The sequence below is a fragment of the Mustelus asterias genome, unplaced genomic scaffold (genome assembly GCF_964213995.1).
Source record: "Mustelus asterias unplaced genomic scaffold, sMusAst1.hap1.1 HAP1_SCAFFOLD_1909, whole genome shotgun sequence".
Lineage (NCBI taxonomy): Eukaryota > Metazoa > Chordata > Chondrichthyes > Carcharhiniformes > Triakidae > Mustelus > Mustelus asterias.
In genome coordinates, this window is record NW_027591854.1 from 1 (window position 1) to 70,724 (window position 70,724).

The following is a 70,724-nucleotide window of genomic DNA, read 5'->3' on the forward strand; positions in this document are numbered from 1 at the left end:
GGCCCAGAGGAGAGAGGAGGAACCTGTGGGAGAGCACAGGGAGCCCCTGGAAAGGCAGGACAAGGAGGCCGAGAGGAGCAGTGGCCCACTGAGCGGGCGAGAAGGAGGCCACAGGGATCGGGGACGGGATCACCGGGAGAACCACGACAGGAAGAGGAAACATGAGGCTGATTTGGACAGGTGAGCAACTCTGCATCCCCAAGCTGTTCCAGCTATTACCCCATCCCACTCTCCCTCCTTACCAGTTTAGACTGGGGATTGAGGGAGATGGTGGGATGGAGCGGGGAGGGCTGGGATGGAGGGGGATGACCGGTTTGGAGGGAAGCAGTGAAGGTGGTGGGGAGGGGGACTGGATGGAGGAGCAATCGGGAGCATTGATCCACAGATTGGGAGTGGGATACTTACCGTCTATTTGGCAAATATTTTTCTGTTCCCACAGCGGTCTGCACAGCAGCAAGGGAGCCAGGAGCTCGAATGGTTCGAGTGAGGCTGCCTCTCGGGACTTGTGTTGGCTGAGGACAGACCTGTTCGTTCGGTTCATTGACAAACATTACAAAGGGGGAAAATATTACAACTCAAAGGTAACTCTCTGCTCCACGTTGATGGGAGTAATATTGAGGGCTCAGAGAGGGTAGGGTGGCCCACACCACACTGCAGAGGCAGCTTTACTCTGTATCTAACCCCGTGCTGTACATATCCTAGGAGTTTGATGGTGACAGTGTAGAGGGAACTTACCTTGTATCTAACCCCATGCTGTACCTGTCCTGGGAGTGTTTGATGGGGACAGTGTAGAGGGAGCTTTACTCTGTATCTAACCCCATGCTGTACCTGTCCTGGGAGTGTTTGATGGGGACAGTGTGGACGGAGCTTTACTCTTAAGGTCCCAGCTTGATGGAATGTGCTTCATGGTCCAATGCTGATATTCCTCTTCACCTTTGGAGCAGGAACAGGCTGGGTGTGGATTCCGTGGGACTAACCCTTTCCTTGTCTCCAGGTGACCATTGAAGATGTGCTGGGTTACGATTCCTGTGTGTGTAAGACGGAGGAAGGCCGGCTCCTCGAAGGTAACTCTCTCCTCTGCGTCTCTCCACTGAACTGCATGGCAAGAATAGGGAATGGGTGCGGGGGTTGATCACTGAGCAACGTGGATGGGAGTGAACATTCCGGGGGATCTCATCCTTTCCAGGTGAATTTATACACCAGAATTAGGAGCAGAAGTCGGCCCCTCGAGCCTGTTGCACCAGTCAAAAGATCCCCTTGTTGTAGATTCCACCCCCTCTAGAGGAGACATAATCTCAACCTCCACCCTGTCGAGTTCCCTCGGGATCTTGCCTTTCAATAAGATTGCCTCATTCTTCTCAACTGGAATCAATATAGGCCCAAGCTGCTCAGCCTTCCCGCATAAACTAACCCCTTCATCCCAGGAATCAGTCCAGTGAACCTTCTCTGAACCCGCCTCTCGTCCACTTCATTCCTTTCAAGAGGGAGACCAAAACTGCACCCACTATTCCAGATGTGCTCTCTCTCAGCCCCTGTACAGCTGGAGTAAATCATCCTGACTTTTATATTCACTCCTCTTATACTAAACTCCAATATTCCATTTGCCTTCCCCATCACTGGCTATTAGCTGCGGACTAACCATTTTGTGATTCATGCACCAGGGCACCCAGATCCTTCTATACCTCAGTGTCTTTCAATCTCACCATTTAAACAGTATACTGCTTTTCTATTCTTCCTGCCAAAGTTGATCAGTTCATGTTTCGAGGTCGTAGAGGTTTACAGCGTGGAAACAGGCCCTTCGGCCCAACTTGTCCATGCCAGCCTTTTTTTTAAACCACTAAGCTAATCCTAATTGCCCGCATTTGGCCCATATCCCTCTATACTCATCTTACCCATGTAACTATCTAAATGCTTTTTAAAAGACAAAATTGTACCTGCCTCTTATACTATCTCTGGCAGCTGGTTCCGGACACTCACCACCCTGTGTGTGAAAAAATTGCCCCTCTGGACCCTTTTGTATCTCTCCCCTCTCAGCTTAAACCTATGCCCTCTAGTTTTAAACTCCTCTACCTTTGGGAAAAGATATCGACTATCTAGCTGATCTGTGCCCCTCATTATTTTATAGACCTCTATAAGATCACCCCCAAGCCTCCTACGCTTCAAAGAAAAAAGTCCCAGTCTATCCAGCCTCTCCTTATAACTCAATCTATCAAGTCCCGGTAGCATCCTAGTAAATCTTTTCTGCACTCTTTCTAGTTTAAAAATATTCTTTCTTTGCCCACATTATTCTCCATCTGCACATTTTTGCCCACTCACTCAACCTGTCTGTATCCCTTTTGCAGACTCTCTCTCTTCTCTGCCCAATTTACTTTCCTACCTGTCTTTGTGTCATCAGCAAATTTAGCAACCATACCTGCAGTCCCTTCCTCCAAGTCATTGATGTAGATTGTAAATAGTTGAGGCCCCAGCACTGACCCCAGTGGCACTCCACAAGTTACAGCGTGCCAATCTGAAAATGACCATCTCCCCTCCCCTCACTATCCACAGAATCCCTACAGTGCAGAAGTGGGTCATTAAGTCTGCACCCAGGTTCACCCCTCTGCCCTATCCCCATAACCCCACACATTTATCCCGCTAATCCCCCTAACCTACACATTTTTGGACTCTAAGGGGCAATTTAGCATGGCCAATCCACCTAATCTGCACATCGTTGGACTGTGGGAGGAAACCGGAGCACCCGGAGGAAATTCACGCAGATCCGGGGAAATTGTGCAAACTCCACACAGACAGTCACTCAAGGCTGAGATTAAACCTGGGTCCCTGGCGCTGTGAGGCGCAGTGCTGCTCATTTCTGCTCTCAAATCCCTGCTAATATGTAACCCCCCTGCATCACAAGCTCTGACTTTTTTTTGGAAGTGGTACCTTATGGAATGTCCTTTGGAAATCTAGGTACAGCACATTTACAGATTCCCCTTCACCCACCCTGTTTGTTACTTTCTCAAGCTCTAATAAACATGTCAAGCTCAATTTTCCTTTCGTGAAACCATGTTGACTCTGACCTGAATGTATTGCCATTTTCCAGATGTCCAGCAACCGTCTTCAATAATGGATTCCAGCATTTTCCCAGTGGCAAACATTAGACTAACTGGCCTGTAGTCACAAGGGGGAGAGAGGGAGCGTCGCGCTGACATTCCCTCGTGACATCCCTCTTCCTCGTGATTAAATTCAGGTTTTGCTCGGAGTGGCAATGTTCAATCAGAATCCCTCTGGAAACATTTTGAACGGGAATTTCCGGTGTAAAGAATTGAGAGTCACACCGAGTTGGGAACTATTGTCATGGGAGGGCGTGATGTTAGTGTTGTACAATATCCTCTCAGACACAGAGATTAGTGATACAGGAGATCCTGTTTCAACTGTCCATGCTGGAGACAGTCATTCCCAAACGGGATTCTGATTACATAATGGTTGTCCTTGGACAACACAAGGGAGTGGTGAGTAAACACTCTCCCTGCACCCTGTAATGTCCCACCCAGTCTAATCCCAGTGTCCCCCTCACTCACCGCACCCTTTAAAATCCCACCCAGTCCAGTCCCACTCTCTCCCTCACTCCCAGCAGCCTTTAATATTCTACCCAATTTAGTCCCACATGGCCTGAACTGCTTTCATGAACAGAGGTGTTATATTTGCGATTATTCAATTTGCTGGACGTTTTCGTGAATTCTGGGCGTTTTGGACGATTGCAGCCATTGACAGCGCCCATTTCTGCTCTTCTTTTCGGATCCTGGGATGCAGGTTATTGGACCTAGGATCTTGTCAGCCTTTCGGTTCAAAGGTCTCCTTGTACACAGTGATTGGAATTGTTCAAGTCCCTGCCTCCCTCCCTCCGTCCCTCCCTCCCTTTAACACTTGACTTTCCACTATTGTTGGGAAGCTTTTTGTATGGAGGGGCTTAGTTATGAGGAGAGATTGGGTAAACTGGGGTTGTTCTCCCTGGAAAGACGGAGGATGAGGGGTGACCTAATAGAGGTGTATAAAATTATGAAAGGCATAGATAGGGTGAACGGTGGGAAGCTTTTTCCCAGGTCGGTGGTGACGTTCACGAGGGGTCATAGGTTCAAGGTGAAGGGGGGGAGGTTTAACACAGATATCAGAAGGACATATTTTACACAGAGGGTGGTGGGGGCCTGGAATGCGCTGCCAGGCAAGGTGGTGGAGGCGGACACACTGGGAACGTTTAAGACTTATCTAGATAGCCATATGAACGGAGTGGGAATGGAGGGATACAAAAGAATGGTCTAGTTTGGACCAGGGAGCGGCACGGGCTTGGAGGGCCGAAGGGCCTGTTCCTGTGCTGTATTGTTCTTTGTTTGTTCTTCATCTTCCACAGTGAAAATGCACACAATACCTGTTCAGCACTTCCAGCATTACTTTGTTTCCATTGTTAGTTCCTCAGTCTCGATTTCGAACGTACCAACATTTACTTTATTCATTTACTTTATAAATACTTGCAGAAACTCTTACTGTCTGTTTTTACATTTCGCTGTCGGAGGGTCAGCTGAGGGAGCGCCACGCTGTCAGAGGGTCAGCGCTGAGGGAGCGCCACGCTGTCAGAGGGTCAGCGCTGAGGGAGCGCCACGCTGTCAGAGGGTCAGCACTGAGGGAGTGCCACGTTGTCGGAGGGTCAGCGCTGAGGGAGCGTCGCGCTGACATTCCCTCGTGACATCCCTCTTCCTCTCGTGATTAAATTCAGGTTTTGCTTGGAGTGGCAATGTTCAATCAGAATCCCTCTGGAAACATTTTGAACGGGAATTTCCGGTGTAAAGAGTTGTGAGTCACACCGAGTTGGGAACTATTATCATGGGAGGGCGTGATGCTTGTATTGTACAGTATCCTCTCCGACACAGAGATTAGTGACACAGGAGATCCTGTTTCAACTGTTTACTCTCCCTTCTGCCTGCAGGAATAAAACAGTCCATGCTGGAGACAGTCATTCCCAAACGGGATTCTGATTACGTAATGGTTGTCCTTGGACAACACAAGGGACTGGTGAGTAAACACTCTCCCTGCACCCTTTAATGTCCCACCCGGTCTAATCCCATTGTCCCCCTCACTCCCCGCACCCTTTAAAATCCCACCCAGTCCAGCCCCACTCTCTCCCTCACTCCCAGCAGCCTTTAATATTCTACCCAATTTAGTCCCACTTTACCTCCACACCCTTTATATCCCACCCAATCTCCCTCTCTTTCCCTGCACGCTCTATATCACACCCAGTCTAATCCCTCACTCCCCGTGCCCTTTAATATCTCTCGCACAGTTGCATCCTCTCTCAGCATCCCTGCTGTTGGAGGGTGGGACAGTAGGTGGCTCTCTGGATTGAGCTCCAGTTTCCTCCCATACCTAAGTGGATCAGCCAAGCTAACTTGTCCCTTAGTGTGAGGGGGATTAGCAGTGCAGATGTGTGGGGTTCCTATCCTGGGGTTGGGTGGGATTGTTGTTGGTGCAAGCTTGATGGGCCAAAAAGGCCTCCTCCTGCACTGTAGGGAATCATATAGAAACATAGAAAAACTACAGCACAAACAGGCCCTTCGGCCCACAAGTTGTGACGAACACATCCCTACCTTCTAGACCTACCTATAACCCTCCATCCTATTACGCTCCATGTACTCATCCAGGAGTCTCTTAAAAGACCCTATTGAGTTCGCCTCCACCACCACTGACGGCAGCCGATTCCACTCGCCCACCACCCTCTGTGTGAAAAACTTACCCCTAACATCTCCCCTGTACCTACCCCCCCAGCACCTTAAACCTGTGTCCTCTCGTAGCAGACATTTCCACCCTGGGAAAAAGCCTCTGAGAGTCCACCCGATCGATGCCTCTCAACATCTTATACACCTCTATTAGGTCTCCTCTCATCCTTCGTCTCTCCAAGGAGAAAAGACCGAGCTCCCTCAGCCAATTCTCATAAGGCATGCCACTCAATCCAGGCAACATCCTTGTAAATCTCCTCTGCACCCTTTCAATCTTTTCCACATCCTTCCTATAGTGAGGTGACCAGAACTGAGCACAGTACTCCAAGTGGGGTCTGACGAGGGTCTTATATAGCTGCATCATTATCCCCGGACTCCTAAACTCAATCCCTCAATTGATAAAGGCCAGCACACCATACGCCGCCTTAACCACCACCTCCACCTGCGGGGCCGATTTCAGAGTCCTATGGACCCGGACCCCAAGGTCCTTCTGATCCTCGACAGTACTAAGAGTCTTTCCCTTTATATTGTACTCCTTCATCCCATTTGACCTACCAAAATGGACCACGACGCATTTATCTGGGTTGAAGTCCAGCTGCCACTTGTCCGCCCAGTCTTGCATCCTATCTATGTCCCTCTGTAACTTCTGACATCCCTCCAGACTATCCACAACCCCACCAACCTTTGTGTCGTCGGCAAACTTACCAACCCATCCCTCCGCTTCCTCATCCAGGTCATTTATGAAAATGACAAACAGCAAGGGTCCCAGAACAGATCCCTGGGGCACACCACTGGTGACCGACCTCCATTTAGAAAAAGACCCATCTATACCCACTCTCTGCCTCCTTTGGGCAAGCCAGTTCTGGATCCACCGGGCAGCAGCCCCTTGGATCCGATGCCCTCTCAATTTTTCTAGAAGCCTTGCATGGGGGACCTTATCGAACGCCTTGCTAAAATCCATATAAACCACATCTACTGCCTTCCCTTTGTCAATGTGTTTAGTCACATTTTCGAAGAACTCCACCAGGCTCGTAAGGCACGATCTGCCCTTGACAAAGCCATGCTGAGCATTCTTGAGCATACTAAACCTCTCTAAATGCTCATATATCCTGTCCCTCAGGATCTTCTCCATCAGCTTACCAACCACTGAGGTTAGACTCACCGGTCGGTAATTTCCTGGGCTATCCCTATTCCCCTTCTTGAAAATAGGAACCACATCCGCAATCCTCCAATCCTCCGGCACCTCTCCCGTCTCCATCGACGACGCAAAGATCATCGCCAGAGGCTCTGCAATCTCTTCCCTCGCCTCCCACAGTAACCTGGGGTACATCCCATCCGGACCCGGTGACTTATCTATCTTGATGCCATTCAAAGATTCCAGCACAACCATTTAAAGTCCACATACTCAATCTTTTCAGTCCACCGCAGGCCCGCAGTACATCCACCCAGGTCCTTCTCCTCTGTGAAAACCGAGGCAAAATACTCATTGAGCACCTCTGCCATTTCTACTGGTTCCGTACAGACTTTCCCGCCTTCACCTTTTATAGGCCCTATTCCGTCACGTCTCATCCTTTTACTCTTCACATAGTTATAGAACGCCTTAGGGTTCTCCTTAATCCTACCTGCCAGGGCCTTCTCGTGACCCCTTCTGGCTCTCCTAATTTCCTTCTTTAGTCCCTTCCTACAAGCCGTATACTCTTCTAAATCCCTATCTTCGCCAAGCTCTCTGAGCCTTTTGTACGCTTTCCTTTTCTTCTCGACTAGGTCCCGCACAGCTTTCGTGCACCACGGTTCCTTTAACCGACCAACACCTCCCTGTCTGCTCGGAACGTTGTCCTGTCGAACTCTAGACAGACATTCCTTGAAAAACTGCCACCTCTCTTCAGTACATTTCCCCGAGAATACCTCCTTCCAATTTACTCCTCTAATTTGCTGTCTAATGTCTTCATATTTCCCCTTACTCCATATAAACACTTTCCAAGCTTGCCTGATCCTCTCTTTTTCCAATGCAAGCCCAAAGGAGATAGAGTTATGATCGCTATCCCCAAGATGCTCTCCCACTGAGAGATCTGACACCTGTCCAGGTTCATTGGTCAGTATCAGATCAAGTACAGCCTCTCCTCCTGTAGACTTGTCCACATGCTGTGTCAGGAAACTCTCCTGAACACACCTAACGAACTCTTCCCCATCCAATCCCCTTACCCTAGGGATATTCCAATCTATGTTTGGGAAATTAAAGTCTCCCATCACAACAACTCTGCTATTACTGCATCTCTCCAGGATCTGTTTCCCTATCTGCTCCTCCACCTCCCTGTTACTATTGGGCGGCCTATAGAAAACTCCCAGCAAAGTGACCAGCCCCTTCCCACTCTGAACTTCCACCCACAGAGACTCGGTGGACAATCCCTCCACAGCATACATCTTCTCTACAGCTGTGACACTATCCCTGATCAGCAGTGCCACTCCACCCCCTCTTTTGCCTCCCTCCCTGTCCTTCGTGAAACATCTGAATCCCGGCACCTGGAGTATCCAGTCCTGTCCCTGAGACATCCAAGTCTCCGTAATGGCCACCACATCACACTTCCAGGCATCGATCCACGCTCTGAGCTCATCCCCTTTATTCACTATACTCCTGGCATTAAAGTAAACACATCTCAATCCTTTGGTCTGAGCTCTCCCCTTCTCTATCCCCCGTCCATCCTCCCTCTTGCACTGCCTATAACCCTTTGTTTGCGAGCTACCTTCCTCACTGTCAGTCACCTCATTTTGATCCCCTCCCCCCCAACCTATCTAGTTTAAACTCTCCCCAGTAGCCTTGGCCAACCTTCCTGCCAGGATATTGGTCCCCCTGGGATTCAAGTGCCACCCGTTTTTTGTGTACAGGTCACACCTGCCCCTAAAGAGGTCCCAATGGTCCAGGAACCTGAATCCCTGCCCCCTGCACCAGTCCCTCAGCCACACATTCATCCTCCACCTCACTCCATTCCTGTCCTCACCTTCCCGTGGCATGATCCTATAATTTCTCTTTCTCTGCTGTAGGTGGGGCGAGTTCTCCGCAGGGATAAGGATCGCTGTCAAGCTGTTGTACAGTTACAAGGAGGGGACGAACAGGTCCTGAAAATCGACTACGATTCCATCTGCCACTATGTGGGAGCCTCAGATGATGACTGAGGTGGGGGGGGGGGGGGGGCGGGATCTCTGTCCTCCTCCCTTGGGGAGACCGCGGTGTCTGTGTCCAGCACATTCCTCCGTGTTTCAGATCACAGCGATGGAACTGTGAAGCATTTTGAACAGTCTGTAATACTGAGGGGAATGTAGTAGACATTTAGCAAGGCTGTGTACCCTGTGATCTTCCAAGATATTGAAATCTTTTCTTTGATGTAACCCAAGGTGCATCACATGATATTTCTCGGTAATTCATGTTTGTACGATAGGTCAATGCTGCTACAGAGGGTAAAGGTCGCTCTGAGTCGTTAACTCTACTGCTTTTATAATGGGAAGGGTGCTGAATGTACTTATGATAATAAAACCAGCCTGACTGCAGGCACTAATGTGTGTAATGTGCTATGGGGTAGCTGCTGGGGCAGTGATAATGTCAGCAGGCTCATAATGCCCTAGGTTCAATGTGGCAGCAATTAATCAAATCTGGAACTGAGAACTAGTCTGACTGTGGCCATTGATAGTTGTCCAAACCCAACAGCTTCAGTGATGTCCTTCAGGCAGGGAACTCTGCCATCCTTACCTGGTCTGGCCTACCTGCAATTCCAGAGCAATGTGCTGAACTCTGAACTGCCCCCTCCGAACTGGCAAAAAAAACAGGGGCAAAAATGTGAGAGAGTCTCTTATCTGCAGTGGTTTATAGCAGCATCATAAAGAGTAAATAATTTCCCCCAATAGTTGCAATTCCTGTAACTCGGGTTCACCTGGCTGAGATCTGACCTCCATTACGTTTTGTTTTGGGCCATGACAGCCATCAATATTGGAACAGTTACAGTAACCGCTCCACGGAGAGGAAGAGGCAACTTTGCAGGGTTGTGGACATGACCCAGATGGGGCAAATACGGCAAGGCGGCTTCAGGCAAAGTGCTCAGCCTTACGTGCTGCAATTAGCCTGAGGTACAGAGTCCGGAGAGGCATCCGGACTGGGGTAATGCACACACATCCTCTTCCACCTCCACTCTGGTCAAGAAAGCAGGGTGCAGAGCCTGAGCAAGGGAGTAGTGTCCTCGTACCCCATATCTTCACCCAGGCTTACCTCACCAACGAACTTTGCCTCATCATCCAGCTGTCCTTATGGCAATCTCATCACGCCAGCTCATTCCCTTATTGTGACACTATAAACCCCTCAGTGATATGCACCTCACTGTAACTCTGATATATCCCACACCCCCCACTGTGACACCGTAAACCCTTTACTGTAGCACTCTGATATACCCCTCACTGTAGCACTCTGATATACCCCTCACTGTAACACTCTGATCTACCCCTCACTGTAACACTCTGATATACCCCACACTCTCCTAGGGCCCCCTGCCCCAGCTTATCCCAATTGAATTTGATACATGGTGAATTAAACAGAAATACTTTATTCCAGACCTCCTCCTGTGGTCTGAGAGTTGCGCTCGGTTGAGATGAAATTCACCATGGCTCCATCAGCAGAAAGTCTTCCACACCCTGACCGGTGGCTTCACAAAGTGTCCAAAATGCATAGTCCAGCCTGAGGAAGGGTGTGCTCCACCCAGAATGAAATAAGTTCAGGGTCTCCTCTCTGGGATGAGCTGCCTTCAGTCTCTCTGTGTGTGTGAGATTACTGGTACTGACCGTAGCCTCCGTATCCAGCTGATGGCTCCTTGGGAGGCAGTTGGCTGGGGTCCTCCATAAGCGGGCTTGCTGGGAGTCAGAGGGAGGCAGGATTAGTTAAGAGGGATGATTGAGACTCTTGTTACCTTCCCCGACTTTTCCACCAACCCCCACCCACAAGAGACTTTGATCCTGAGGAACAGTCCTTGTTCTCGCCAAGATTAAGGGGTAATCTGATCGAGGGGGTTTAAGATTTTCAAAGGATTTGACAAGATCGGTGGAGAGAAGCTTTTCCGCGGTGGGGGGGGAAGAGGATCCTGTGACAAGGGGGACAAACTTCAAATGAGATGCAGGCCATTCAGGGGTGACATCGGAAGCACTTCCTCACCCTGAGGGCAGTGGAAACCTGGAACTCTCTCCCTCCTCCAAGGTGCTGAGGCCAGAGGGGTCAATTGGAAATCTCAAACCGAGATTGATCGATATCTGTTCGGAATTCAGTTCCCGAACCGAGGCGGGGAAACCGAATTAAGATACACATCAGCCATGATTGGATTGAATAATGATTCAGGCTCGGGGGCGGCTGGAGGGGGGAAGGGGGGGGGGGGGAGGAGGCCGACCGGGGTGCGGGAAACGGGAGAGACTGATGAAGGGGCGGATTGCACTGTGATACTCACGGTTCTGGAACTGCTGCGCTGTGTATCTGGTCAGCAAGATGCCAACTCCTTCAATCAGGGCGAGGAGAATGCCCCCCATCATGGCAGAGCCCACCATCGCCAGGGGACCACCTGAAACAGCAAATCAGCACCGAGTATTAGAGGATGCAGAGAGAGGAGCGAGGGGACAGGTTCGAGGGGGAGGTGGGGGTGTCAAGAGGGAGGGGACTGGGGGAGGAGGTCGGAGAGGGAGAGCTGGCACCTGTACTTGTACTCAGCCTGACTTGAGTGTGTGATTTACTTACTTCTGGAAGCCAGCACTGCCCCAGTGAGCGCTCCGCTGGTGATGGAGTTCCAGGGATCCTCTTTTCCCCGCACTTTGACCAGACCACAGTCTATGGTGGAGAATAGACCTCCCCACACGGCAAAGCTACCTGCAAGGCAACATTGGAGAGGATGGTTAGAAACTCAGTCCGAATACATCGGGGCAAGGAGGAGGGCGTGGGAGAAAAAAGCAAATAACCGAGATTTGGGCCTTAATCGCCCAGCCCCAGGGTTCGGGTCAGAGGTCACGGGCCAATTGGAGGGTAGCAGGATGCGAAGGGGGTCAGAGATAAAGTTGGCAGTGGAGAGGCCGTCCTCGGGGCAAAATTCGAGGGTGAGGGGACAAGTCGCCAGAGGGGTTACACATCATGTCCGCAGCTAGTGTCACACTGGGATCGAGGGGCTGGGACAGAGATCACAGGCTGACTCAGAGGAAATGTGGAGACGGGGAGTGGGTCAGAGCCCCGGAGAGGGTGGGGGGGAGGCTGAGTGCTCACTTACCCCCTATCTGAGGTGCTCTGATCCTCACAGCGTTCACACTTCCCCTCAGACGATGCTTCACACCCTGAGTGGCAAAACCAGAGAGAGGGAGATTTATATAAATGTGACAGCGAGAGGGAGAGACAGACCTACCACTCCCCTCCCTCCCTCAACAGTGATCTCTCCACTCCCCTCCCTTATACCCAGCCCCCTCCACCTCCCCTCCCTTACACCCAGCCCCCTCCACCTCCCCTCCCTCACACCGAGATCCCTCCCTCACACCGAGGCCCCTCCACTCCCCTCCCTCACACCGAGGTCCCTCCAACTCCCCTCACTCACACCGAGGCCTCTCTACTTCCCCTCCCTCAAACTGAGGCTCCTCCACTCCCCTCCCCTCCCTCCCTCACACCGAGGCTCCACAAACTCCCCTCCCTCACACCGAGACCCCTCCACCTCCCTTCCCTCACACCAATGCCCCTCCACTCCCCTCCCTCACACTGAGGCCCCTCCCTCACACCGAGGTCCCTCCACCTCCCTCACTCACACTGAGGCCTCTCCACCTCCCCTCCCTCAAACTGAGGCTCCTCCACTCCCCTCCCTCACACCGAAGCTCCTCAAACTCCCCTCCCTCACACCGAGGTCCCTCCACCTTGCTCCCTCAGATTGAGGTCCCTCCATCTCGCTCCCTCACACCGAGGTCCCTCCACCTACCTCACACCGAGGTCCCTCCACCTACCTCACACCGAGATCCGTCCACCTCCCTCCCTCACACCGAGATCCGTCCACCTCCCTCCCTCACACCGAGATCCCTCCACCTCCCTCCCTCACACCGAGATCCCTCCACCTCCCCTCCCTCACACCGAGGCCCTTCCACCTCGCTCCCTCACACCGAGTTCCCTCCACCTTGCTCCCTCAGACCGAGGTCCCTCCACCTCGCTCCCTCAGATCGAGGTCCCTCCACCTCGCTCCCTCAGATCGAGGTCCCTCCACCTCGCTCCCTCAGACCGAGGTCCCTCCACCTCGCTCCCTCAGACCGAGGTCCCTCCACCTCGCTCCCTCAGACCGAGGTCCCTCCACCTCGCTCCCTCAGACCGAGGTCCCTCCACCTCGCTCCCTCAGACCGAGGTCCCTCCACCTCGCTCCCTCAGATCGAGGTCCCTCCACCTCGCTCCCTCAGATCGAGTTCCCTCCACCTCGCTCCCTCAGATCGAGGTCCCTCCACCTCGCTCCCTCAGATCGAGGTCCCTCCACCTCGCTCCCTCAGATCGAGGTCCCTCCACCTCGCTCCCTCAGATCGAGGTCCCTCCACCTCGCTCCCTCAGATCGAGGTCCCTCCACCTCGCTCCCTCAGATCGAGGTCCCTCCACCTCGCTCCCTCAGATCGAGGTCCCTCCACCTCGCTCCCTCAGATCGAGGTCCCTCCACCTCGCTTCCTCACACCAAGGTCCCTCTGCGCCTCTCCTTCACACTGAGATCGCTCCGCCTCGCTCCCTCACACCCAGGCCCCTCCACTCCTCTCCCTCACCAGATTCCAAGAGTAGACGGGGGAGGGGGTGAAGTGAGCCGTGATTAAAGGGGAGGGGCACGTTCCTCTGTCAAACTCTGCAACTTACAACAGGAGCATTCCTGAAGCCTTTAATTGACTGGAAGATTCCTCCGCCAATTGCACCCATCGTGAAAGCACCTCCACAGTCATCAACAATCCTCCAGGGGCTGGAAGGGGAGAGAGGCGGGGGAGACAGAACGGCGGCGGGGGGAGGGGGGAATGAAAGAAGAGGTGGGGAGAAGGGAGAGGGAGGAGAGAGATAAAAGAAGATAGTTAACTTGTGAAGAGAGCTGAAATCGCAAATCCAGCGACAATACGGTTTCTGTGCGCTATCCCGTACCCAGCTCACTGACAGTGTGACTGTGCGCTATCCCATACCCAGCTCGGTGACAGTGTGACTGTGCGCTATCCCATACCCAGCTCATTGACAGTGTGACTGTGCGCTATCCCGTACCCAGCTCATTGACAGTGTGACTGTGCGCTATCCCGTACCCAGCTCACTGACAGTGTGACTGTGCTCTATCCCATACCCAGCTCACTGACAGTGTGACAGTGCTCTATCCCGTACCCAGCTCAGTGACTGACAGTGTGACTGCTCTATCCCATACCCAGCTCATTGACAGTGTGACTGTGCGCTATCCCATACCCAGCTCAGTAACTGACAGTGTGACTGTGCGCTATCCCGTACCCAGCTCAGTAACTGACAGTGTGACTGTGCGCTATCCCATACCCAGCTCATTGACAATGTCACTGTGCGCTATCCCGTACCCAGCTCAGGGACAGTGTGACTGTGCGCTATCCCGTACCCAGCTCACTGACAGTGTGACTGTGCGCTACCCCGTACCCAGCTCAGTGACAGTGTGACTGTGCGCTATCCCGTACCCAGCTCAGTGACAGTGTGACTGTGCGCTATCCCGTACCCAGCTCACTGACAGTGTGACTGTGCGCTACCCCGTACCCAGCTCACTGACAGTGTGACTGTGCGCTATCCCGTACCCAGCTCACTGACAGTGTGACTGTGCGCTATCCCGTACCCAGCTCAGTGACAGTGTGACTGTGCGCTATCCCGTACCCAGCTCACTGACAGTGTGACTGTGCTCTATCCCATACCCAGCTCACTGACAGTGTGACAGTGCTCTATCCCGTACCCAGCTCAGTGACTGACAGTGTGACTGCTCTATCCCATACCCAGCTCATTGACAGTGTGACTGTGCGCTATCCCATACCCAGCTCAGTAACTGACAGTGTGACTGTGCGCTATCCCGTACCCAGCTCAGTAACTGACAGTGTGACTGTGCGCTATCCCATACCCAGCTCATTGACAATGTCACTGTGCGCTATCCCGTACCCAGCTCAGGGACAGTGTGACTGTGCGCTATCCCGTACCCAGCTCACTGACAGTGTGACTGTGCGCTACCCCGTACCCAGCTCAGTGACAGTGTGACTGTGCGCTATCCCGTACCCAGCTCAGTGACAGTGTGACTGTGCGCTATCCCGTACCCAGCTCACTGACAGTGTGACTGTGCGCTACCCCGTACCCAGCTCACTGACAGTGTGACTGTGCGCTATCCCGTACCCAGCTCACTGACAGTGTGACTGTGCGCTATCCCGTACCCAGCTCACTGACAGTGTGACTGTGCGCTATCCCGTACCCAGCTCAGTGACAGTGTGACTGTGCGCTATCCCGTACCCAGCTCAGTGACAGTGTGACTGCGCTATCCTGTACCCAGCTCACTGACAGTGTGACTGTGTGCTATCCCATACCCAGTTGACAGTGTGACTGTGCGCTAACCCGTACCCAGCTCAGTGACTGACAATGTCACTGTGCGCTATCCCCGACCGTGTTCACTGACAGTGTGACTGTGCGCTATCCCGTACCCAGTTCACTGACAGTGTGACTGTGCACTATCCCATATCCAGTTCACTGACAGTGGGACTGTGCGCTATCCCATACCCAGCTCAGTGACTGACAGTGTGACTGTGCGCAATCCCGTACCCAGTTCACTGACAGTGTGACTGTGCGCTATCCATACCCAGCTGAGTGACTGACATTGCGACTGTGCGCTATCCCGTACCCAGTCAGTGACTGTCAGTGTGACTGTACTATCTTGTATGACCATCATTCCTGTGCCAAAGAAAAGCCAGGCAGCGTGCTTCAATGACTCCCACTATGTAGCTCTGGCATTATGAGGTACGTTGAAAGGTTAATCATGGCACACATCAACTCTGGTCTCCCAGATTGCCTGGAACCACTACAGTTGGCCTATTGCCACAACAGGTCCACAGCAGTGTCCACTTCCCTGGCCCTATACTGAACCCTGGAACACCTGGATAAAAAAGACACTGTCAGAAACCTATTTATTGACTACAGCTCAGCCTTCAACATCATTGTCCATACAAACCTCATCTCCAAACTCTGTGGCCTAGGGCTGGACGACTGGACCCGCCACTTCCTAACCCACAGACCCCAATCAGTGAGGATTAAAAAAAATTGTTTTATTCATTCGTGGGACAAGAGTGTTGCTGGCTGGCCAGCATTTATTGCCCATTCCTAGTTGCCCTTGAACTGAGTGGCTTGCTAGGTCAATTCAGAGGGCAGTTGAGAGAACCACATTGCTGTGGCTCTGGAGTCACATGTAGGCCAGACCAGGTAAGGACAGCAGCTTTGCTTCCCTCAGGGACATTAGTGAACCAGGTGGGTTTTTCCGACAATCGACAATGGTCATCAGTAGATTCTTAATTCCAGATATTTTTTTTATTGAATTCAAATTCCAGCAGGAATAGCAGGATTCGAATCCAGGTCCCCAGAACAACACCTCCTCCACGAGCATCCTCAACACTGGTTCGCCACAAGGTGTCCTTAGCCCCCTACTATACTCCTCATACACCTATGACTGTGTGGCCAAATTCCCCTCCAACTCGATCTTCAAGTTTGCTGACAACACCACCATACCGGGTCGGATCTCAAACAATGACGAGACAGAGTACAGGAATGCGAGAGAGAATCTAATGAACTGATGCGATGACCATAATCTCTCCCTCAATGTCAACAAAACAAAGGAGATTGTCATCGACTCCAGGAAGTGTAGAGGAGAACATGCCCCTGACTACATCAATGGGGACGAAGTAGAAATGGTCGAGACCTTCAGGTTTTTAGGTGTCCAGATCACCAACAACCTGTCCTGGTCCCCCCATGCTGACACTATAGTTAGGAAAGCCCCACCAATGCCTCTGCTTTCTCAGAGGACTAAGGAAATTTGGTATGTTTGCTGGAGGAGGAGGATAGGAAGGGCGCATGCGCTCGGTTTCGTCATGTGACCCAACCTTCCAGCAGTTTCGCTTCCCGCGCATGCGCTCCCCCGAGGATCCAGCTGTGCGCAAGCCCTAGGACTGGGCCCCTCCCCCTCTCCTTTCTGCTCAGCAACTCGGCCGTCCCGGCCACCCCGCTCCGTTCTCGGAGCCGCAGCTTCACTCACCAAGGCTCCCGCGCGTATTCTTCCATCTCCGGGAGAGCGGCCCCAAGCCGAGCGGGGCAGTCCGCCTGCAACTGACGTCAGCCCACTGTCCCCGGACCGCCCTCGGCGTCACCGCGCTGTCCCCGGACCGCCCATGACGTCACCGCGCTCACCCCGGACTGCCGTCGGCGTCACCGCGCTGTCGCTGGTCCCGCCCGTGACGTCAGCGCGCTCTTCCCGGACCGCCCCCTGACGTCAGCGCGCTAACCAGTCAACTGACCCGCTTCCTCGCAACGTTGTAACTGATTGGAGGCGGAGATGTCTCACCCTCTACAACGACCAATAAGAGCCGCCGCAGCCCCTTCACTCTGATTGGATAGTCACAGACAGGCTCCGCCCTCCCGTCACGACTGCTGACGTCGAAACGGAGCGACAAACATTGGATAGAAATCGAAGCCGCATTGGAAATATATTGATCCACATCAAGCCGCCAGGTGAGTGATTGCCAAAGTACATCAGGCTGACCTCTGACCCGGAGAACTTTGTAGAGTGTCCTACAAGGGAAGGAGTTCTGTTAGACCTAACTCTGGGGAATGAAGCTGGACAGGTGGGGGTTAGTGATAGTGATCACAACATGGTACAACTTAAACTTGTCATGGACAAGGAAATAGACAAGTTAGAAAAAAAGGTTTTGGATTGGAGGAGAGTGGTGTTTAGTAAAATAAGGTCGAAAGGGAACACTCTACAAGATGCTGCCTGTGTGGAGTTTGCACATTCTCCCCGTGTCTGCGTGGGTTTCCTCCCACAGTCCAACGATGTGCGGGTTAGGTACGTTGGCCATGCTAAATTGCCCCAGGTAGCGTAGGTTAGAGGGATTAGCCAGGTAAATATGTGGGGTTAAGGGGATAGGGCCGAGATGGGATTGTTGTCGGTGCAGACTTGATGGGCCGAATGGCCTCCTTCTGCACTGTAGGGATTCTGTAACAGCCACTACCAGGAAAATCTACATAGAATCCCTACAGTGGAGAAGGAGGCCATTTGGCTCATCGAGCCTGCACTGACAACAATCCCACCCAAGCCCTAGCGTAACCCCATGTATTTAACCCGCTAATCCCCCTGACACGCAATTTACCATGGCCAATCAACCTAACCCACACATCTTTGGAGTGTGGGAGGAAACCGGAGCACAAGGAGGAAACCCACACAGGAGAGAACGTGCAAACTCCACACAGTCACCCAAGACCGAAATTGAACCTGGTGTTATGAGGTAGCAGTGCTAACCACAGTGCCATTGTGCTGCCCCTACAGAAGAGCTGTGGGGAAGGGGCATTCAAAGAGGAAATGGGGAGGATGCAAGCCCAGCATAAGAAGGAATAACAAGCCCAGAGAACTATGGATGACCAGAGATACAAGATACAATGAGAAGGAAAAGAAAGGCAAGTTGAAGGGGAGCAAATCAGCAGAGGCATTAGTGAAGCATAGAGTGTGCAGGGTGGAGCTTAAGAAAGCAATTCGGAAAGCAAAGAGGAGATATGAGAAAGCTCTGGCTAGTGAAAGTAGGGAAAATCTAAAGATATTCTGTAAGTATATTAATGGGAAGAGGATAACCAGGGAAAGCGCAGGGCCCATTAGGGACCAAGGGGGCAACCTGTGGATGGAACAGAGAATATTGGTAGAGTGTTGAATGAATACTTGACAGCCATTTTCACTGAAGAGAATGAGGAAGAAGTTATGGAATTCAGGAATCGAAGAGAGTCACTATCTGTGTAGAGTCTGCACGTTCTCTCCGTGTCTGTGTGGGTTTCCTCCGGGTGCTCCAGTTTCCTCCCACAATCCAAAGATGTGCGGATTAGGTGGATTGGCCATGCTAAATTGCTCCTTACTATCAGGGGGACGAGCTAGGGTAAATGCATGGGTGGGATTGTGGCTGGTGCAGACTTGATGGCCGAATGGCCTCCTTCTGCACTGTAGGATTCTATGATTCTATAATCGAGACTGTGAGGTTCTTGAGCAAATTGACATAAGGAAGGACAACGTATTGGAGGTGTTGGCAGGCTTAAAAGTGGATAAATCTACAGTTCTAGATGAATTGAATTGTGCCCCAGGCGGCTGTGGGAGGTCAGGGAAGAGATTTCAGGGAGATTGATCGAAACCTTTAATTCCTCTCTGGCCATGAGAGAGGTCACACAGTAAAAGTTTTAACAACACCAGGTTAAAGTCCAACAGGTTTATTTGGTAGCAAATGCCATTAGCTTTCGGAGCGCTGCTCCTTCGTCAGATGGAGTGGATATCTGTTCTCAAACAGTGCAAACAGACACAGAAATCAAATTACAGAATACTGATTAGAATGCAAATCTCTACAGCCAGCCAGGTCTGGTATCCATGTACCATGTACAGCCATGTATCCATGTACCATGACAGCCAGCCATGGTACATTGGGGAAACCATGCAGATGCTACGACAACGGATGAATGAACACCACTCGACAATCACCAGGCAAGACTGTTCTCTTCCTGTGGGGGAGCACTTCAGCAGTCACGGGCATTCAGCCTTGGATCTTCAGGTAAGCGTTCTCCAAGGCGGCCTTCACGACACATGACAGCGCAGAGTCGCTGAACAGAAACTGATAGCCAAGTTCCGCACACATGGGGACAGCCTAAACCGGGATGTTGGATTTATGTCACATTATCAGTAACCCCCACAGCTTGCCTCCTGGACTTGCAGAATTTCACTAGCTGTTCTGTCTGGAGACAATACACATCTCTTTAACCTGTGTTGAATGCTCCCTCCACCCACATTGTCTGTACATTTAAGACCTGGCTGGCTGTAGAGATTTGCATTCTAATCAGTATTCTGTAATTTGATTTCTGTGTCTGTTTGCACTGTTTGAGAACAGATATCCACTCCATCTGACAAAGGAGCTGTGCTCCGAAAGCTTATGGTATTTGCTACCAAATAAACCTGTTGGACTTTAACCTGGTGTTGTGAGACTTCTTACTGTGCTTACCCCAGTCCAACGCCGGCATCTCCACATCGAGAGAGAATAGAGCCAATGTTTCGAGTCTGGATGACCCTTCTTCAGAGCTCCAGTTAGACCTTATCTGCAGACTGTGTCCAGTTCTGGAAGCCACATTTGAGTAGGAAGTGAAGGCATTGGAGAGAGTACAGAGGAGATTCACCAGAATGATTCCAGGGATAAATAACCGGAGCTAGGAGCATAGATTGGAGAGGTCGGAACTGTTTTCCTTGGGGAAAGAAGGCTGAGAGGAGACTTGATGGAGGTATTCAAGGTCCTGAAGAGAATGGACAGGGTAAATAGTGAGAAACCGTTCCCATTCAGGAGAACATCAAGAACTAGAGGGCACAGATTCAAAACATTGGGCAAAGGGAGTAAAGGTGATGCGAGGACCCAGAGGATGGTCAGCATCTGGAATGAACTTCCTGAGAGGGTGGTTGGAGACAGGATCGATTGAGATATTCAACGGCAATTGACCGGGATACCGGCGGCACTGTGGTTAGCACTGCTGTCTCACAGGGTCAGGGACCCAGGATCACTTCCAGCCTTGGTTAACTGTCTGTGTGGAGTTTGCACATTCTTCCCCGATCCTACGTGGGTTTCCTCGGAGTGCTGGGGTTCCCTCCCAAAGCTGTGCGGATTAGGTGGACTGACCATGTTAACTGATCACTTTGTCCCAAGATGTGTAGGTCAGAGTGATTAGCCATGAGAAATGTATGTGAATTACAGCGATAGGGTGGGAGAGAGAGCCTGAATAAGATGATGATCCCACAGGGTCGGTGCAGACTCAGTGGGCCAAATGCTCTCTCCTGCAGTGTTGGGATCCTGTGATTGTGGCGTGCGTTCAGTGTCACAGTGAGGAGACTGGAATACGCTCAGTGTCACAGTGAGGAGACTGGAATATGCTCAGTGTTACAGTGAGGAGACTGGAATATGCTCAGTGTTACAGTGAGGAGACTGGAATATGCTCAGTGTTACAGTGAGGAGACTGGAATATGCTCAGTGTTACAGTGAGGAGACTGGAATATGCTCAGTGTTACAGTGAGGAGACTGGAATATGCTCAGTGTCACAGTGAGGAGACTGGAATATGCTCAGTGTCACAGTGAGGAGACTGGAATATGCTCAGTGTTACAGTGAGGAGACTGGAATATGCTCAGTGTCACAGTGAGGAGACTGGAATATGCTCAGTGTCACAGTGAGGAGACTGGAATACGCTCAGTGTCACAGTGAGGAGACTGGAATACGCTCAGTGTTACAGTGAGGAGACTGGAATATGCTCAGTGTCACAGTGAGGAGACTGGAATATGCTCAGTGTTACAGTGAGGAGACTGGAATATGCTCAGTGTCACAGTGAGGAGACTGGAATACGCTCAGTGTCACAGTGAGGAGACTGGAATACGCTCAGTGTTACAGAGAGGAGACTGGAATATGCTCAGTGTCACAGTGAGGAGACTGGAATATGCTCAGTGTTACAGTGGGGAGACTGGAATACGCTCAGTGTTACAGTGGGGAGACTGGAATACGCTCAGTGTTACAGTGGGGAGACTGGAATATGCTCAGTGTTACAGTGAGGAGACTGGAATACGCTCAGTGTTACAGTGAGGAGACTGGAATATGCTCAGTGTTACAGTGAGGAGACTGGAATACGCTCAGTGTCACAGTGAGGAGACTGGAATATGCTCAGTGTCACAGTGAGGAGACTGGAATATGCTCAGTGTCACAGTGAGGAGACTGGAATATGCTCAGTGTCACAGTGAGGAGACTGGAATATGCTCAGTGTTACAGTGAGGAGACTGGAATACGCTCAGTGTTACAGTGAGGAGACTGGAATACGCTCAGTGTTGCAGTGAGGAGACTGGAATATGCTCAGTGTTACAGTGAGGAGACTGGAATATGCTCAGTGTTACAGTGAGGAGACTGGAATACGCTCAGTGTTACAGTGAGGAGACTGGAATACACTCAGTGTTACAGTGAGGAGACTGGAATATGCTCAGTGTCACAGTGAGGAGACTGGAATACGCTCAGTGTTACAGTGGGGAGACTGGAATACGCTCAGTGTTACAGTGAGGAGACTGGAATACGCTCAGTGTTACAGTGAGTTGACTGGAATACGCTCAGTGTTACAGTGAGGAGACTGGAATACGCTCAGTGTCACAGTGGGGAGACTGGAATACACTCAGTGTCACAGTGAGGAGACTGGAATATGCTCAGTGTTACAGTGAGGAGACTGGAATACGCTCAGTGTTACAGTGAGGAGACTGGAATATGCTCAGTGTTACAGTGAGGAGACTGGAATACGCTCAGTGTCACAGTGAGGAGACTGGAATATGCTCAGTGTCACAGTGAGGAGACTGGAATATGCTCAGTGTCACAGTGAGGAGACTGGAATATGCTCAGTGTTACAGTGAGGAGACTGGAATATGCTCAGTGTTACAGTGAGGAGACTGGAATATGCTCAGTGTTGCAGTGAGGAGACTGGAATATGCTCAGTGTTACAGTGAGGAGACTGGAATATGCTCAGTGTTACAGTGAGGAGACTGGAATACGCTCAGTGTTACAGTGAGGAGACTGGAATACACTCAGTGTTACAGTGAGGAGACTGGAATATGCTCAGTGTCACAGTGAGGAGACTGGAATACGCTCAGTGTTACAGTGGGGAGACTGGAATACGCTCAGTGTTACAGTGAGGAGACTGGAATACGCTCAGTGTTACAGTGAGTTGACTGGAATACGCTCAGTGTTACAGTGAGGAGACTGGAATACGCTCAGTGTCACAGTGGGGAGACTGGAATACACTCAGTGTCACAGTGAGGAGACTGGAATATGGTCAGTGTTACAGTGAGGAGACTGGAATACGCTCAGTGTTACAGTGAGGAGACTGGAATACGCTCAGTGTTACAGTGAGGAGACTGGAATACGCTCAGTGTCACAGTGAGGAGACTGGAATACGCTCAGTGTTACAGTGAGGAGACTGGAATACGCTCAGTGTTACAGTGGGGAGACTGGAATACGCTCAGTGTTACAGTGAGGAGACTGGAATACGCTCAGTGGCACAGTGAGGAGACTGGAATACGCTCAGTGTCACAGTGAGGAGACTGGAATATGCTCAGTGTCACAGTGAGGAGACTGGAATATGCTCAGTGTTACAGTGAGGAGACTGGAATACGCTCAGTGTCACAGTGGGGAGACTGGAATACACTCAGTGTCACAGTGAGGAGACTGGAATATGGTCAGTGTTACAGTGAGGAGACTGGAATACGCTCAGTGTTACAGTGAGGAGACTGGAATACGCTCAGTGTTACAGTGAGGAGACTGGAATACGCTCAGTGTCACAGTGAGGAGACTGGAATACGCTCAGTGTTACAGTGAGGAGACTGGAATACGCTCAGTGTTACAGTGGGGAGACTGGAATACGCTCAGTGTTACAGTGAGGAGACTGGAATACGCTCAGTGGCACAGTGAGGAGACTGGAATACGCTCAGTGTCACAGTGAGGAGACTGGAATATGCTCAGTGTCACAGTGAGGAGACTGGAATATGCTCAGTGTTACAGTGAGGAGACTGGAATACGCTCAGTGTCACAGTGAGGAGACTGGAATACGCTCAGTGTTACAGTGAGGAGACTGGAATACGCTCAGTGTCACAGTGAGGAGACTGGAATATGCTCAGTGTTACAGTGAGGAGACTGGAATACGCTCAGTGTCACAGTGAGGAGACTGGAATACGCTCAGTGTCACAGTGAGGAGACTGGAATACGCTCAGTGTTACAGTGAGGAGACTGGAATACGCTCAGTGTCACAGTGAGGAGACTGGAATATGCTCAGTGTCACAGTGAGGAGACTGGAATATGCTCAGTGTTACAGTGAGGAGACTGGAATATGCTCAGTGTTACAGTGAGGAGACTGGAATATGTTCACTGTTACAGTCAGGGGGCGGGAGCGCGTTCCGCGTCACGGCCAGGGGACGGGAGCGTGTTCCGCGTCGCGGCCAGGGGACGAGAGCACGTTCCGCATCGCGGCCAGGGGACGGGAGCGCGTTCCGCGTCGCGGCCAGGGGACGGGAGCGCGTTCCGCGTCGCAGCCAGGGGACCGGAGCGCGCTCAGCGTTACAGTGAGGAACCTGGTATTGAAATGCCTCTTTTGTCTGTGTCTTTGTGTCCTTTTAGGTTTGGTCGTGCCGCCTGGGCAGCTTGCATTGGCACTCCTGTTGGCCTGCTTTGATTGGTGATGCCTCTCCCCTTGGCATTGCAAGCCCGCCTGGCCAAGCGAGGAATTCTCAAGCATGTGGAGCCAGGTAAGGATATCATTCACCTCTGCCTTCCGCCAACCACCGCCACCCCCCCTCCCCCACCCACCCGCCGCCCCCCGCCCCCGAAGGCATCCCAAGACTTCGCCGTGATTCACACATAGCATGTACCACAGCACTTACAACACAGTCTACTGCCCTTTGGCCCATCAGGTCCAGGTCAGTTAAAGTTTGACCTCACTAATCCCACTTTCCAGCACTTGGCTCATAAACCTGGAGGTCTCAGCAGCGTAAGTGTATTTTAAAATACTTCTTAAATGTCACTGCGGCTCGTGTCTCCACCAGGCAGTGAGTCCCAGGCTCCCCCCATTCTCTGGGTGCGTTGGATTCTCCTGAAATCCCTTCTTGGCCTTTCTACCTCTTAAGTCTGTGCTCCTTCTTATTCGCCACGCTGCTCGTGTTAGAAGGAGCCTTCCTTTCTGTGCCGCTCATGATCTTATACCCTCTATCTGGTCCCCCCTCGACCTTTGCTGCCTATCCGGTCTCTCCAAATAGCTCAGGCCCTCAGGCCTCCTGGAGATGAGACAGTGCCCTCGCTCCCTGGCTGTGTCACAGCCGCCCAGCACCCACACCTGTGGACTTTATTCCCCCCCCGCCCCTACCCCCGGTACCTGCCCTGGTTCCTGGGGGTTCTGCCCCCCAGGGGCTGCCATCAGTGTGTCCACATCCCACCCTCAACTCCAACTCCCTCTTCCTCCCTCCGTGCCTCGGTCCCACCCAGCGGCTCCCTGAGACCCACGCCCGCAATGCTGAGATAGGGAACCTGCTGCCTGGATCGTGGTGGGGTAATGGGCCCGGACCCGTTCCCCCAAGAGTGTCTTTATCTTTCAGATCCCCCAAGTTTCGATGCTGATTATTTTCTCGGCCTCTCCATCCTAGAACCTGATGAGGAGATTATTGCTGAGGATTACGATGACGACCATATCGATTATGAAGCCACGCGCCTGGAGAAGCTCCCACCCAACTGGTACAAAGTCTTCGAACCCAGCAGGTCAGAGGTTCCAATTCGATGTCCCCCTTCCATCACTGCCTCTGCTCCCTTGCCCCTTGTCCCCACCTCTCCCTCGGGCCTCCCCCCCGGCCAGCTCCCTCAGTCATTTTCCGCCCCCGCCTCTCTCGGGCATCCCTCTTCCCCCCCCCCCCCTCCTCCCTTGGGGCCCCCTCCCTCGGCCCTTCCTCCCCCCCCCCCCCCCCACCCCCTCCCTCGGCCCTTCCTCCCCCCCCCCCCCCCTCACCCCCTCCCTCGGCCCTTCCTCCCCTCCCCCCTCCCTCAGCCCTTCCTCCCCTCCCCCCTCCCTCAGCCCTTCCTCCCCCCCCCCACCCCCTCCCTCATCCCTTCCTCCCCCCCCCCCCCCCCCTCCACCACCACCACCCCCTCGGCCCTTCCTCCCCACCCCTCCCTCGGGCCCTTTTTCTCCCCCCCTCCCTCCCTCGGGCCCTTTTTTCCCCCTCTCCCTCGTGCTCTTTCCCTCACCCCCTCTCCCTCGTGCTCTTTCCCTCACCCCCTCTCCCTCGGGCCCTTTCCCTCACCCCCTCTCCCTCGGGCCCTTTCCCTCACCCCCTCTCCCTCGGGCCCTTTCCCTCACCCCCTCTCCCTCGGGCCCTTTCCCTCACCCCCTCTCCCTCGGGCCCTTTCCCTCACCCCCTCTCCCTCGGGCCCTTTCCCTCACCCCCTCTCCCTCGGGCCCTTTCCCTCACCCCCTCTCCCTCGGGCCCTTTCCCTCACCCCCTCTCCCTCGGGCCCTTTCCCTCACCCCCTCTCCCTCGGGCCTTTTCCCTCACCCCCTCTCCCTCGGGCCCTTTCCCTCACCCCCTCTCCCTCGGGCCCTTTCCCTCACCCCCTCTCCCTCGGGCCCTTTCCCTCACCCCCTCTCCCTCGGGCCCTTTCCCTCACCCCCTCTCCCTCGGGCCCTTTCCCTCACCCCCTCTCCCTCGGGCCCTTTCCCTCACCCCCTCTCCCTCGGGCCCTTTCCCTCACCCCCTCTCCCTCGGGCCCTTTCCCTCACCCCCTCTCCCTCGGGCCCTTTCCCTCACCCCCTCTCCCTCGGGCCCTTTCCCTCACCCCCTCTCCCTCGGGCCCTTCCCCCCCCCCCCCCCCTCCCCCCCTCCCCCCCTCCCTCCCTCGGGCCCTTTTCCCCTCCCCTCTCCCTCGGGCCCTTTTCCCTCCCCCTCTCCATCGGGCCCTTTCCCCCCCCCTCTCCATCGGGCCCTTTCCCCCCCCCTCTCCATCGGGCCCTTTTCCCCCCCCCTCTCCCTCGGGCCCTTTCCCCCCCCCACTCTCCCTCGGGCCCTTTTCCCCCCCCCCCTCCCCCCTCGGGCCCTTTCCCCCCCCCCCCCCTCTCCCCTCGGGCCCTTTCCCCCCCCCCCCCTCTCCCCTCGGGCCCTTCCCCCCCCCCCCCCTCTCCCCTCGGGCCCTTTTCCCCCCCCCTCTCCCCTCGGGCCCTTTTCCCCCCCCCTCTCCCCTCGGGCCCTTTTCCCCCCCCCTCTCCCCTCGGGCCCTTTTTCCCCCCCCCCTCTCCCCTCGGGCCCTTTTCCCCCCCCCCCCTCTCCCCTCGGGCCCTTTTCCTCTCCCCTCGGGCCCTTTTCCCCCCCTCTTCCTCGGGCCCTTTTCCCCCCCTCTCCCCTCTTCCTCCTGTGACAGAGATGGAGTGAGGGAAGGGAGAAGGAGAGGGTAATGGGAGCAGGTGGAAGAGGACTGCTGAGAGGAGGGGAAAGGGAGGTGAGTAATGGGTGTAAGTGGGGAGGGATGGAAGGCAGAATTAGAGGAAGGATTAGAGATGGGAAAGAAGAACAGGGGGGAGGGTGGAAAGTTAGAGGAGGGCAGAATGAGTGGGGGGGGGTGGGGGTCACGAAGGGAGGGAGTTGTGGGAGGGGTGAGAGGGTTAAGACTCAAACTGTACAAAACACCGGTTAACCACAACGAGATGGCAGCTCCCAGCTCAGTCACTGCAGGTAGATTGTACTCACACTGGAGGCAGTACAGGGGATATTTACACAGGCTGTTACTGCCTCTGGGCAATTTGAACTGCACACACCTGGAAAAAGCGGGCAGAATATTCAAATTGGAGTGACATCAGGAAACATTTCCTGACACAGAGGAGAGCGGGAGTCTGGAACTGCCTCCCTCTGAAAAACAGTTCTGGAGGCTGCAGGGACTCAATTGGAAATGTCCAAACTGTATAACAGGCTCGAGGGGCTGAATGGCCTCCTCCTGTTCCTGTATAACAAGCTCAAGGGGCTGAATGGCTCCTCCTGTTCCTGTATAGCAGGCTCAAGGGGCTGAATGGCCTCCTCCTGTTCCTGTATAACAGGCTCGAGGGGCTGAATGGCCTCCTCCTGTTCCTCTATCACAGGCTCAAGGGGCTGAATGGCCTCCTCCTGTTCCTGTGTAACAGGCTCAGGGGGCTGAATGGCCTCCTCCTGTTCCTGTGTAACAGGCTCAAGGGGCTGAATGGCCTCCTCCTGTTCCTGTGTAACAGGCTCAAAGGGCTGAATGGCCTCCTCCTGTTCCTGTGTAACAGGCTCAGGGGGCTGAATGGCCCTGTGCTGTTCCCTGGGCCTCAGTGAGGTCAGTGAGTGTCTCTAACAATCTTTCTCACCTCTTTTGGCAGTGGTTTGCCCTATTACTGGAATATTGAATCAGATTTAGTCTCCTGGCTGCCCCCAACTGACGCAGCAGCGATCATCACAAAGGCAGCAAAACGCTTCAAAGGTAAACGCATTGTAGCCTCTGCACCGACGCCAACTTTGCCCCCTCTCTCCCCCCACCCCTGACTTTGCCCCTCTCCTCTCTCTCTCTCTCTCTCCTGCTTATTCACTTCCACCTGTGAGCACCCACCCTCAGTCACCTCTGCTGCCTCCTTGTGTGTGTGCAGAAACAGACGAGCTGGTGGAGAGGTTTGACCGGGGCGACCGTGACGAGCTGAAGGAGAAGTGGATCTCCAGGCGGGAGGAGACTCCGCGATATCCCAAAGGAAGGAAAGGTAACCAGAACCCGGCACGGCCATTCCCAGAGTGTGGTTCATTGGAGCAGGAGCAGAGAGGGACACTGCCCAGAGAGGAGGGCCCTGAGGGAGGAGGTTTCTGGGGGTGGATGTGGGGGAGGGGGTCGGTGAGATTTGGGGTGTGTTGGTTGGGGGGGGGGTGCGTTGCGGGGGGCAGGTGCGTTGGGGTGGCGGGTGTTTTTGGGGGTGCGGGGGTGTTCGGGGGGTGGTGTTTTGGAGGGGGTGAGTGTTGGGAGGGGGTGAGTGTTGGGAGGGGGTGTGTGTTGGGAGGGGGTGTGTGTTGGGAGGGGGTGTGTGTTGGGAGGGGGTGTGTGTTGGGAGGGGGTGTGTGTTGGGAGGGGGTGTGTGTTGGGAGGGGGTGTGTGTTGGGAGGGGGTGTGTGTTGGGAGGGGGTGTGTGTTGGGAGGGGGTGTGTGTTGGGAGGGGGTGTGTGTTGGGAGGGGGTGTGTGTTGGGAGGGGGTGTGTGTTGGGAGGGGGTGTGTGTTGGGAGGGGGTGTGTGTTGGGAGGGGGTGTGTGTTGGGAGGGGGTGTGTGTTGGGAGGGGGTGTGTGTTGGGAGGGGGTGAGTGTTGGGAGGGGGTGAGTGTTGGACGATATTTGAGCTGAGTTCTCTCCCAATAGGGCGAGATCGGAAAGACGACAGTATGGACCCCATGGACCCCAGCGCTTATTCCGATGCTCCACGGTGAGTGGATCTCTCTGCACACCAACTCTCTCCCTCCCCGTGGCCCCCCTCCTGCTGCCCCCTCTCCTGTCTCCATCCCCATTCCTTCCCAATCCCCCTCTTCTCCCCACCCCCCCACCCCTCACTCCATCTCTCTCTCTCACCCCCCCCCCCCCCCCCCCCGCCCTGTCACTCACTGACTGTCTCCCCTTTCCCTCCCCAGAGGTTCTTGGTCGACGGGCCTCCCGAAGAGGAATGAAGCCAAGACAGGAGCTGACACCACAGCGGCAGGCCCCCTGTTCCAGCAGCGGCCCTACCCCAGCCCGGGGGCCGTGCTCAGGGCCAACGCCGAGGCATCTCGGGGGAAGTGAGGAGGGGGCTGCGGGGGGGAGTGGGGTGTACACGGGCTGCAGGGTGGAGTGGGGTGTACAAGGGCTGCAGGGTGGAGTGGGGTGTACACAGGCTGCGGGGGGGGAGTGGGGTGTACACAGGCTGCGGGGGGAGTGGGGTGTACAAGGGCTGCAGGGGGGAGTGGGGTGTACACGGGCTGCAGGGTGGAGTGGGGTGTACATGGCCTGTAGGGGTGAGTGGGTGTACACGGGCTGCGGGGGAGTGGTGTACCAGTGGAAGGCCAGGATCTTTGCTGGGTGAGATGTGTGTTAGCGAGAGATCAGCAGCAGGGTGAGGGGTGGGGGAAGGGGATAGCGAGATGGTATAACTCTGGCCTCCTGTGTTAACGGAGCAGTGCCCATAGACAGGGAATTGTGTAACTTAAAAGTCATTTTGTTATAAATCTTCGCCTGTTTCTATTTTCTCTCACCACACGGCACGTCACCATCTATCCAAAGAAATGGGAAACGGGAAGAAGCAGAAAATTCTCAGAGTTGGAACAAAGAGCCATTGAAATTCCACCTCCAGGATGTGGAATCTGAGCAGTGGATCTGTACACGACCCGCACCCACACCGAACCCCGTGTATACGACCCACACTCACACCGAACCCCGTGTACACGATCCGCACTTGCACCGAACCCCGTGTACACGATCCGCACTCACACCGAACCCCGTGTACACGACCCGCACCCACACCGAACCCCGTGTACACGACCCGCACTCACACCGAACCCCGTGTACACGACCCACACTCACACCGAACCCCGTGTACACGACCCACACTCACACCGAACCCCGTGTACACGACCCACACTCGCACCGAACCCCGTGTACACGACCCGCACTCGCACCGAACCCCGTGTACACGACCCGCACTCGCACCGAACCCCGTGTACACGATCCGCACTTGCACCGAACCCCGTGTACACGACCCACACTCACACCGAACCCCGTGTACACGATCCGCACTTGCACCGAACCCCGTGTACACAACTCACACCAGACCTCGTGTACACGACTCGCACCGAACCCAGTGTACACAACTCGCACCAGACCCCGTGTACGCGACCCGCACTCGCACCGAACCATGTGTACACAACTTGCACTAGACCCCGCGTACACGAGCCGCACACGCACCGAACCCCGTGTACACGACCCGCACTCGCACCGAACTCCATGTACATGACCCACACTTGCACCAGTCTCGGCTTACACAACCACATTAGCACCAAACTCCATGTACACTGTTAAGGACCAGATATGAAACTCGATTTCTGGCCTCTTGACGCTTCTGGAGAGTGATCCAGACAAACACTTGTTTCCTAATTCTCATGCAGCAACTTCCAGAGAAAGCTCCACCTCCAAACAGCAGAATCTCAGAGATTAATTTCCAAGCAGATTCCAGTCTCCAGACCTCGGAGAGAGCGAGAGATACAGAGAAAGTGACCTCTCTCTTCTCATAGCTGGTGCCCTTCATACCAGACAACATCCTGGTAAATCTTTTCTGTACCCTCTGCAAAGTCACAACATCCTTCTGGTAGTGTGGCGACCAGAATTGGACACTATATTCCAAGTGCAGCCTAACTAAGGTTCTATAAAGCTGCAACATGACTTGCCAATTTTTAAGCTCAATGCCCCGGCCGATGAAGGCAAGCATGCCGTATGCCTTCTTGACTACCTTCTCCACCTGCACTGCCACTTTCAGTGACCTGTGCACCTGTACACCCAGATCCCTCTGCCTATCAATACTCTTAAGGATTCTGCCATGTTCTGTATATCTGCTCCTCAATATCCCGCTGACTATCTGGGGGTCTATAATAAACACCTAACAATATGGCTGCCCCATTTGTATTCCTAAGATCTACCCACAAAGCTTCATTCTGTACCCGCTCCAACATATCATCTCCTTACTGCAGTAACGGACTCTGACTGAACAAAGAACAGTACAGCACAGGAACGGGCCCTTTGGCCCACCAAGTCTGTGCCGATACAGATGCCTCTCTAACCTAATATTGTCTTGCCTCTACGTGGTCCATATCCCTCTATTTCCCGTCTGTTCATGTATCTATCCAGATACCTCTTGAAAGTTGTTACTGAATCTGCTTCCACGCCTCCTCTGGCACCGCGTTCCAGGCATTCTCCACCCTCCACGTGAAAAACTTGCCCCTTACATCTCGTTTAAATTTTCCCCCTCTTACTTTCAACCTATGCCCCCGAGTAATTGACCCTTTGACCCTGGGAAGAAGACTCTGACTATCCACTCTATGCAAGCTTGTCATAATCTTGTAAACCCCTATCAGGTCCCCCCTCATCCTCCGACGCTCCAATGAAAATAATTCAAGTTTGTTCAACCTTTATTCATAGTCCATATCCTCCAAACCAGGCAGCACGGTGGCACAGTGATCAGCACTGCTGCCTCACAGCGCCAGGGACCCAGGTTCAATTCCAGCCTTGGATGGCTGTCTGTGTGGAATTTGCTCGTTCTCCCCGTGTTTGCGTGGGTTTCCTCTGGGTGCTCTGGTTTCCTCTGACACTCCAATGATGTGCGAGTTAGGTTGATTGGCCGTGTATACAACATCCACGGCCCTGTCCTGGTCAATTTTTCTTGTCACTTCCTCAAAGAACTCAAATCAAGTTTGTGAGGCACAGCCTCCCCTTCACAAAACCATTGCTAATAAACCAATTCTCTTCCAGATGTGAGTACATCCTGTCCCTAAGAATCTTCTCCAATAATTTCCCCACCACTGATGTAAGGCTCACTGGCCTGTAATTCCCTGGACTGTCTGTTCTGCCCTTCTTAAACAGAGGAACAATGTTAGCTACTCTCCAATCCTCGGGGACCTCGCCCGTGGCTGAAGAGGCCAAGGCCTCAGCAATTTCTTCCCTCGCCTCTCTCAGTATTCTGGGATGGACCCCGTCTGGCCCTGGGGACTTGTCCACCTTAATGTTTTTCAAAACCTCCAATACCCCCTCTCTTTTTATCTCAACATGTCCTACAACGTCAACATCCTCCTTTCTACACTCACCATCCACCACATCCTTCTCCTTTGTGAATACTGATGCAAAGTACTCGTTAAGGACCTCACCCACTTCATCTGGCTCCACACACACATTCCCTCCACTGTCCTTCAGTGGACCTACCCTTTCCTTAGCTATCCTCTTCTTCCTTATGCAAGCAGAAAACACCTTGGAATTCTCCTTAATCCTGCCTGCCAAGGACATTTCATGGCCCCTTTTTGCCCTCCTAAGTTCCTGTTGAAGCTCTTTCCTGCTTTCTTTGTATTTCTCAAGAGCCTTATCCGTTTTCAATTTCCTGAAATGTATGTATGCCACCTTCTTCTTTTTCACTAATCTCACAATCTCTCTGGTCAGCCAGGGTTCCTGAATCTTGCCATCTTTATCCTACATTTTCCCAGGAGCATTCTTGTCCTGAATTGTTAACAATTAACTTTAAAAAGACTCCCACATATCGGATGTGGATTTACACTCAAACAGCCACCCCAGTCTACATTAGAACCATAGAAAATTACAGCTCAGAAACAGGCCTTTTGGCCCTTCTTGTCTGTGCCGAACCATTTTATGCCTAGTCCCACTGACCTGCACTTGGACTATATCCCTCCACACCCCTCTCATCCATGAACCCGTCCAAGTTTTTCTTAAATGTTAAAAGTGACCCCGCGTTTACCACTTTATCCGGCAGCTCATTCCACACTCCCACCACTCTCTGCGTGAAGAAGCCCCCCCCCTAATATTCCCTTTAAACTTTTCTCCTTTCACCCTTAGCCCATGCCCTCTGGTTTTTTTCTCCCCTAGCCTCAGCGGAAAAAGCCTGCTTGCATTCACTCTATCTATACCCATCAAAATCTTATACACCTCTATCAAATCTCCCCTCAGTTTTCTACGCTCCAGGGAATAAAGTCCCAACCTATTCAACCTCTCTCTGTAACTCAGCTTCTCAAGTCCCGGCAACATCCTTGTGAACCTAAAATTTATGAGAACAACCGTGGGCTCGTCCGGGATTCCTTAGCTCCTGCCTAATACTATTGTAGTTAACATTCCCCCAGTTTAGTACTTCCATTTTGGTACTACTTATATCTTATGGAGTAACATATCAGTTCCTCCACTTCACACTGGCTGTTGGGAGGTCTGTAGTACAACCCCAACAGTGTGACTGCACCAGTCCTGTTCCTGAGTTCTACAAATATGGCCTCACTGCATGATCCTACCTGGGTGTCCTCCCTCTGTACCCTCTGTATAGCTGTGACATTCTCCCTAATCAGTAAAGCAACACCCCACCTCTTTTGTCACCCTCTCTATCCCGCCTGAAGCATCTACATCCTGGAATGCTGAGCTGCCAGTCCTGCCCTTCTTTCATCCAAGTCTCCATAATTGCCACAACATTATAGTTCCTGTAGTAATCCAAGCTTTAAGTTCATCCACCTTACCTGTCATATTCCTTGCGTTAAAGCAAACACACCTCAGACCATCGGTCCTATCATGTTTTGTACACTCTCCCTGTGTTTATTTCTCTTAGCCTTACTGGACCCATTCACTGAGTTCTCCACAGATTCTGTACTGTGGACCTTGATGATTTTTGTCTTTGGTTTCTCTGCCTTCCACTTTTCCCCTTAGTGCCTTTTGTTTCTCATCGATTCATAGAACCCCTACAGTGTGGACGGAGGCCATTCAGCCCATCGAGTCTGCACCGACCACAATCCCACACAGGCCCTATCCCAATAACCCCACATATTAGAACATAGAACATTACAGCGCAGTACAGGCCCTTCGGCCCTCGATGTTGCGCCGACCAGTGGAACCAATCTAAAGCCCCTCTAATCTACACTATTCCAATGTCATCCATATGTTTATCCAATAACCACTTGAACGCTCTCAACGTTGACGAGTCCACCACTGCTGCAGGCAGGGCATTCCACGCCCTTACTACTTTCTGAGTAAAGAACCTACCTCTAACATCTGTCCTATATCTCTCATCCCTCAATTTAAAGCTATGTCCCCTCGTGCTAGCCAACACCATCCGAGGAAAAAGGCTCTCACTATCCACCCTATCTAATCCTCTGATCATCTTGTATGCCTCTATTAAGTCACCTCTTAACCTTCTTCTCTCTAACAAAAACAACCTCAAGCCCCTCAGCCTTTCCTCATACGATTTTCCCACCATACCAGGCAACATCAATGTAAATCTCCTCTGCACCCTTTCCAACACTTCCACATCTTTCCTATAATACGGCGACCAGAACTGTACGCAATACTCCAAATGTGGCCGCACCAGAGTTTTGTACAGTTGCAGGATGACCTCCTGGCTCCGAAACTCAATCCCTCTACCAATAAAAGCTAACACACTGTACACCTTCTTAACAACCCTATCAACCTGGGTGCCAACTTTCAGGGATCTATGCACATGGACACCCAGATCCCTCTGTTCATCCACACTACCAGGGATTAACCCTGTTAATCCCCTGACACTAGGATCAATCAACCTAACCTGCACATTTTTGGACTGTGAGAGGAAACGGAGCACCCGGAGGAAACCCACGCAGACGGGGAGAATGTGACACAGACAGTGACCCAAGGCCAGGATTGAACCTGGGTCCTTGTTGCTGTGAGGCAGCAGTGCTAACCACTGTGCCACCAGGCTGTCCCCCTAGTGTCCCCACTTTACTTCCCTCTGATTTCTTGCGTTGGTTCTCATCCCCCTGCCATATTAATTTAACCCTCCCCAACAGCACTCGCAAACACTCCCCCTATGACATTGGTTCCAGTCCTGCCCAGATGCAGACTATCCAATTTGTACTGGTCCACCTCCCCCAGAATCGCTTCCAATGTCCCAGGAATTTGAATATCTCCCTCTTCACCATCCCTTAAGCCACTTATTCATCTTAGCTATCCTGACATTCCTACTCTGACTAGCACGTGGCACTGGTAACAATCCTGAGATTACTACCTTTGAGGTCCTACTTTTTAGTTTAACTCTTAACTCCCTAAATTCAGCTTGTAGGACCTCATCCCGTTTTTTACCTATATCGTTGGTGCCTATATGCACCACAACAGCTGGCTGTTCACCCTCCCCCTCCAGAATGTCATGCACCCACTCCGAGACATCCTTGACCCTTGCACCAGGGAGGCAACATACCATCCTGGAGTCTTGTTTGAGTCCACAGAAATGCCTATCTATTCCCCTTATAATTGAATCCCCTATCACTACAGCTCTGCCACTCGTTTTCCTGCCCTCCTATGCAGCAGAGTCAGCCACAGTGCCATGAACCTGGCTGCTGCCACCTTTCCCTGGTGAGCCACCTCCCCCAACAGTATCCAAAACGGTATATCTGTTTTGGAGGGAGATGACCACAGGGACGCCTGCACTGCCTTCCTACTCTTCCTCTGTCTGGTGGTCACCCTCAGTAATTCTTATCTGCAGGACCAACTCCCTGAACGTGCTATTCATGACTTCCTCGGCATCGTGAATGCTGCAAATTGAATCCATCCGCAGCTCCCGAGTCACAAAGTGGTCTAACAGGAGCTGCAGTTGGACACACCTCTTGCATGTGAAGGAGGCAGGGACAGGGACACCGGAAGGGTCCTTGAATTCCCACATCGCACAAGAGGAGCATGACACGGGGTCTGTGATCTCCTGCCATGACTTAACCCTTAAGTCAACTTGCAACATGAACTACAATGCCAAGAGAAAGAAGAAAAGGAAAACTACTTAGCAGTCTCCAGCCAATCACTTATCTGCTGGCTGTGACGACAGGGTTCGATTTCTTCCTACCTCTCACTTGCCCTCGAGTCCCTCGCAGGTCCACCTCTCCGCTCCTCCCGAGGATGAGCACCTCTTTCCCCTCAGGACCAAATTCCCATCAGCTCCAAATTCCCGATACCCTCACTCTGGCTTGAATCTCACTCAGGCTGCAGTCTCTCTCCCACTGGTGTGCGCAAGCTCACTGGTCCTAACTAATAATGCAATACCTCCTCCTCTTTTACCCCCTCTTCTGTCTCACCTGAAGAGTCTGTATCCCATTTAAACCTAAACCATTTAACTCATAGAATCATAGAAACCCTACAGTGCAGAAAGAGGCCATTTGGCCCATCGAGTCTGCACCAACCACAATCCCACCCAGGCCCTATCCCCATATCCCTACTCTATGAGCTGATAGAGCTCCTTGTTGATATAACCGTCCAATTTCCTATGGCTGGCCCTGGCTCTCCCTTGGATGAAGTCGGTGGGGCTGGAACTCCGATACAGGTACCCCTGCATTGGTTTTTACTGCTGGCAGTGTGGGGTGAGAGCTGAAGAGAAACTGGAGCAGCAATTCTTGCATTCTCCAGCAGAGGGAGGCAGAGGCGTCTATCTCTCTGTCCACCTGTCTGTCTCTCTCTCAAACACAGTAAGAAGTTTAACAACACCAGGTTAAAGTCCAACAGGTTTATTTGGTAGCAAAAGCCACACAAGCTTTCGAGGCTCTGAGCCCCTTCTTCAGGTGAGTGGGAATTCTGTTCACAAACAGAACTTATAAGACACAGACTCAATTTACATGAATAATGGTTGGAATGCGAATACTTACAACTAATCCAGTCTTTAAGAAACAAAACAATGGGAGTGGAGAGAGCATCAAGACAGGCTAAAAAGATGTGTATTGTCTCCAGACAAGACAGCCAGTGAAACTCTGCAGGTCCACGCAACTGTGGGAGTTACAAATAGTGTGACATAAATTCTGATTCTAGGATCGCATGATAAAGACTCAGGAGGAAAAAAGCAGAAATATTTATGTGAAATAGTGTGACATAAACCCAATATCCCGGTTGAGGCCGTCCTTGTGTGTGCGGAACCTGGCTATCAGTTTCTGCTCCGCGACTCTGCGCTGTCGTGTGTCGCGAAGGCCGCCTTGGAGAACGCTTACCCGAATATCAGAGGCCGAATGCCCGTGACCGCTGAAGTGCTCCCCAACAGGAAGAGAACAGTCTTGCCTGGTGATTGTCGAGCGGTGTTCATTCATCCGTTGTCGCAGCGTCTGCATAGTTTCCCCAATGTACCATGCCTCGGGACATCCTTTCTTGCAGCGTATCAGGTAGACAACGTTGGCCGAGTTGCAAGAGTATGTACCGTGTACCTCCACATCACGTCTCTCTCAAACCCCATCGATTAACAACACCAACTGTTTACAGCAGAGTTCAGGTCCTGAGTTCCTGATGTTAATTGTGCATGAGCAGCTCCCTCCTGACGTTCCAGAACCTTCCATGTTCAGCGCTGAACTGTCAGAGGGTCTGTACTGAGGGAGCGCCGCACTAGCTGGGGGTTAGTACTGAGGGAGTGCTGCATTAGCACGGGGTTAGTACTGAGGGAGTGCTGCATTAGCACGGGGTTAGTACTGAGGGAGTGCTGCATTAGCACGGGGTTAGTACTGAGGGAGTGCTGCATTAGCACGGGGTTAGTACTGAGGGAGTGCTGCATTAGCACGGGGTTAGTACTGAGGGAGTGCTGCATTAGCACGGGGTTAGTACTGAGCGAGTGCTGCATTAGCACGGGGTTAGTACTGAGGGAGTGCTGCATTAGCACGGGGTTAGTACTGAGGGAGTGCTGCATTAGCACGGGGTTAGTACTGAGGGAGTGCTGCATTAGCACGGGGTTAGTACTGAGCGAGTGCTGCATTAGCACGGGGTTAGTACTGAGGGAGTGCTGCATTAGCACGGGGTTAGTACTGAGGGAGTGCTGCATTAGCACGGGGTTAGTACTGAGGGAGTGCTGCATTAGCACGGGGTTAGTACTGAGGAAGTGCTGCACTAGCACGGGGTTAGTACTGAGGAGGTGCTGCACTGTCAGAGCGGCAGTACTGAGGGAGTGCGACACTATCAAAGGGTCAGTACTGAGAGAGTGCCACACTATCAGAAGGTTAGTGCTGAAGGAGTGCCTCACTGTCAGAGGGTCAGTATTGAGGGAGTGCTGAACCATCGGAGGAGGATCAGTACTGAGGGAACACCGCACTGTTAGAGTGCCAGTACTGATGGAGTGCCGCACTGTCAGAGGGTCAGTACTGAGGGAGATTGATTTGATTTGATTTATTATTGTCACAAGTATTGCATGCAGTGAAAAGTATTGTTTCTTGCGCGCAATACAGACAGAGCATACTGTTCATAGAGAAGGAAATGAGAGAGTGCAGAATGTAGTGTTACAGTTATAGCTAGGGTGTAGAGAAAGATCAACTTAATGCAAGGTAGGTCCATTCATAAGTCTGACAGCAGCAGGGAAGAAGCTGTTCTTGAGTCAGTTGGTACGTGACCTCAGGCTTTTGTATCATTTTCCTGAAGGTAGAAGGTGGAAGAGAGAATGTCCGGGGTGCATGGGGTCCTTAATTATGCTGGCTGCTTTTCCGAGGCAGCAGGAAGTGTTGACAGAGTCAATGAATGGGAGGCTGGTTTGCGCGATGGATTGGGCTACATTCACGACCTTTTGTAGTTTCTTGCTGTCTTGGGCAGAGCAGGAGCCATACCAAGCTGTGATACAACCAGAAAGAATGAAATCATAGATTTTCATAGAAATCATAGAAACCCTACAGTGCAGAAGGAGGCCATTCGGCCCATCGAGTCTGCACTGACCACAATCCCACCCAGGCCCTACCCCCACATATTGACCCGCTAATCCCTCTAACCTACACATCTCAGGACTCTAAGGGGCAATTTTTAACCCGGCCAATCAACCTAACCTGCACATCTTTGGACTGTGGGAGGAAACCGGAGCACCCGGAGGAAACCCATGCAGACACGAGGAGAATGTGCAAACTCCACACAGACAGTGACCCGAGCCGGGAATCGAACCCGGGACCCTGGAGCTGTGAAGCAGCAGTGCTAACCACTGTGCTACCGTGCTGCCCTTTCTATGGTGCATCTGTAAAAGTTGGTGAGAGTTGTAGCTGACATGTCAAATTTCCTCAGTCTTCTGAGAGGCATTGGTGGGCTTTCTTAACTATAATGTCGGCATGGGGGGACCAGGACAAGTTGTTGATGGTCTGGACACCTAAAAACATGAAGCTCTCGACCCTTTCCACTTCGACAGGGGCATGTTCTCCTTTACGCTTCCTGAAGTCAATGACAATCTCCTTCATTTTGTTGACAATGAGAGATTATTGGTGCCACACCAGTTCACCAGATTCTCTATCTCATTCCTGTACTCTGTCTCGGTGCTGTTATCTATACGGTGTCGTCTATACGGTGGTGTCATCAGCAAACTTGAAAATCGAATTGGAGGGAATTTGGCCACACAGACATAGGTGTATAAGGAGTATGGTCGGAGGCTCAGAACACAGGCTTGTGGGGCTCCGGTGTTGAGGATGATCACAGAGGGAGGAGTCGAGGCCCAGGCCACAGAGTTTGGAGATGAGTTTTGTGGGAATAATAATGTTGAAGGCTGAGCTGTCGTCAATAAATAGGAGTCTGACATAGGTGTCCTTGTTATCTAGGGTGTTCCAGGATTGAGTGCAGGGCCAGGAAGATGGTGCCTGCTATGGACCTGTTGCGGCGGTAGGTAAACTGTAGTGGATCCAGATAGTCCGGGAGGCTGGAATTGATTCGTGCCATGACTCGCCTTTCGAAGCACTTCATAATGATGGATGTCAGAGCCACCGGACGATAGTCATTAAGGCGCATTGCTTGGTTTTTGTTAGGTACCAGGATAATGGTCATCTTCTTGAAGCAGATAAGGACCTCAGATTGTTGTAAAGAGAGGTTGAAGATGTCTGTGAATACCCCCGCCAGCTGATCCGCGCAGGATCTGAGTGTTCGTCCGGGTACCCCATCCAGGCCAGTCGCCTTCCGTGGGTTGACCTTCAAGAAAGCTGCTCTGACATCTGCAATGGTGACCCCAGATACAGGTTCATCCAGGGCTTCCAGGGTGGAGGGCATGCACTCGCTGATCTGTTGCTCAAAACGGGTATAGAATGCATTGAGCTCATCAGGGAGGGGGATGTTGGAGTTGGCGATTTTACATGCCTTCATCTTGTAGCCTGTTATGTCTTGCAGACCTTGCCATAGTCGGCGGGGGTCTGTGTGGCTAGCCTGGGATTCTAGCTTGGTCCGGTACTGTCTTTTGGCATTTTTGATGGATCTCCTTAGATCATATCTGGCTTTCTTGTATAGACAGTAAGAAGTTTAACAACACCAGGTTAAAGTCCAACAGGTTTATTTGGTAGCAAAAGCCACACAAGCTTTCGGAGCTCTTAGCCCCTTCTTCAGGTGAGTGGGAATTCTGTTCACAAACAGAGCTTATAAAGACACAGACTCAAATTACATGAATAATGGTTGGAATGCGAATACTTACAACTAATCAAGTCTTTAAGATACAAACAATGTGAGTGGAGAGAGCATCAAGACAGGCTAAAAAGATGTGTATTGTCTCCAGACCAGTGTCTTGTTCATGTAAATTGAGTCTGTGTCTTTATAAGCTCTGTTTGTGAACAGAATTCCCACTCACCTGAAGAAGGGGCTAAGAGCTCCGAAAGCTTGTGTGGCTTTTGCTACCAAATAAACCTGTTGGACTTTAACCTGGTGTTGTTAGACTTCTTACTGTGTTTACCCCAGTCCAACGCCGGCATCCCCACATCATTTCTTGTATAGGTCAGGGTCGCCTGACTTGAACGCTTCAGACCTGGACTTCAGCAAGCAGTGGATATCCCTGTTCATCCATGGTTTCCAGTTGGGGAACACACGGATTTGCTTCTTTGGCACACAGTCTTCTACACACTTACTAATGAAGTCAGTTACTGTAGTGGCGTACTCGTTCAGGCTGGTCACAGAGTTTTAAATACTAACCAGTCCACTGATTCCAAGCAGTCCCATAGGAGATCATCCGATTCCTCAGACCAACATTGTACAACTTTCTTTGATGGATTCTCCCGCTTCAGTTTTTGCTTGTAAGCCGGGAGCAGGAGCACAACCTTGTGGTCTGATTTACCAAAGTGTGGGTGGGTGATAGAGCGGTAGGCATGTTTGATATTTGTGGAGCAGTGGTCTAGGATATTTGGGCTTCTGTGGAACAGGAGATGTGTTAGTGGTAACTTGATAGTACGCTCTTGAGCTTGGCCTGATTGAAGTCCCCGGCCATGATGAACAAGGCCTCGGGACGTTTCGTAGTGGTGTCTGCTTCGTCCAGCACGATCTTCACATCCACAAGGGTGGGATGTAAACTGCTGTCAAGGTAACGGAGGTGAACTCCCGCGGAAGGTAGGAGGGGCGGCATTTTAGCATCAGGTATTCGAGGTCCAGGGAGCAGAAACTCGTCAGTGTTGCTACATCGAGGCACCACGAGGTGTTGATTAAGAAGCAGACCCCACCTCACCTAGCCTTGCCTGAAGCCGTTGTACAGTCCATACAATGGATTGAGGAACCCTCTGGTTGTAGGGGCACAGTCCGGTGAAGCAGGAGTGCCGCACTATCAGAGGGTCACTGCTGAGGGAGAGCTGAGCCATCGGAGGATCAGTGCTGAGGGAGTGCTGCACTGTTGGAGGACCAGTACTAAGGGAGCGCTGCACTAACGGAGAGTCAGTACTGAGGGAATGCTGCATTATCAAAGGGTCAGTACTGAGTGCCACACTATCAGAGGGTTAGTGCTGAAATGCTTGCCTGTGGAATTCATTACTACAATATTGTTGGAGGGTCAATACTGAGGGAGCACCTCATTGTCAGAGGGCCAGTACTGAGGGAGTGCCGCACTATCAGAGGGTTACTGCTGAGGGAGCGCTGAACCATCAGAGGAGGGTCAGTACTGAAGGAGCGCCGCACTGTCAGATCATGAGTGTGAGTGCACGTGAATGTACGTGAGTGTGACTGAGTGTGTGTGCGTGTGTGAGAGAGTGCATGTGTGTCCGAGTGCGTGAGTGCGTGTCTGCCTGTGAGTGTTTCTGAGTGTTTAATGTGAGTGTGCATGTTTGTATCTTTGTATGAATATTTTTGTGATTGTGCTGGATGTGTGTGTGAGTGAGTGAGTGAGTGAGTGAGTGAGTGTGGGAGTGTGGGAGTGTGGGAGTGTGGGAGTGTGGGAGGGTGGGAGGGTGGGAGTGTGCAGGTGAGACAGAGAATGGGAGAGTGAGTGAGAAAGTATGTGTGGGAGAGAGAGAGAATGTGCGTGTATGTGCATGAGAAAGAGTTAGGTGTGAGAGAAAGAATGTGTTTGTGAGACTGTGTGTGAGATGTGTGCATGTTTGAGTGTGAAAGATTGTGTGTGTGATTATGTATGAGTGAGAGAGAGCGTGTGAGAGATCGAGAGCGTGTGTGTCTGTCTGTGTGTGAGTATGAGTTTGAGAGTGTATTTGCGAGAGAGAATATGTGTGAGAGAGATAGCGTGTGTGAGTTTGTGAGAGAGATAGCGTGTGTGAGTTTGTGAGAGAGAGAGAGAGAGTGTGAGAGTTTGAGTGTGTGTGCATGTGAGAGAGAGGGAGGCCGCCATTTGGCCCATCGAGTCTGTACTGACCACAATCTGACCCAGGCCCTATCCCCATAACCCTCATTTACCCTGCTAATCCCCCTGAAACTAGGGTCAATTTAGCACGGCCAATCAACCTAGCCCGCACATCTTTGGACTGTGGGAGGAAACCGGAGCATCCGGAGGAAACCCACGCAGTCATGGGGAGAACGTGCAAACTCCACACAGTCAGTGACCCGAGGCCAGAATTGAACCCGGGTTCCTGGCGCTGTGAGGCAGCAGTGCTAACCACTGTGCCACCGTGCTGCCCACAGAATGTATGAGTGTGAGAGAGTGTGTGAGTATGTGTGTGAGAGAGAGTGCATGTGTAATTGTGAGCGTGTGAGAGATGTGTATGTCTTTGAGAGTGCATGAGACTTTGAGAGTGTGTGAGAGAGTACATGTGATTGTGTAAGTGTGAGGGTTTGTATGTGTGAGAGAGAGTGTGTGTGACAGTGTGTGTCCGTGTGAGTGGGTGAGAGAGTATGCGTGTGTGTGTGTGAGGGAGAGTGTATGTGTGTGTGAGAGAGAGAGAGAGTATGTGTGTGTGTGTGTGTGAGAGAGAGAGTGTATGTGTGTGAGAGATTGTGCGTGACATGTATGAGAGAAAGTGTGTGTGTGTGTGAGAGAGAGACAGTGTGTGTGCAAAATAGTGCATGTGAGAGAGTGATTGTTCTTGTGTGAGAGAGTGTGTGAGTGCGAGTGTGAGGTTGAGAGAGGGAGGAGAGAATGTGCGCGAGAGAGAGCGGGTGCGCGAGAGAGAGCGGGTGCGCGAGAGAGAGCGGGTGCGCGAGAGAGAGCGGGTGCGCGAGAGAGAGCGGGTGCGCGAGAGAGAGCGGGTGCGCGAGAGAGAGCGGGTGCGCGAGAGAGAGCGGGTGCGCGAGAGAGAGCGGGTGCGCGAGAGAGAGCGGGTGCGCGAGAGAGAGCGGGTGCGCGAGAGAGAGCGGGTGCGCGAGAGAGAGCGGGTGCGCGAGAGAGAGCGGGTGCGCGAGAGAGAGCGGGTGCGCGAGAGAGAGCGGGTGCGCGAGAGAGAGCGGGTGCGCGAGAGAGAGCGGGTGCGCGAGAGAGAGCGGGTGCGCGAGAGAGAGCGGGTGCGCGAGAGAGAGCGGGTGCGCGAGAGAGAGCGGGTGCGCGAGAGAGAGCGGGTGCGCGAGAGAGAGCGGGTGCGCGAGAGAGAGCGGGTGCGCGAGAGAGAGCGGGTGCGCGAGAGAGAGCGGGTGCGCGAGAGAGAGCGGGTGCGCGAGAGAGAGCGGGTGCGCGAGAGAGAGCGGGTGCGCGAGAGAGAGCGGGTGCGCGAGAGAGAGCGGGTGCGCGAGAGAGAGCGGGTGCGCGAGAGAGAGCGGGTGCGCGAGAGAGAGCGGGTGCGCGAGAGAGAGCGGGTGCGCGTGAGAGAGAGGGTGCGCGTGAGAGAGAGGGTGCGCGTGAGAGAGAGGGTGCGCGAGGGAGAGGGTGCGCGTGAGAGGGGGTGCGCGTGAGAGGGGGTGCGCGTGAGAGCGGGTGCGTGAGAGAGCGGGTGCGTGAGAGAGAGGGTGCGCGTGAGAGGGGGTGCGCGTGAAAGAGCGGGTGCACGAGGGAGAGGGTGCGCGTGAGAGAGGGTGCGCGTGAGAGGGGGTGCGCGTGAGAGGGGGTGCGCGAGAGAGGGGGTGCGCGAGAGAGGGGGTGCGCGAGAGAGCGGGTGCGTGAGAGAGCGGGTGCGCGAGAGAGCGGGTGCGCGGGAGAGCGGGTGCGCGGGAGAGCGGGTGCGCGGGAGAGCGGGTGCGCGGGAGAGCGGGTGCGCGGGAGAGCGGGTGCGCGGGAGAGCGGGTGCGCGGGAGAGCGGGTGCGCGGGAGAGCGGGTGCGCGGGAGAGCGGGTGCGCGGGAGAGCGGGTGCGAGGGAGAGCGGGTGCGAGGGAGAGCGGGTGCGAGGGAGAGCGGGTGCGAGGGAGAGCGGGTGCGAGGGAGAGCGGGTGCGAGGGAGAGCGGGTGCGAGGGAGCGGGTGTGTGAGAGAGCGGGTGTGTGAGAGAGCGGGTGTGTGAGAGAGCGGGTGTGAGAGAGCGGGTGTGTGAGAGAGCGGGTGTGAGGGAGCGGGTGTGTGAGAGAGCGGGTGTGTGAGAGAGCGGGTGTGTGAGAGAGCGGGTGTGAGAGAGCGGGTGTGAGAGAGCGGGTGTAAGGGAGCGGGTGTAAGGGAGCGGGTGTGAGAGAGCGGGTGTGAGAGAGCGGGTGTGAGAGAGCGGGTGTGAGAGAGCGGGTGTGAGAGAGCGGGTGTGAGAGAGCGGGTGTGAGAGAGCGGGTGTGAGAGAGCGGGTGTGAGAGAGCGGGTGTGAGAGAGCGGGTGTGAGAGAGCGGGTGTGAGAGAGCGGGTGTGAGAGAGCGGGTGTGAGAGAGCGGGAATGGGAGAGCGGGTATGAGAGAGCGGGTATGAGAGAGCGGGTGTGAGGGAGAGCGGGTGTGAGAGAGCGGGTGTGAGAGAGCGGGTGTGAGAGAGCGGGTGTGAGAGAGCGGGTGTGAGAGAGCGGGTGTGAGAGAGCGGGTGTGAGAGAGCGGGTGTGAGAGAGCGGGTGTGAGAGAGCGGGTGTGAGAGAGCGGGTGTGAGAGAGCGGGTGTGAGAGAGCGGGTGTGAGAGAGCGGGTGTGAGAGAGTGGGAATGGGAGAGCGGGTATGAGAGAGCGGGTATGAGAGAGCGGGTGTGAGGGAGAGCGGGTGTGAGAGAGCGGGTGTGAGAGAGCGGGTGTGAGAGAGCGGGTGTGAGAGAGCGGGTGTGAGAGAGCGGGTGTGAGAGAGTGGGAATGGGAGAGCGGGTATGAGAGAGCGGGTATGAGAGAGCGGGTGTGAGGGAGAGCGGGTGTGAGAGAGCGGGTGTGAGAGAGCGGGTGTGTGAGAGAGCGGGTGTGTGAGAGAGCGGGTGTGAGAGAGAGCGGGTGTGAGAGAGCGGGTGTGAGAGAGCGGGTGTGAGAGAGCGGGTGTGAGAGAGCGGGTGTGAGAGAGAGCGGGTGTGAGGGAGAGCGGGTGTGAGAGAGCGGGTGTGAGAGAGCGGGTGTGAGAGAGCGGGTGTGAGAGAGCGGGTGTGAGAGAGCGGGTGTGAGAGAGCGGGTGTGAGAGAGCGGGTGTGAGAGAGCGGGTGTGAGAGAGCGGGTGTGAGAGAGCGGGTGTGAGAGAGCGGGTGTGAGAGAGCGGGTGTGAGAGAGCGGGTGTGAGAGAGCGGGTGTGAGAGAGCGGGTGTGAGAGAGCGGGTGTGAGAGAGCGGGTTTGTGAGAGAGCGGGTGTGCATGATTGTGTGAGAATGTGTGTGTGAGAGAGAGGGAGAGAATGTGTGTTTGAGTGTGTGTGAAAAAGAGGAGCGTGTGTTTTTGATTGTGTGCAGGAGAGTGTGAGAGTGAGGGTCTGTGAGTGTACATGTGTGTGTTCGTGAAAGTCAGAGTGTGTGAGTGTGTGAAAGAGTGTGCATGGGTGATTATGTGCAAGTGTTTGAGTGTGAGATAGTATGTGTGTGATTGAATGTGTGTGTGTTATTGTGAGGGTGTGTGATTGCGGGGGTGAGTGTGTCTGATTGACTGTGAGGATGCGTGTGTGTGATTGTCTGTGAGGGGATGCGTGTGTGTGTGTCATTGACTATGAGGGTGTGTGTGTGTGTGTGAGAGATTGACTGTTAGGGTGTGTGTGTGTGTGATTGAACAAAGAACAAAGAAAATTACAGCACAGGAACAGGCCCTTCGGCCCTCCAAGCCTGCACCGACCAGGCTGCCCGACTGAACTAAAATCCCCAACCCTTCCGGGTCCATATCCCTTTATTCCCATCCTATTCATGTACTTGTCAAGATGCCCTTTAAAAGTCACTGCCGTATCTGCTTCCACTATTTACTCCGGCAAAGAGTTCCAGGCACCCACCACCCTCTGTGTAAAACATCTGTTTGTACATTTCCTTTAAACCTTACCCCTCGCACCTTAAACCTGTGCCCCCGAGTAATTGACTCTTCCACCCTGGGAAAAAGCTTCTGACTATCCACTCTGTCCATGCCTCTCATAATCTTGTAAACTTCTATCAGGTCTCCCCTCAACCTCCGTCGCTCCAGTGAGAACAAACCAAGTTTCTCCAACCTCTCCTCATAGCTAATGCCCTCCATACCAGGCAACATCCTGGTAAATCTTTTCTGTACCCTCTCCAAAGCCTCCACATCCTTCTGGTAGTGTGGCGACCAGAATTGAACACTATATTCCAAGTGCGGTCTAACTAAGGTTCTATAAAGCTGCAACATGACTTGCCAATTTTTAAACTCAATACCCCGGCCGATGAAAGCAAGCATGCCGTATGCCTTCTTGACTACCTTCTCCACCTGCATTGCCACTTTCAGCGACCTGTGTACCTGTACACCCAGATCCCTTTGCCTATCAATACTCTTAAGGGTTCTGCCATTTACTGTATATTTCCTATCTGTAATCGATCTTCCAAAATGCATTTGGCCAGATTAAACTCCATCTGCCATCTCTCCGCCCAAGTCTCCAGCTGATCTATATCCTGCTGTATCCTCTGATGGTCCTCATCACTATCCGCAAATCCACCAATCTTTGTGTCGTCCGCAAACTTACTAATCAATCCAGTTACATTTTCCTCCAAATCATTTATATATATTACAAACAGCAAAGGTCCCAGCACTGATCCCTGAGGAACATCACTTGTCACAGCCCTCCATTCAGAAACGCACCTTTCCACTGCTATCCTCTGTCTTCTTTGACCGAGCCAGTTTTGTATCCACCTTGCCAGCTCACCTCTGATTCCATGCGACTTCACCTTCTGCACCAGTCTGCCATGAGGGACCTTGTCAAAGGCCTTACTGAAGTCCATGTAGACAACATCCACTGCCCTACCCTCATCAACCCTTCGTCACTTCCTCAAAAAACTCGACCAAGTTCGTGAGACACGACCTCCCCTTCACAAAACCATGTTGCCTCTCACTAATACGTCCACTTATTTCCAAGTGGGAATAAATCCTGTCTCGAAGAATCCTCTCCAATGATTTCCCTACCACTGATGTAAGGCTCACCGGCCTGTAATTACCTAGATTATCCTTGCTACCCTTCTTAAACAAAGGAACAACATTGGCTATTGTCCAATACTCTGGGACCTCCTCTGTAGCATAATGTGTGTGTGTATGCGTGTGTGTGTGTGTTTGACTGTGAGGGTATGTGTATTTGTGTGATTGATTGTGTGTGTGTGTTATTGACTGTGACGGTGTGTGAGATTCACTGTGAGGTTGTGTGTGTGTGTGTGTGTTATTGACTGTGAGGGTGTGTGTATTTGTGTGATTGATTGTGTGTGTGTGTGTGTGTTATTGACTGTGAGGGTGTGTGTGTGTGAATTTGCCTGTATTTGTCGTGGATATTTTCTGCTGGACTGCGATGCCCCCCGTGGTTGATTTGCTTCTTCTGGAACCAGTGAGGGTTACACAGAGACAAGTGTGAGTGAGTGGGTGGATAGTTCTGTTCCCCACAAGCTCTTAAATCAGTCCATGGTGTCCTTCAGTTAGCGCCAAGCGGCCAGCCTTCAGAAGAGGCAGTGTTGGATCTGGGAATTTGGTGGGAATATTTAGTGTAAATGAAGAATGCGAATCCTCCGTCTTGGCGATGCGTGGACTGTGGACAGCTGCTGGGAGGACAGGCAGCTGGGATAAGCAGCTGCGGATTGGCCCAGGTCATGTTTGGAGGCAGCGGCACCCCCGCAGTGAGGAACGGCCCAGCCGTTTACACCAGATTGCTGATATTGAGAAAGAGGGAGAGAGAGAGGTGGCAAGGCAAGGAGAGAGGACACAGCAATAAAGGGAGTATGAGGAAAGTGGCTGAGAGTTGACCAAACAGAGAAGAGATAGCAAGAGCGTGGAAGAGAAAGGAGAAATATAGGGAGCAAGAAATGTGGCCTGAGAATGAGGAATAGAGAGTGAAAAACAAGGTGAAAGGGTGCAAGAGGAATAACGAGTAATTCACCTCCTGACTCCCCAGAGCCTATCCACTACCTACAAGGCACAAGTCAGGAGTGTGATAGAATACTGTGGTGATATAAACAGGGCCTAGTTTTAAGGCTGATAAAATTGGATATCCTAAATTAAAGAATTGGGCATATTAAAATCAAACACAGTCAAACCTCAGGCAGGCCAATTATACAAATACACAAACGTGTCTGCGCCTGACCCACCAACCACCCATCAAAGGTCGTTGCACTCTACTTGATCCTGAGCAGATCATCATTGCACCCCATTGAAATGCACCGGCCTATTGTTAGAAGCCCAGATCGGGCCAGACTTTCCGTCACCGAGAGTTCCTGGGAGATGGGGCACCTGGGGGGCGGACCCTGGTGTCCTGTCAGGCAGACATCAAGAAACTCATTGGGTATGGAAACCACCCCTGGAACCTCATTGGCTGGAAGCCAGAGAAGTTTCTGGAAAGGCAAGCAGGCTGGGGGATAAAGGGACACACTTCAAGACACACAGGCGCGAAGACTCGACGAGGGAGGCGGCCGTGACCATTCGGAAGACTGACCAGAGAAGGAAGGAAGGAAGGAAGAAGCTGCCATCGAGACTCACCTTCGTGACGACGGACCAGAGGGACTCAGAGAATTGAGCCTGCAGTTCAACCAAACCATCTTTGCGGGGAGTATACTTGAATCTGGGGTATCCTCTTGTTTTATGTGGGTAATTTAAGGGTTAATAGTGTTATTATTAATAAACTTGTTGAACCTTTACTTGTGTTTGTCCTTTGTCCATCTTGCAAATAAGGACACCGGGGTAAAACCTTGGAGTAAGCAAACTGGTCGAAAGTATCTGAGAATTAACAGGTACAACAATACTCCCCACTTGCCTGGATGGGTGCAACTCCAACAACACTCAAGAAGCTTGACACCATCCAGGACAAAGCAGTGCGCTTGATTGGCACCACATCTACAAACATTCAAACCCTCACCACTGACGCTCAGTAGCAGCAGTGTGTTCTATCTACAAGATGCACTGCAGCAATTCACCAAAGATCCTTAGACAGCATCTTCCAAACCCACGACCACTTCCATCTAGAAGGACAAGGACAGCAGATAAATGGGAACATCACCACCTGCAAGTTCCCCTCCAAGCCACTCACCATCCTGACTTGAAAATATATCACCACTCCTTCACGGTCACTGGGTCAAAATTCCATCCTTAACGGCATTGTGGGTCAACCCACAGAACGTGGACTGCAGCGATTCAAGAAGGTAGCTCACCACCACCTTCTCAAAGGCAACTAGGAATGGGCAATAAATGCTGGCCAGCCAGTGATGCCCATGTCCCACGAATGAATAAAAAAAAGAGGAAGAGATAGTGTTTGATGGGGACAGTGTAGAGGGAGCTTTACTCTGTATCTAACCCCCTGCTGTACCTGTCCTGGGAGTGTTTGATGGGGACAGTGTAGAGGGAGCTTTACTCTGTATCTAACCCTGTGCAGTACCTGTCCTGGGAGTGTTTGATGGGGACAGTGCAGAGGGAGCATTACTCTGTATCTAACCCCCTGCTGTACCTGTCCTGGGAGTGTTTGATGGGGACAGTGTAGAGGGAGCTTTACTCTGTATCTAACCCCCTGCTGTACCTGTCCTGGGAGTGTTTGATGGGGACAGTGTAGAGGGAGCTTTACTCTGTATCTAACCCCGTGCTGTACCTGTCCTGGGAGTGTTTGATGGGGACAGTGCAGAGGGAGCTTTACTCTGTATCTAACCCCCTGCTGTACCTGTCCTGGGAGTGTTTGATGGGGACAGTGTAAAGGGAGCTTTACTCTGTATCTAACCCCCTGCTGTACCTGTCCTGGGAGTGTTTGATGGGGACAGTGTAGAGGGAGCTTTACTCTGTATCTAACCCCCTGCTGTACCTGTCCTGGGAGTGTTTGATGGGGACAGTGTAGAGGGAGCTTTACTCTGTATCTAACCCCGTGCTGTACCTGTCCTGGGAGTATTTGATGGGGACAGTGTAGAGGGAGCTTTCCTCTGTATCTAACCCCTTGCTGCACCTGTCCTGGGAGTGTTTGATGGGGACAGTGTAGAGAGAGCTTTACTCTGTATCTAACCCCGTGCTGTACCTGTCCTGGGAGTGTTTGATGGGATCAGTGTAGAGGGAGCTTTACTCTGTATCTATTATGAGAGAACATAAGAACTAGGAGCAGGAGTAGACCATTTGGCCCCTCGAGCCTGCCCTACCATTCAATAAGATCATGGCTGATCTTTTCATGGACTCAGCTCGCTTATCCACCCGCTCACCATAACCCTTAATTCCTTTATTGTTCAAAAATCTATCTATCTTTGCCTTAATAATATTCATCGAGGTAGCCTCAACTGCTTCACTGGGCAGGGATTTCCACAGGATTGCAGGGAGTCTGTGTTGGCGAGTGTGAGTTCTTGGTGAATCAAAGGTTAATGAACAGGGTGGATTGTACTTTGAGGAATGAGTCAGTGAGTTAAGTGGAATCTCATGCTGGGATTACAGGGGCAAAGCTGGGGACTGAGCCAATGGCAGCTGAGTTTCCACACACTGACTGCTCTCACCCAGCACTGCGCTTCATTCATGATTCACAATCCGTTTGAAATCGGCTTAGTGCAGAGATTAGGAAATCACATGACAGAGTGGGAAACATTAGCAGACACAAACACCTCTCTCTCGGCCCCTCACACTCAGGAGGACAGCATTAAACCTCCATCACAGAACAGCATCACAAACCAAACTCAAAACTGGTGTCTCCCCCATACTCTCTCTCTCAGTCACTCTATCCCTTTCTCTCTCTCTTTCCCACTGTCTCTTTCTGCCTCTCTCTCTCTGTGTCTCTGTTTCTCTCTCTGCTTCTAGCTCTTTCTGTCTCAACCTCTATCTCTCTCTCCCTGTGTCTCCCTCTCTCTGTCTCTGTGTCTCCCTCTTGCTCGCTCTCTCTGCATCTCCCTCTCTCTCTCTCTGTGTCTCCCTTTCCATCTCTCTGGATCCCTCTGTGCCTCCCTCTCTCTGTCTCTACTTTTCTCTCTGTGTGTCTCCCTCTCCCTATCTGTGTATCTCTCACTCCATGTGTCTCCCTCTGCCTCTCCATGTGTCTCCCTCTCACCCTCTGTATTGCCCTTGACACTGTATCTGATGATTCCATACAGGGAATAAACAGAGACTGGGGCCTCTCCGGGGGGGTAGACTGGGGCCTCTCTGGGGGGGGGGTAGACTGGGGCCTCTCCGGGGGGGGTAGACTGGGGCCTCTCCGGGGGGGTAGACTGGGGCCTCTCCGGGGGGGTAGACTGGGGCCTCTCCGGGGGGGTAGACTGGGGCCTCTCCGGGGGGGTAGACTGGGGCCTCTCCGGGGGGGTAGACTGGGGCCTCTCCGGAGGGGGGGTAGACTGGGGCCTCTCCGGAGGGGGGGTAGACTGGGGCCTCTCCAGAGGGGTAGACTGGGCCCTCTCTGGGGGGGGTAGACTGGGGCCTCTCCGGGGGGGGTAGACTGGGGCCTCTCCGGGGGTGGGGGGGAGGGGCGGGTAGACTGGGGCCTCTCCGGGGGGGGGTAGACTGGGGCCTCTCCGGGCCGGGGGGGGGGTAGACTGGGGCCTCTCCAGGGGGGTAGACTGGGGCCTCTCCGGGGGGGTAGACTGGGGCCTCTCCAGGGGGGTAGACTGGGGCCTCTCTGGGGCAGGGGTGGGGGGTGGGGGGGTAGACTGAGGCCTCTCCGGGAGGTAGACCGGGGCCTCCCCATGTGGAGCCGGGGTCTCTCCAAGGGGAGACTGGGACCTCTCTGCACAGATACCGGGGCTTCTCTCGCACCTTTTCCTTCGTCTCCTGTCACAGCCAAGGTAGAGAGGCAGCGAGAACAAACAAAGAGAGCAAATCCTTGCTCTAAAACTCTCTGTCACTCCAACAGCCAGGCCGGGCCCTGAAGACAGGCCCACAGCCTTTTGGGCAGAATCTCGAAGTTACTCAGTTTCCAGCCCCACTTCCCTCCTGCCCCAACTTGCATCTTGAATCAGCCCCCAGCATTCCGTGATGGGATCCTCCTGCTCCGGATTGAAGCACTCCTCCCTCTCTCATACACATCCTCACCTCATTCCCACCACCCCCAGGACCGGCCTGGATCCTCCCTCAATTGAAGATTCATATCCAGGAAGCCGTTATGAATAAACCTGAGAGCACGGTTTTGTGAAGGGTAGGTCATGCCTCACAAACCTTATTGAGTTCTTTGAGAAGGTGACCAAAGAGGTGGATGAGGGTAAAGCAGTTGATGTGGTGTATATGGATTTCAGCAAAGCGTTTGATAAGGTTCCCCATGGTAAGCTTTTGCAAAAAATACGGACACATGGGATTGAGGGTGATTTAGTGGTTTGGATCAGGAATTGGCTAGCTGTAAGAAAACAGAGGGTGGTGGTTGATGGGAAATATTCATCCTGGAGTTCAGTTACTAGTGGTGTACCACAAGGATCTGTTTTGGGGCCACTGTTGTTTGTCATTTTTATTAATGACTTGGATGAGGGCGTGGAAGGATGGATTAGTAAATTTGCGGATGACACTAAAGTCGGTGGAGTTGTAGACAGTGCGGACGGAAGTGGCAGGTTACAGAGGGATATAGATAAGCTGCAGAGCTGGGCTGAGAGGTGGCAAATGGAGTTTAATGCGGAAAAGTGAGGTGATTCACTTTGGAAGGAGTAACAGGAATACAGAGTACTGGGCTAATGGAAAGATACTTGGTAGTGTGGATGAACAGAGGGATCTGGGTGTCCATGTGCATAGATCCCTGAAAGTTGGCACCCAGGTTGATAGGGTTGTCAAGAAGGCGTACGGTGTGTTAGCTTTTATTGGTAGAGGGATTGAGTTTCGGAGCCAGGAGGTCATGCTGCAACTGTACAAAACTCTGGTGCGGCTGCATTTGGAGTATTGCATACAGTTCTGGTAGGAAAGATGTGGAAGTGTTGGAAAGGGTGCAGAGGAGATTTACCAGGATGTTGCCTGGTATGGTGGGAAAATCGTATGAGGAAAGGCTGAAGGGCTTGAGGTTGTTTTCGTTAGAGAGAAGAAGGTTAAGAGGTGACTTAATAGAGGCATACAAGATGATCAGAGGATTAGATAGGGTGGATAGTGAGAGCCTTTTTCCTCGGATGGTGATGGCTAGCACGAGGGGACATAGCTTTAAATTGAGGGGTGAGAGATATAGGACAGATGTTCGAGGTAGGTTCTTTACTCAGAGAGTAGTAAGGGCGTGGAATGCCCTGCCTGCAGCAGTAGTGGACTCATCAACATTAAGAGCATTCAAATGGTTATTGGATAAACATATGGATGATATTGGAATAGTGTAGATTAGAGGGGCTTTAGATTGGTTCCACTGGTCGGCGCAACATCGAGGGCCGAAGGGCCTGTACTGCGCTGTAATGTTCTATGTTCTATGTTCTAAAATAAATCAGAACGGCAGTTAATAAATTTACTTGAATAATGTTTTGAGAACATAAACAAAATATGAATTGGAAGCAGGAATAGGCCATTTGACCCCTCAGTCCTGCTCCGCCATTCAATAAGATCATGGCTGATCCGATTGTAAACTCAACCCCACATTTAAACATATTAAAAGATTCTGCCTCCATTGTCTTTCCAGGAAGAGTGTTCCAACGTCTCACGGGGAGAAAAGAATTCTCTACATCTTTGTTTAAATAAGCAACCCCTTATTTTTAAACAGTGACTCCCTAGTTCTAGATCTTCCCATAACAGGAAACATCCTCTCCATATATATTATATTCAAAGAATATAATATTAAGGGTAAGACGCTTGGCAGTGTGGAAGATCAGAAGGATCTTGGAGTCCGGGTTCATAGGACGCTCAAAGCAGCGCCGCAGGTAGAGGCTGTGGTTAAGAAGGCGTATGGAATGCTGGCCTTCATCAATAGAGGAATTGAGTTTAGAAATCGGGAGATAATGCTGCAGCTGTATAGGACCCTGGTCAGACCCCACCTGGAGTACTGTGCCCAGTTCTGGTCGCCTCATTACAGAAAGGATGTGGAAGCCACAGAAAGGGTGCAGAGGAGATTTACAAGGATGTTGCCTGGATTAGATGGCATGCCTTATGAGGATAGGTTGAGAGAGCTAGGTCTTTTCTCCTTGGAGAGGTGAAGGATGAAAGGTGACCTGATAGAGGTGTATAAGATGTTGAGAGGTATTGATAGAGTAGATTCTCAGAGGCTTTTACCCAGGGCTGAAATGGTTGCCACAAGAGGTCACAGGTTTAGGGTGCTGGGGAGTAGGTACAAAGGAGATGTTAGGGGTAAGTTTTTCACTCAGAGGGTGGTGGAATCGGCTGCTGGTAGTGGTGGTGGAGGCGGATTCGATCGGGTCTTTTAAGAAACTTTTGGACAAGTTCATGGAAGTTAGTAAGATAGAGGGTTATAGGTAAGCCAAGTAGGTAGGGACATGTTCGGCGCAACTTGAGGGCCGAAGGGCCTGTTTGTGCTGTAGCTTTTTTATGTTCTATGTTCATATCCACCCTGTCAAGACCCCCTGGGTTTTTAAGGGTTTCAATCAAATTACCTCTTACTCTTCTAAACTTCAATGGATACAAACCTAAATTTCTCCAACATTTCCTCAGAAGACAGCCGGCCCATTCCTGGTCTATCATAGAATAGAATCACAGAATCCCTACAGTGCAGAACAAGGCCATTCAGCCCATCAAATCTGCATGGAACACAATCCCACCCAGGCCCTATTCCCGTAACCCCTCTTATTTACCCTAGCTAATCCCCCTGACACTAGGGTCAATTTAGCATGGCCAATCAACCTAACCCACACATCTTTGGAGTGTGGGAGGAAACCGGGGCACCGGAGGAAACCCAAACAGACACAGGGAGAATGTGCAAACTCCACACAGGCAGTGACCCAAGGCGGGAATTGAACCCAGGTCCCTGGCGCTGTGAGGCAGCAATGCTAACCACTGTGCCACCGTGCCATCCCGATTGCTCCATCTAGTGAACGTTTTTGGAACTGCTTCCATCACATTTACATTTTTAAAAATTCATCAATGGGATGTGGACGTCGCCGGCTAGACTGGCACTTATTGCCCATCCCTAAGTTCCCCTCGAGGTGATGGTGAGCTCCCTTCCTGAATCGCTGCAGTCTTTGTGGTGCAGGTACACCTACAGTGCTGTTAGGGAGGGAGTTCCAGGATTTGAACCCAGCGGCAGTGAAGGAATGGCCAATATATTTCCAAATCCTGAAATAAGAAGACCAATACTGTACGCAATACTCCAGATGTGGTCTCACCAGTGCTCTCTACGACCGAAAGATAACCTCCATACTTTTGAATTTCATTCCCTTAGCAAACGATAATTAGTGTTTAGTTGCTATAAAATATTGGGCATTGAAAAAGAGGTTGTTTTACTGAAATGATCCGACTGGGTGCCGAAGAATCTTTTCTCTGTCTGATTGGTCAATGACAGAGTGCGCCCCCAGGATCTGGGAGGATGGCTGATGGCTTGAGTCTGGTGGGGGTGCCTGGAGGCAGGAGCTCGGGGCTGTGTAAGATCTGGGTTTAATTTCAACCATAGTTGGTAACCCTAGCCTCAGGGAGGGGGGGCCAATGGCGAAACTGGAAAATCCAGGCAGGGTGAGCCAGATGCGTGAGACGCACTAGGCCACACCGCAGCCTGGGGATCGGGGCTGGAGGGTCAGGGGTCACTGTCGGCCTGCAGGCCCCAGCTCAGATCCCTGCACCTCCCGGACGAGCAGGGGGAGGGACATCACGAGGATGGGATTAGCGGGGGCCACGTTTGATAAGGTTTAGCTTGTTTGTCTGTACAGAGTGGGCGGCTGGTTAAAAAAGGAAGGATAAGATTAGCGAACCCAAGGACACATTCCTTTCCTTATTCGCTGTCCTTTACTGACTGCATTGTAACTGTGGAATGAGCCAAGGTTCAACTGAGAATCCCTCAAACCCAGACAGAAAGCTCCCTCAGTGGGTTTGCATGCGGAGGCCATGTTAAAGAGGGAGGGGGGGGGAAGTAGTTCTAATGCACCTCAGCCTTGTTGAAGTGTTAAGGGGGTATTTATACAGTGACCCACGCCCCACTCTCATAGGAAGATATGAGGGCGCAGCCCTGCGGTGACGCCCCTCACAGTTGCTCAGTGACAGTCTTTGAGGTGCCTCGCGTCCATCCTACACTTTTCCCTGTGCCCACCCCATCCGGCCTCCTTCCCAAATTCATTGATACAAGGCCATAGAGTCACAGAATCATACAGCTCAGAAAAGGCCCTTCAGCCCATCGAGTCTGTCCTGACAGTAACTTCCACTAAAGTCACGCTCATCCCATTTTCCCGCACTTGCCCCATATCCTATGATATTTCAAGTGCTCATCCAGATATTTTTTTAAAGGTTGTAAGGTTTCCGGCCTCCACTAGCTTCCCAGGCAGTGCATTCCAGATTCCCACCACCCTCAGAGTGAAAATTCTTTTTCTCAAATCCCCTCTGGATCTCCTGCTCCTCATCCTCAAACTATGTCCCCTCATGATTGACCCCTCAACCCAGGGGAACAGCTGCTTCCTATTCACCCTGCCCATAACCCTGATAATCTTATACACCTCAATCATTTCTCCCCTCAGCCATCTCTGCTCCAAAGAAAACAATCCAAGTCTATCCAGTCTCTCCTTATAGCTGAAATGCTCCATCCCAGGGAACGTCCTGGTGAATCTCCTCTGTATCCCCTCTCGTGCTATCACACGTGCCTATAGTGAGGTGGCCAGATCTGCACACAGTACTCCAGCTGTGGCCTAACCAGCATCTGTACAACTCCAACATTACCTCCTTGCTCTTGTATTCTATGCCACGATTGATAAAAGCAAATGTTGAACAGGTGGACTAGGTGGTCGAGCTTTCAGTGAGGAGATATCACTGGGGCAGTAACGTGACATTATCATTGAAAATAAGGAAATGGCTGATGTGTGAAATAATTCGTATAATTTGTCATTTATACTAATGATTTGGATGAGAATTTAGGAGGAATGGTTAGTACGTTTACAGATGACACAAGATTGGTGGCATAGTGGACAGTGAAGAAGGTTATCCAGGATTCCAACGGGATCTTGATCAATTGGGCCAGTGGGCTGACGAATGGCAGATGGAGTTTAATTTAGATAAACGCGAGGTGATGCATTTTGGTAGATCGAACCAGGGCAGGACTTATTCAGTTAATGTAGGGCGTTGGGGAGAGTTAAAGAACAAAGATATCTAGGGGTACAGGTTCATAGCTCCTTGAAAGTGGAATCACAGGTGGACAGAGTGGTGAAGAAGGCATTCGGCATGCTTGGTTTCATCGGTCAGAACATTGAATACAGGAGTTGGGACATCTTGTTTAAGACATTGATAAGGCCACACCTGAAATACAGTGTACAGTTCTGGTCACCCTATTATAGAAAGGATATTATTAAACAAGAAAGAGTGCAGAAAAGATTTACTAGGATGCTACCAGGACTTGATGGTTTGAGTTATAAGGAGAGGCTGAATAGACTGGGACTTTTTTCTCTGGAGCGTAGGAGGCTGAGGGGTGACCTTTTAGAGATCTATAAAATAATGAGGGGCATAGATCAACTAGATATTCAATATCTTTTCCCAAAGGCAGGGGAGTCTAAAACTAGAGGGCATAGGTTTAAGGTGAGAGGAGAGAGACAAATGGGTCCAGAGGGGCAATTCTTTTCACACAGAGGGTGGTGAGTGTCTGGAACAAGCTGCCAGAGGTAGTAGTAGAGGCGGGTACAATTTTGTCTTTTTAAAAGTATTTAGACAGATACATGGGTAAGATGGGTATAGAGGGATATGGGCCAAACGCGGGCAATTGGGACTAGCTTGGTGGTTAAAAAAAAGGATGGCATGGACAAGTTGGGCCAAAGGGCCTGTTTCCATGCTGCAAACCTCTATGACTATGACTCTATGGGCAGTACGGTAGCACAGTGGTTAGCACTGCTGCTTCACAGCTCCAGGGACCTGGGTTCGATTCCCAGCTTGGGTCACTGTCTGTGTGGAGTTTGCACATTCTCTTCGTGTCTGCATGGGTTTCCTCCCACAGTCCAAAGATGTGCAAGTTAGGATGATTGGCCATGCTAAAAATTGCCCTTAGTGTCCTGAGATGCGTAGGTTAGAGGGATTAGTGGGTAAATCTGTAGGGATATGGTGGTAGGGCCTGGGTGGGATTGTGGTCGGTGCAGACTCGATGGGCCGAATGGCCTCTTTTTGTACTGTAGGGTTTCTATGATTTCTGTGCGATCAACTCCTCCAATATTTAGCCTGGAGGCGGGAATGATCCTAAGGATCATTGTCCTGAATCAGGGAAAGGCTGTCTCCGAAGTTCACGTTAACAAAATCAAGGGAGTGAAAGATGTGAGGGTGTTAAAGAGTGACAAATCCACAGGATTACATGGTTCCCACCACAAGGTTCAAAAGGAAGTTGGTGAGAATGTAGAAGGTTAAGAAGACATAAAGCATACTTGCCTTTTATTAGCTGAGGCGTTGAGTTTAAGAGCAGGGAAGTTATGCTGGAACTATATAAAACCCTGGTTAGGCCACAGCAAGAGTAGTGTGTCATTCTATAATGCACATGGGAGGAGGGATGAGGTAACACTGGAAAGAGTGCAGAGGAAATTCACCAGTATGTTGTCTGGGCTGGAGAGTTTTAGTTATGAAGAGAGATTGGATAGACTCGGGTTGTTTTCTTTGGAGCAATGGGGACTGAGGGGGGACATGATTGAGATGTATAAAATTATGAGGGGCAGAGATAGAATAGACAGGAAAAAACTCTTCCCTTGGTGGAGGGATCAATGACCAGGGGCACAGATTTAAGGGAAGGGGCAGAAGGTTCAGTGGGGATGTGAGGAAAAGCCCTTTCACCCAGAGGGTGTTGGAAGTCTGGGACTCTTTGCCTAAAAGGGTGATATTTAGATGTACATTTGCGATGTCAAGGCATACAAGGCTATGGGTAAGTGCTGGAAAATGGGATTAGAATAATTAGGTGGTTTGTCTTTGATCAGTGCAGACACAATGGCCTTTGTGCTGTAACCTCTAAGACTCTATACTCTAATTACAATCTTCCCTGATTTTTCTCCTGATTTGGGGAGCTTGCTTGAGATTGTGTGAGTTGCTCTGTTATTGAAGAGAGAAAGCAGGGAGTTATAGACCAGTTACAAGTCTCACGTGATGTCAGGAAACTTTTAAAGTCCATAGAGTCATAGAGATATACAGCATGGAAACAGGCCCTTCGGCACAACTCGTCCACACTGACCAGCTTTCCTAAACTGAACTAGTCCCATTTGCCCGCGTTTGGCCCATTTCCCTCTCAACCTTTCCCACCCATGTACCTGCCAAATGTATTTTAAATATTGGAATTGTACCTGCCTCAACCACCTCCTCTGGCAGCTCATTCCAGAGACGCACGACCCTCTATGTGAAAAAAGATGCCCCTTTTAAACCTTTCCCCTCTCACCTTAAACCTATGCCCCCTAGCTTTGGATTCCCCTACCCTGCAGAAAAGGTATTAGCTATTCACCTTATTTATGCCCCTCATAATTTTATAAACCTCTATAAAGTCAGCCCTCATCCTTCTAAGCTCCAGAGAAAAAAGTCCTAACATATCCAGCCTCTCCTTATATCTCAAAGCTTCCAGTCCCGGTAACATCCTTGTAAATCCTTTTTGCATGTTTCCAGTTTAATAACATCCTTCCTATGGCAAGGCGACCAGAGTTGTACACAGAATACTCCAGTGGTGGCCTTACCAATGTCTTGTACAGTTGTAACATAATGTCCCAATTCCTGTACTCAATATTCTGACCAATGAAGGCAAGTGTGCCAAACGCCTTCTTCACTACCCTGTCTACCTTTCAAGGAACTTTGTACCTGCACCCCTAGGTCTCTCTGTTCGACAACACTCCCCAGGACCCTACCATTAACTGTAAGTCCTGCCCTGGTTCGTCTTAGCAAAATGCAACACCTCACATTTATCGGAATTAAACTCCATCTGCTGTACCTCGGCCCACTGGCCCAGTTGATCAAGATTCGGTTGTAGTCTTACATAACCTTCTTCACTGTTCACTACACCACCAATTCTGGTGTCATCTGCAAACTTACTAACCATGCCTCCTATATCCTCATCCAAATCGTTTATCTAAATGACAAACAATTCTATCCCTGCGGCATACTGCTGGTCATAGTCCTCCAGAGTGAAAAACAACCCTCTATCATCACCCTCTGTCTCCTACCAGCAAGCCGATTCTGTACCCAATTGACTAGTTCTCCCTGGATGGAATATGATCTAACCTTACTGACCAGTCCACCACGCAGTACTTGTCGAAGGCCTTACTAAAGTCCTTGTAGACAAAGTCTACCGCACTGCCCTCATCTATTTTCTTGGTCACCCCTTTTTCCCCACACACAAAGCCATGCTGACTATCCCTAATCAGTCCTTGCCCTTCCGTCAATCCCATCTCTCAGAATCCCCTCCAACAACTTACCCACCACTGAGGTTAGGTTCACCGGTCTGTCATCGCCATTTACTTCCCCGAGTTCCCTAGCTTCCATGGTAAGTACTGACGAGAAATATTTGTTTAGGATCTCACCCATCTCCAGAATGAAGGATAGAGTGACAGAACTTGTTGAAACTACCGAGCTGATCACAGGGTGAGAGAGAGAGACAAGGGAGAGAGAGAGAGAGAGAGAGATAGAGGGAGTGGGGTGAAGCAAGATCCGTCATGTATTGGAGCAGCTTGACAAGGGGCGTGGCAAGTTCTTCAGCACTATTGTTGGAATGCTGCAAAGTCTTCAGTACTGTGACAAGTTCTTCAGTACTATTGCCGAAAGGCCCATTTGCCTTTGCAGTATCCAGTGCCTCCACCCATTTCTTGATATAATGGGGAGTGAGTCGAATTGGCTGGAGACTGACATCTGTAATGCTGTAGAGATGGATCACTCGGCACTTCTGGCTGAAGATTGCTGTGAATGCTTCAACCTTATCTTTTGCACTGATGTGCCGGGCTCCTCCATCATTGAGGATGGGGATATTTGTGGAGCCTCCTCCTCCAGAGAGTTGTTTAATTGTCCACCACCATTCTCGACTGGATGTGGCAGGACTGCAGAGCTTAGATCTGATCCCGTTAGTTCTGGGATAGCTTATCATTTGCTCCTCATGCTGTTTGGTATGCAAGTAGTCCTGTTTGTAGCTTCACCAGGTCAACACCTCATTACTAAGTGGGCCTGGTGCTGGTCCTCGCATGCTCTCCTGCACTCTTCATTGACCAGGATTGACACCTTGGCTTGGTGGTAATGGTTGAAGGGGGGGATATGTCGGGCCAGGAGGTTACAGATTGTGGTTGAGTACAATTCTACTGCTGCTAATGGCCCACAGCACCTCATGGATCCCAGTCTTGAGTTGTTGAATCTATTCGATGTCTATCCCATTTAGTACAGTGTGAGTGCCGCACAACATGAGGGAAGAGTATCCTCAATGTAAAGATGGGGCGTCGCCTCCACAAGGGCTGTGCACTGGGCACTCTTACTGATGGACAGATGTGTCTGCAGCAGGCAGGTTGGTGAGGATGAGTATGTTTTTCCCTCTTGTTGGTTCCCCCACCACTTGCCGCAGTTCCAGTCTAACCCCGGCCAGCTCGGACTGTGGTGGAACTACTGAGTTACTCTTGGTCGTGGACATTGCAGTCCCCACACAGAGTACATTCTGTGCCCTTACCACCCTCAGCGCTTCCTCCAAGTGGTGTTCAATATGGAAGGGAACTGATTCATCAGCCGAGGAGAGACGGTATGTGGTAATCAGCAGGAGGTTTTCTTGCCCATGTTTGACCTGGTGCCATGAGGTTTCATGGGTTCCAGAGTCAATGTTGAGGCCTCCCAGGCTAATTCCCTCCAAATTTGAGATTGGTGGATTTTTGGCTAGTGGGACCGGTCAGCAACAGACTCCCGAAGGGCTGCATGGCCTCCTCCTATTCTTGTGTAACATTTTTGAGAGGGAACTGAATAGCCTCCTCCTGTTTCTGTGTAACAGTCAGAACAGGGGGCTGTATGGCCTCCTCCTGTTCATGTGTAACAGGCTCAACAGGGGGCTGAATGGCCACCCCCTGTTCCTGTGTAACAGTCTCAACAGGGGGCTGAATGGCCTTCCCCTGTTCCTGCGTAACAATATCAGGAGGGGGCTGAATGGCCTCCTCCTATTCCTGCACAACACTCTTGAGAAGGAGCTGAATGGTCTCCTCCTGTTCCTGTATAACCTCAAGAGGGGGGCTGAATGGCCCTCTCCTGTTTCTGTGCAACAGTCTCGATTGAGGGGGGGTGCTGAATGGCCTCCCCCTGCTCCAATGTTCAGTCAGAGGCAGAAGCTATGAGTGTGCCTGGCTCTGGGTTGAGCAAGGGTCTGAGTTTGGATCTGGGCCTGTACTAGTGCCATCCCCTGACTCTGACAGTGAGAGCAGCCTCCCTTTCTCCTCCCCACAGGCTGTCATCTCCAGTAATAACATGCCTTTAGCAGCCCAAAAGGCCTGTGGTCACTGCCCGTTGCCATGGTACCACCACGGGTTAGGCCTTGAAAGCCTGGAGTTTGTTTGGCCAAAAACAAAATCAACTGGGTTAACCTTGAAGAGGAGGGCGGTGGGTCAAAGGTGAACAAGGCTCCTGGGCTTTGTTTTAACAGAGATAAGGACAATGTGAGTCACGTGCGGAGGTGGTGATGGGGGAGAAGCACAGTTTGAGTTTGGAGGGAGGGAGAGTAGGGGGATGGGATCCCAGGAGTAGGATCAGATGGGTCAGATTCAGTTTAGGAAAATAGAGGTAAAACATTAGCTAGTGATGCAGAAGATGTAGTGATAGACTTGGAATTACAGGAAGAGGCAAAGTTTAAATTGGAAATTAATGGGGTTAAACTGCTTCTACTTCAATGCAAAGAGTATTACAAACAAGGTAGATGAGTTAGGGGCACAGGTAGACACATGGCAGCAGCATGTCATTGCTATCATGGAAATCTGGCTAAAGGAAGCACAAAATTGGCAGCTCAATATTCCTGGTTATTGAGTCTCCAGACATGATAGAGTGGGAGATCAAAAAGGAAGGGGGAAATAACACTAAAGGTTAAAGAATCGATTCAGTTGTAAGAAGGGATGAAATACTAAATGGGTCAACAAACGAGGCATTGTGGATTGACGGTAGAAATTACAAAGGGGCAGTCACACGACTGGGAGTATACTACAGAACCCCAAATAGTGAAAGGGAGATAGGAGAACAAATATGTAGGCAAATTACTGCCTGTAAGAGGGCAATATTGAATGTATGAATTAATCCACACAGTGCAGAAAGAGGCCATTCCGCCCACCATGTCTGTACCGACAACAATCCCACCCAGGCCCTGATCCGTAACCCCACATATTTACCCCATTAATCCCTCTAACCTACGCATCCTGGGACACTAAGGGATAATTTAGCCTGGCCAATGCACCTAACCCGCACATCTTTGGACTGCGGGAGGAAACCGGAGCACCCGAAGGAAACCCACGCAGACACGGGGAGAACTTGCAAACTCCACACATACAGTGACCCAAGCCGGGGATCGAACCCGGGTCGCTGGCGCTGTGAGGCAGCAATGCTAATCACTGCGCCATCGTGCTGCCCCAATATTAGTAGGAGACTTTAACTATCTACTGGGATTCAAACAATATAAGGGACACAGAGGGAGAAGAATTCATGCATGTGCCCAGGAAAAGCTTTTCAACCAATTAGTGACAAACCCAATGAGAGCAGATGCAATTCTAGACCAAGTCTTGGGGAGCAAAGAGGGCAAGTGGGTGAAGTGACAGTTGGCGACCATATTGGGGCTACTGGTCACAATTCAGCATGGAAAAGGACAGTGATAAACTAGGGGTCACATCTGAGGATTCAGGGTAGACCATTTAGGACGGAGGTGAGGAGACATTTCTTCACCCAAAGAGTGGTGAGCCTGTGGAATTCATTACCACAGGAAGTAGTTGATGCCAAAACATTGAATGTATTTAAGACGCAGCTGGATATAGCACTTGGGACGAATGGGATCAAAGATTATGGGAGAAAGCAGGATTAGGCTATTGAGTTGGATGATCAGCCATGATCATTATGAATGGCAGAGCAGGCTCGAAGGGTCAAATAGCCTCCTCCTGCTCCTATCTTCTATGTTTCTATAAAGGTTTTGAATTGGGGGAAGGAAAATTCTGCAGGAATGAAAAGGGACTTGGCTGAGGTGGACTGGACAGCATTGCTAGAGGATAAATCAGCGGAAAAACATTGGGAAGCACTAAAAGCGAGATCCTAAATGTACAAAGCAGATGTGTCCCCTCCAAAAATAAGAATGTAATTGTCAAATCTAGACCCCCCCCCCCGGTTGTCTAAGAGGACACAGGGAAGATCAAAAAGAAAGTGTGCTATACCTAGATGAATGTAGGAAGTGCAGGGACAAAGTCAAAATGGAAATAAGGAAATCAAAGAGAGGGCAAAAAGAAGATTAGCAAGTAAAGTTAAAGAAAGCCCAAAGATGCTTTACCAATACATTAATGGCAAAAGGTTAGGTCAGGAAAAAGTGGGACCTATTAGGGATGAAGAATGGAACTTGTGTGTAGATGCAGAGGCTGTGGGAAGGGTTTTAATTTTTTTTATACATTGGTGGGACATGGGCGTCACTGGCTGGGCCAGCATTTATTGCCCATCCCTAGTTGCCCGAGGGCAGTTGAGAGTCAACCACATTGCTGTGGCTCTGGAGTCACATGTAGGCCAGACCAGCTAAGGACGGCAGATTTCCTTCCCTAAAAGACATTAGTGAACCAAATGGGTTTTGCTGGCAATTGACAATGGTTTCAGTAGATTCTTAATTCCAAATATTCTTTGGAATATCTTGTCTCCGTGTTTACAAAGGAAAGGGATGATGCAGATATAGCGAAATGCAAACATAGTTCCATTGTTTGTAAAGGATTGAAGGAAATGCCAAACAATAATAGGCCAGTTAGTCTTACATCGATGGTGGGCAAAATAGTACAATCAGTCCTGAGAGTTAGGGTTAACTGCCACATAGAAACTCATGGACTTGTCAGGAATGGTCAACATGGATTTATTCAAGGAAGGTCTTGCCTCACAAACTTGATTGAATTCTTTGAGGAAGTGACAAGAGTGGATGAAGGTAGTGCAGTGGATGTTGTGTACGTGGATTTTAGCATGGCAGAGTCATCAAAAAATAAAACCCCGTGGGATACAAGGTAATGTGACAAACAGGAAGCAATGGATGCCCTTGCAAGTGGAAAGTTGTTTCAAGTGGTGCTCAAACAGGGCTGGGTGTTGGGACCCTGGTTGTTACATATTATAATATATAACAGCAAGGGTCCCAACACCCAGTTATATATTAACGATTTGGACGTGAATGTGGGAGGCATGGTTGGGAAATTTGCAGATGACACAAAGATTGGATGAGTAATGAATTGTGAGCTGGCTATAACCTCCAAACGACATCGATGGGTTGGTGGAGTGGGCAGTAAAGTGGCAGATGGAACTTAACATAGAGAAGTTTGAGGGAAACCGGAGATGCCAGCGTTGGACTGAGGTGGGCACTCCTGATTCTCTTGCCTCTCAAGAATCAATCTACCTCCGCCTTTGTGCGGTTGTGAGACTTCTTACTTTTTAAACGTGTTTAGGGTCTCTGCCTCCACCACCAACTCAGGCAGCGATTTTGTTCTCACTGGAGCGACGGAGGTTGAGGGGAGACCTGACAGAAGTCTACAAGATTCTGCGGGGCATGGACAGAGTGGATAGTCAGAAGCTTTTTCCCAGGGTGGAAGAGTCAATTACTAGGGGGCATAGGTTTAAGGTGCGAGGGGTAAGCTTTAAAAGAGATGTACGAGGCAGATTTTTTTACACAGAGAGTGGTGGGTGCCTGGAACTCGTTGCCGGGGGAGGTAGTGGAAGCGGATACGGTAGTGACTTTTAAGGGGCATCTTGACAAGTACATGAATGAGATGGGAATAGAGGGATATGGTCCCCGGAAGCGTTGGGGGTTTTAGTAAAGTCTGGTAGCATGGTCGGTGCAGGCTTGGAGGGCCGAAGGGCCTGTGCCTGTGCTGTAATTTTCTTTGTTCTTTTCTTTGAAACCATTTTGAGGGGTCAAACTGTTATAAGGAGTACATAATAAATGGGAATATACGAAGATGGGTAAATGAAGTGAGAGATCTTGGCGTACAAGTGCACAGGTCCCTAAAGGCTGTTAATGTAAGTTAATACGTGACAATAATAAATCAAATCAAATCAAAGGCAGCAGTTCAAGTAGACAAGTATAAAGAAAGCATATGGAATGCTGTCCTTCATTGTCAGAATAGTAAGAATATAATGTTGGAATTGTACATAACACTGGTGAGGCCACAACTGGAATATTATGTGCCAAGGGACGTAGGTTCAAGAGAAGTGGCAGTAGGTGTAGAGGGGACATGAGGAAGAACTTTTTTATGCAGAGGGTAGTGGATGTCTGGAATTTGCTGGTGGAGGCAGTGACCCTAAACACTTTTAAAAAGTAAGAAGTCTCACAACCGCACAAAGGCGGAGGTAGATTGATTCTTGAGAGGCAAGAGAATTCTGTGTCCTTCTCTGTGTGTCTGACTAGCCAACTGGACACCCAGCCTCCCGATCGATCCACCACTGAAGGGATTTTCAAGCCTCCTTTTCCAACAGAGTCCCAGTCCTGTGAACAACTGACATACTACAGGCTAAGAGGAGAGGCAATTCTGAAAGATGATGGAGAGTGTTGTCTTTGGAGGGGGAGGAAGGGGGGGGGGGCGGTGTTCGATTCGGAGGTTGGGGAGGAACTGTGTAGAAGGGGGGGGCCAGTAAAAGTACTCAGGACGATAACTATTGCATCTTGGAAGGGGAAAAGATTGGAAGCAGTGGAAGATCCCAACATTTGCGTGTGAACAGAAGAAATGTGAGCAATTGCAGGCCATTCGGCCCCTCGAACCTGCTCCTCCATTCAGTAAGTTCATGGTCGATCTGTTTGTTTCAAATTCCAGACCTCCACCTACCGCTGATTCTCTTGCCTCTCAAGACTCAATCTACCTCCGCCTTTGTGCGGTTCTATGCTATTTCCTCAAGTTTGATGCTTTCCTTAACTTCTTTTTAAGGAATATCCTGCTTTTTCATCCTTCCTGTCAAAGTGAACATCCTTTATTTTCCCACATTGTACTCCATCTGCAGGTATTTAAGCCGATAACCACGGATGGTGCATCATCCCTTTAGAATTTTTCTTTACAGCAGGAATACACTTATTCTAAGTCTTCTGAAATATCTCAAGTTTAAAGTAAAGTTTACTTATTAGCCACAAGTAAGGCTTACATTAAGACTGCAATGACATTACTGTGAAATTCCCCTAGTCGCCACACCCCAGTGTCTGTTCGGGTCAATGCACCCTAACCAGCACGTCTTTCAGACTGTGGGAGGAAACCGGAGCAAACCCACACAGACACGGGGAGAACGTGCAAACTCCACACAGACAGTGATCCTGGGAATCGAACCAGGGTCCCTGGTGCTGTGAGGCAGCAGTGCTAACCACTGTGTCACCATGTCTGAAGTCATTGATTAATCCTGTCACATTACACAATATCAAGTCTGATGTAACCCGCTCTCTGCTTGGTTCTAAATCTCTGAGAAACCAACTCAAAAGCATTCTATAAACTCTTCATCCAAGCTACTACTGCCAATCTGCTGTATTTGATTTATTATTGTCATATGTATTAGTATACAGTGAAAGTATTGTTTCTTGCAGGCTAAACAAAGCATACCGTTCATGGAAAAGGAAACGAGAGAGTGTAGAATGTAGTGTTACGGTCATAGCTCGAGCGTAGAGAAAGATCAACTTAATGCGAGGTAGGTCCATTCAAAAGTTTGACGGCAGCAGGGAAAAAGCTGTTTTTGAGTCGGTTGGTACGTGACCTCAGACTTCTGTATTTTTTTCCCGATGGAAGGTGGTGGAAGAGAGAATGTCCGGGGTGCGTGGGGGCCTTGATTATGCTGGCAGCTTTTCCGAGGCAGTGGGAAGTGTAGACAGTGTCAGTGGATGGGAGGCTGGTTTGCGTGATGGACTGGACATCATTCACGACCCTTTGTAGTTTCTTGCGGTCTTGGGCAGAGCAGGAGTCATACCAAGCTGTGATACAACCAGAAAGAATGCTTTCTATGGTGCATCTGTAAAAGTTGGTGAGAGTCGTAGCTGACATGCCAAATTTCCTCAGTCTTGTGAGAAAGTAGAGGCGTTGGTGGACTTTCTTAACTATAGTGTCAGCATGGGGAGACCAGGACAGGTTGTTGGTGATCTGGACACCTAAAAGCTTGAAGCTCTCAACCATTTCTACTTCGTTCCCGTTGATGTAGACAGGAGCATGTTCTCCACTACACTTGCTGAAGTCAATGACAATCTCCTTCATTTTGTTGACATTGAGGGAGAGGTCGATTAAAGTCACCCAATATTTCTTCTTGTATACTTTGCCTTACCTTGTGGTTAATACGGGGGCCTGGAGACCACTCCCAACAGTGACTTCTTTCCCTGACTATTCCTCATCTTCACCCAAGCCGATTCTACATCTGACCCCCTGAACCAAAGTAACCTCTACCTATTACACCAATGTCATCCTTCATTAACAGTGCTACCCCTCCACCTTTACCTAGCTTCCTGTTCACTCTTAAATGTCATATATCCCCTCAATATTCAGGACCCAATCCTTGTCATCCGGCAGCCAGGTCCCAGTAATGGCTATCTGATCATATTATTTTACTTCAACACGCTCCATCAGTTTGTTGACTTTGCTATGAATGCTATGCGTATTCAGCTATAGAGCCTTTAGTTTTGCCTTTTTCTTATTTTGCAACATCTGGTCTTGACTGTTGGTATATTCTTAGGTTTGGGCAGGATTTTCCTGTCCCACTATGCTGGTCGGGTAATACAGAGGGGCAGAAAATTTAAGCGGGAGGCCAAAATTGGGAAACGTGACTGGCATCTGGCCAGCGTGATCTTCCCGGACTATTTTTTCTGATGTAATCAACCTTACGCCGGGGAATGGCGCGAGACTGATTACAATATTCATGAGGTCATTTACATCCATTCAGCGATTTCTTGGATTTCCCACCTTGCTGGCGAAGGTTCCCACCAGCGGGGATCATGTTTGGTTCCCCAGCAACCGGGACCTGATGGCCTCGCTGGTGGGACTGGAGGCCATTGAGGCCCCGAGCAGTGCCAAGGGAGTGGAGTCTGAGGGGCAAGACCAGACTGAGAGGTGGGGGTGGTGGGAGAGGTAGGAGGGGAGGGAAGGGGGGGAACTCTGCATTGGGGAGTGTGGGCTGATCAGAAGCTGGGGTTGGCCACCAGGAGTCAGGGGTGGGGGGTGTGGTTGGGAACGGCCGGTGATGTCTGGGGAAGGGGTCGGGCTCGCCATCCAAAGGCCTAGTGGTATCAACGCGAAAGTACTAATCCAGAAACTCAGCTAATGTTCTGGGGACTCTGGTTCGAATCCTACCACGGCAGATGATAGAATTTGAATTCAATATTTTAAAAAATCTGGAATTCAAAAAAAAAGGGTGGCACAGTGGTTAGCACTGCTGCCTCACAGTGCCAGGGACCCGGGTTCAATTCTGGCCTCGGGAGTTTGCACATTCCCCCCATGTCTGCATGGGTTTCCTCCGGGTGCTCCGGTTTCCTCCCACACTCCAAAGATGTGTAGATTAGGTGGATAGGCCATGATAAATTGACCTTAATGTCAGGGGGTAAACATGTGTGGTTATGGGAATAGGGCTTGGGTGGGATTGCGATCGATGCAGACTCGATGGGCCGAATGGCCTCCTTCTGCACTGTAGGGATTCTATGTCCA

The 70,724-nt window shown here is 51.3% G+C and overlaps 2 protein-coding genes across 3 annotated transcripts; one reads left to right on the top strand and one right to left on the bottom strand.

The window, feature by feature from the left end:
- Positions 1-10,313: 10,313 nt before the first annotated feature.
- On the bottom strand, positions 10,314-17,186 carry timm17b (translocase of inner mitochondrial membrane 17 homolog B (yeast)). The gene is made up of 6 exons (XM_078206948.1): positions 17,027-17,186; positions 13,618-13,717; positions 12,026-12,089; positions 11,506-11,634; positions 11,222-11,332; positions 10,314-10,637 (listed from the first exon to the last, which is right to left on the bottom strand). The coding sequence occupies exons 1-6, from the start codon at positions 17,050-17,052 to the stop codon at positions 10,555-10,557; spliced, it is 513 nt and encodes a 170-aa protein (XP_078063074.1). The 5' UTR covers positions 17,053-17,186; the 3' UTR covers positions 10,314-10,554.
- Positions 17,187-17,395: 209 nt separating this feature from the next.
- pqbp1 (polyglutamine binding protein 1) lies at positions 17,396-29,789 on the top strand. 2 transcript variants are annotated; one of them, XM_078206947.1, is made up of 8 exons: positions 17,396-17,499; positions 24,187-24,314; positions 25,206-25,317; positions 27,938-28,038; positions 28,202-28,309; positions 28,952-29,015; positions 29,218-29,385; positions 29,576-29,789. In XM_078206947.1, exons 2-7 carry the CDS (start codon positions 24,248-24,250, stop codon positions 29,363-29,365), a joined length of 600 nt encoding a protein of 199 aa, XP_078063073.1. In that variant the 5' UTR covers positions 17,396-17,499; positions 24,187-24,247; the 3' UTR covers positions 29,366-29,385; positions 29,576-29,789. The 2 variants fall into 2 exon arrangements, with proteins under 2 accessions (XP_078063073.1, XP_078063072.1); XM_078206946.1 differs by having other exon boundaries at positions 29,218-29,789.
- Positions 29,790-70,724: the final 40,935 nt, after the last annotated feature.

Coding starts and splice junctions, on each gene's coding strand:
- pqbp1 (XM_078206946.1), top strand. CDS start 24,248: ATGCCTCTCCCCTTGGCATTGCAAGCCCGCCTGGCCAAGCGAGGAATT. Junction 25,318..27,937: donor AAAGTCTTCGAACCCAGCAG/GTCAGAGGTTCC, acceptor CTCTTTTGGCAG/TGGTTTGCCCTATTACTGGA. Junction 29,016..29,217: donor GCTTATTCCGATGCTCCACG/GTGAGTGGATCT, acceptor TTCCCTCCCCAG/AGGTTCTTGGTCGACGGGCC.
- timm17b (XM_078206948.1), bottom strand. CDS start 17,052: ATGGAAGAATACGCGCGGGAGCCTTG. Junction 11,635..12,025: donor CAGAGCACCTCAGATAGGGG/GTAAGTGAGCAC, acceptor GTTGCCTTGCAG/GTAGCTTTGCCGTGTGGGGA. Junction 11,333..11,505: donor GGCAGTGCTGGCTTCCAGAA/GTAAGTAAATCA, acceptor TTGCTGTTTCAG/GTGGTCCCCTGGCGATGGTG.